At 39.2% G+C, this 72,089-nt stretch overlaps 1 protein-coding gene and 2 pseudogenes across 1 annotated transcript in view; 1 reads left to right on the plus strand and 2 right to left on the minus strand.

Annotated features, from left to right (window-relative positions):
• Positions 1-19,774: 19,774 nt before the first annotated feature.
• Positions 19,775-29,281, plus strand: LOC118998475 (growth/differentiation factor 3-like; annotated as a pseudogene).
• Positions 29,282-29,492: 211 nt separating this feature from the next.
• LOC118998464 (synaptophysin-like protein 1) lies at positions 29,493-29,825 on the minus strand (annotated as a pseudogene).
• Positions 29,826-64,637: 34,812 nt separating this feature from the next.
• TFAM (transcription factor A, mitochondrial) overlaps positions 64,638-72,089 on the minus strand; it is a 21,284-nt gene continuing 13,832 nt past the window's right edge. Inside the window, exons 6-7 of the mRNA XM_037062754.1 lie at positions 68,297-68,353; positions 64,638-67,816 (exon numbers count right to left, since the gene is read on the minus strand). Of these exons, the coding sequence (XP_036918649.1) occupies positions 67,673-67,816; positions 68,297-68,353 (201 nt within the window). The 3' untranslated portion in view covers positions 64,638-67,672. The remainder of the gene's footprint in view (positions 67,817-68,296; positions 68,354-72,089) is intronic.

Here is a 72,089-nt window from a genome sequence, read left to right on the forward strand (position 1 = left end):
ATAAATAATAAAAAATAAACTTATGGAAAAATATTAAAAAAACTCCTGGAAGAACTGGAAAGCAACTAAAAGCAGGCAGAAACTTTTTAGATGAAGGTAATGGAACTGGTGAGCTTTTCATTTAAAATGAATTTTTATTTGAGAGCAAGCATTAGTTGGCTGAAGCTCTAATAGAAATCGGTAATCTCAGTGGCTTGAAAAAAACAAAGGACAGAGTTTGCAGCCAATAGAGCAGCTGAAAAGTGAGGGAAGAAATCCAGGAAAGAAGAGACCCAGAGAATGAGAGTCCCAGATTCTGCCTGTAAGTTCTCCCTAAATCTCTGGCCGATCTCTGAACTGCGCATGCGTGCATGGAGTAGAGTCTGTGCATCCTGCTGAGCAAGGCTAACGAGGTCAAGCAGAGACTTCGCCTGCAAGGTAGACAGTTAGGAGTTTGAGGCCAGCAAAGTTAGTTGCCTACAAAATCAACATTCTCAGAGAAATATAACAGAATTCAGAGGGTGCAAAATATCATTTTACAGTGTTCGAAATACATTTTGAAATTATTAGACATAAAGAAATAGGATAATGTGATATACACTCAAGAGAAAAAGCAATCAGTGAAGACTAACTGGCCAGATGTTGAGATTAGCTAAGATTTTATTATAACTATCCTCAAGAACATAGAAGAAAACATGCTCATAATGAATGAAAAAAATAGAAAATCCTTCAGCATAGAAACAGTACCTATTTTTTAAAATGAAAATTATAGAATAAAAAAGAAAAGTATGAAGTTTAAAAATAAGAGATTTTCTCAGGAAGAGATGGAATGATAAACAAAACAGAATAAGCAGCAGACTTATGACTGTGTAAAAACTTGATACATAACTCATGCGACACTAAAGATCAGTGAGTAGAAAACAGACTGTTCAACAAAGTATATGGGCTAAATGGACATTCATACAGAAAAATTTTTTAAAGAATGAATTTCTCCCCCACACCATAGGTGAAATCATCTCTAGGTGTATTAAAGACTTAAATGTAAACAGCAAAACTTTAAGAATTTTAGAGAATGATACTGTAGAAAATTTTCATGACTTTTAGGCAAGTAAGAGACACTTAAGCAAGAAACAAAAAAGACTAAACATAAAATGATAAATTGAGAAATTTGAATATATTTGAAAATGTTAAACCTAGATAAAGTATATGTAGGGTACACTATGACTTATAAGAAAGAAGAAAATAAGAGTGTACATATAGTTATTATTGAAAAAATCAGAGGAAAGATAACCAGCAACAGATGAAGATTATCATCAATATGAGTGCAGTACTTGGGAGCTGAGTAAAGAGAGGAGAAATAGAGATGAGGGACTGAGTGTGTGTGTATATAGAGAGAGGTCTATAGGAGAAAAATCCAGCCATTGTGAATATAACAAGAACAGTTTGTGCGACATCGATGTACTCGGCAACCAAGGGGAGTGGACTGGGATGAATATACATGAACGATGATGACTTCACTGTCATCACTAGTCAGTGGGGGAGGCAGATGCCGTTGAGTGAGCATGTGCACTGTGTGGCCTCTCATTCAAAATGGATGAGCGAGTAGAGCAACGAATCTGCTTCGCATTTTGCTTTAAGCTTGAACATTCCTCCAGAGAAACTATTCAGGTGCGTCAGAAAGTCACAGCTCTGGGCAGCTGGGGACTGGCAGCTCCATCACAACCATGCACTGGCTCATGTATCATGTCTCATGCAGAGTTTCTTAGCAAAACATCAAATTGCCCAGGTGACTCAGCCCCGTTACAGCCCAGATGTGGCACCCTGCAACTCCTGCCTTTTCCCAGAACTAAAATCACCTTTGAAAGGGAAGAGATTTAAGCCCCGGCTGGTGTGGCTCAGTGCATTTTGTGCCGATCCGTGAACCAAAGGGCTGCCAGTTGGATTCCCAGTCAGGGCACATACCTGGATTGCCCACCAGGTCCCCAGTTGGGGGGGGGTAGGGTGTGAGAGGCAACCACACATTGATATTTCTCTCCCTCTCTTTCTCCCTCCTTTCTCCTCTTTCTAAAAATAAATAAATTAAATCTTTTTTAAAAAAGGGAAGAGATTTCAGACCATTGATGAGATTCAGGAAAATGCAACAGGGCAGTTGATGGTGAATAGGAGAATACGTGAGATCCCAAGGTGCCTACTTTGTATGGGACTAAGGCATCACTGTCCTATATATGTTTCTTGTATCTTGTATCTTCTTTAATAAATGCCTCTATTTTTTATAGCACATGGCTGGATACTTTCTGGATAGGCATTTTTAATAATGCATATTTATATATGCTCTTCTGTAAAATATGCAAGCACTATAAATATTTTAAAAGTTAAACTAAAATGAATTCTTAAAACCCAAACTCTCAAATTGAATAAAAACAAATGACCACCTGTAAATCAAATTGATAAAACACTTAACACAGAAAGAAAATAATTCAAGTAAATTTTGAACACAATTCTCTGACTGTTCATTATTAATATGAGATAATCTAAGGACAAAAAAATTGCAAGGGAATTTTGAACTCTATTTAGTAGATTTATTTTGAATGAGTGGTATGTTCTAAAACTGTTTTGTGCGCATTGTAGGGTAGAGCAAATGAGTACATTATTGTTTGGGGTGTTGTATTGGAAACAGGTTTTTCACTATAGGAGAAAGGAGATATAAAAATGAAGAGGACAAAGATAAAGAAATAACACTGTAGTATTGGATTTGAATTAGAAATATCTGTTAAGAACTGAAGCTATTTTAAGTGAAATTTCCCAGCACTTTCCTCTGAAAGGAGCCAGAAACAATGAGGCACCAGTGGCAACGAGCGCACCTAGCACCTGGATGTTGCATTTTCAATCTCATTTCCCCGTAGAACTGGGGACCACAACCCCTTGGAGAAATGGCTGACACCAAGTCCAGAACAAGGAATGTACAAAGTAAAACTGAAGTATCACATGGTGTCAGAAAATTAGTATGTGTATATGTTTGAGGACTAGTGAACTCACATTATTATCAGCCACAGAGGTATTTTCCAAATGAAAAAGTATTGGGAACACACTAAGAAGACAAAAGCAGAACTATGACAAGGGTGGGTGGCTCAGACCCCTAATCATTCATCTCCCATCCCCACTCAGTGGCAGCCCCTGACACCCACAGTTTGAGAACCACTGGTCTATTGAAGAAAGCCTGGATTTCAATCTCTGAGAACCTGCACCCGAGCCCAGATGTGACCAAACACTAGCCACAGTGTTAGGTAAATATTTATTCTCTCTAGGCCCTATTTACTTATGTGTAACGCAGGGATAAAGTTACCAATTTCCCTCTTTCACAGTTGTTGTGAGGATCAAAGAAGAGAAGGGTTGAAAAGGCTCTGAAAGGTTAAATAGAATGGTTCTATATGAGGTCAATTTATTATACCCCATGGGGCACTGAGACACATTCTTGTACACCATTTGGCAGCTGTCATTCTTAGCAATTGCCAAATGTCCCTGTAGCAGGAGGAGTTTTTAAATATGTAGGAGAAGATAAGGTATCTATCAGGAGAAGATAAGGTATCTGTCCAGCCTTCATTTCATCACAAATGTACAAGTCTTCTGACAGCCTTCTGACAGCACGAGGACAAAGATGACAGAATAGGATCCCAAGCATTCACTATCTACTAAAAGGAAATCAGCATCAATAAAATACAGACAATGCACACTAGTACAAGTACAATGCTGGGAACATATATGTTACATTTGCAACCAGAAGACAATGCAATTAGTGACTCCAGGACTCGGGGTACAGAGGATTGGTGGAGAACACCATATAGAAGCGAAGGTGTCAACGTAGTAAATCAGTTGACAAAATTTAATGAGTACTAACCTGGAGGTAAAGATGGCAGACTGAAACCAGGAACCACTTTCACTCACCAGGTTGACACTCCAGGAAAGTGGCAGCCTGAATCTGGCGAAAGGATGTACTTTGAATCACTAGGTGCTCATATCAGCAATTCAAGTTTGGTTTAAGCATTTAAAAAATAATCAATGGATGTAATTTGCCATATTAAGAAGTTAAAGAAGAAAAATCATATGATCATTTCAATAGATGGGGGAAATATTTACTTAAATTCAACATTCTTTTGTGATTAAAAATAAAAAACTTTGATCACATTCTTTTGCAATTAAACTAGAAATAGAAAGGATCTTCCTTATGAAAAAAATAAGTAAAAATAAAATGTTGGTCCTTGCCAGGTAGCTGAGTTGGTTAGAGCATCATCCTGATATGCCAAGGTTGCAGGTTTAATCTCCAGCCAGGGCACAATAAAATACAGATTATCACTCAGAACCATTAGAAATCAAGTCAAATGGAAGTCTCATAACTACAGAATTAAAGAAACCACATTCATCTAGACTGGTAGTAGAGGTGGTGACATGGAACTGGCTGGTCTCAGACCCATGTACGGTGGATAAAAATTCGGGAGGGATATTACAGGAGTGAGGACTCCCAACCACACACCAGGGTCCCCAGCCCAGGATTCCAGTGCCAGGAAGATAGTCCCCATAACTTCAGGCTGCAAAAACCAGCAGGGATTGAGTCAGTGGAAGAAACTTCTGGAGTTCCAGTGTCTAGTAAAGAACTCACACATTATTCAGAGTTACTCCCACTGAGCTCCAGCACTGGGGTAGCAGCTTGAAACACACCAGCGGCATACAGGGAGGAACTAAAGAGTCTGGCATCAAGACTGGAGCTGGAGGAAGCTTTCTCCCAGACAAAAAGGAAGGCCGAGGCCACTGTTCCTTTTCTGAGCCCTCCCCACACAGAACCACAGACTCTGAAGGTTGGTGCCATATCTGAGACTCCACCAACCTGGCTAACATTGTTTGTCCTGCCCTGGAAATCCCCTGGGGTTCAGTTCCACTTAACTTAAGGGTCTCAAACTTTTTCATATAAATGGCTAGTCTTGGATCATGCTTCACAACTTCCTAAATACTATGAAACAAGCAACAGCCAGCCTTTGTAAGGTCCCAGCGACCATACCTCTGGTTAGGTGGTCCCAGTCTGGGCACTAGCAGCAGCCAGCCTAGATTCACAGCTTGGCTTTGCTTGGGAATCTCCAAGCCCAGCACAAGTAGCAACCATCTCAGATTGCTTTATACTCAGGCAGGATGACCCCAGGGGGAGCACAGGTCGGGGCTGACCTTGGCCTGCACCACCAGGTAAAACCCAGAGCCTGTGCACCCAGTGGACAGATACAGAACAAATCAGCAGCACCACCGGCCCCTGCACAGAATATTCTCCACAGACACAGAGGTTGCTGGTCAGTGGATACAGCCAGTCCTTGCAGCTGACTGGTCTGGATAAAGCCCTCCCATTCATCTGCCAATAGCAACCAAGGCTCAATCACAAGAGGAGAGTATACTCAGTCCACACAAAGGGTGCACCTCGAGTATCCAATTGGGTGATAGGGGAGGTAGTACCACTGGGTCCTACAGGGCACCTATTATATCAGGCCATGCTACCAAGACAGGGAGGCATAGCAGCTCTACATGATACATAGAAACAAACACAAGAAGGCTGCCAAATGAGCAGACAAAGAAACATGGTCCCAATGAAAAAACAAATCAAAACTCCAGAAAAAGAGCTAAACAAAATGAAGATAAATAATCTATCATATGCAGAGTTCAAAACACTAGTTAGAAGGATATTCAAGGAACTTAGTGAGGACCTCGACAGCAGAAAAAAGATCCAGTGGGAAATGAAGGACACACTAATTGAAATAAAGAACAATTTCCAGGGAAACAACAATAGACTGGATGAAGCTGTGAAACAAATCAATGATTTGGAACACAAGGGAGCAAAAAACAACCCATCAGAACAACAAGAAGGAAAAGTAATCCAAAAAATTAAGGATAGTGCAAGTAGCCCCTGGACAACTTCAAGTGTTCTACATTCACATCATAGGGATGCCAGATTGAGAAGAAAAAGAGCAAGGAACTGAAAACTTATTTGAAAAAATAATGAAAGAAAACTTTCCTAGTTTGGTGAAGGAAGTAGACATGCAAGTCCAGGAAATACAGAGAGTCCCCAACAAGATGGATGCAAAGAGGCCCACCCCAAGACACACCATAATTAAAATGCCAAAGGTTACAGATAGAGAGAGAATGTTAAAGGCAGCAAGAGAAAAAAGTGAGTTCTTTACAGAGTAGTTCCTATAAAATTATCAGCTGATTTCTCAAAAGAAACTTTGCAGGCCAGAAGGGATAGAGAAAAAATATTCAAAGTCATGAAAAGCAGGGACCTACACCCAAGATTGCCCCGCCCAGCAAAGCTGTCATTTAAAATGGAAGAGCTTTCCAGACAAGAATAAAACTAAAGGAGTTCATCATCACCAAGCCATTATATAAGAAATGTTAGAGACTTATTTGAGAAAAAGAAGATGAAGCCTATGAACAATAAAATGGCAATAAATATATATCTTTCAACAATTGAATTGAATAATAAAACTAAGCAAACAAGAAGAACAGAGACAGAATCATGAATACAGAGAGGGTTTTGATGGTTGCCAGATGGGAGCGTGGTGTGGGGGAATGAGTGAAGAGGTGAGAATTAAGAAATATAAATAGGTAGTTACAGAATAGCCATGGGGATATAAAGTACATTGTAGGAAATGGAGTAGCCAAAGAACTTACACACATGACCCATAGTCATGAACAATGGTGTGTGGATTGCATGAGAAAGTGGGGGTGCTGGGTGGAGGGTGGCAGAGGGGGAAAATTGGTACAACTGTAATAGCATAATCAATAAAATATAATAAAAATTTACCACCTTCTAATACACTATATAATTTAATATTTCTTTTTTGTCCCTGTTGCCTAGAAGCTCCCTGAAGGCAGAGATTTGGTTAATTTTGTTAACGAATGCCTCCCCAGCTCCTGCCACCATTCTTGGAGCATAGTAGGCGTTCGCTGAATGTTTGTTGAATTAATAAGGAAGAAAAATTTTAAAGCACATTATGGATTTTAGAAAGTGACCTTTTTTTTTTACTTTGTCAGATGAACTAATTCCTTTTGTGAAACAAGATAAAAACTTCAAAGGAGATTTTACTTAAAGTCAAAAGGAAAAGAAACAATATTGATTAACAGAGAGGATATAAGCAAGGTAGTAATGGTTACATGTGTAAATAAAGGGTTTCTGATGTGACTGAGGCCTAAGACCAGGCATTCTCTTCAGCTTTATTTTCGCCATATTTGTAATACCCTGCCTAGAAGGAGGCCATTCTCACATTCTAAGTGACAAACCCATTCTGGGTTTTGCTCTCTCTCTTACAGTGAGGGGTTAGGTAGAAGTTGACAATAGAAGTTCTGGTTCCCCTAAGAGAACAACAAAACCTTCCACATCCTGGGAGTACTGTACAATTCCCAACAGATGGGGTTGTACCAATATCACACAGGAGATAAGGAGCAGACAGCTCCAGGTTTTGCCAACCCTGCATTTCTGGTCTGAAGGATGTTCAGTCCTAAACTTTTTTTTAAAGTTAAGCATATGCATACAATATTATCAAGCCATTTAATTCCTATGTATTTCCCCACTGGAAAAAGAAATATATGTCTATATAAAGACTTGCACATGAATATAGCAGCTTACTTTTAACAGCCAATTAATGGAAACAGCTCAAATGGCCACGGACAGGTGAATGTATAAACAAATTTTGGTATATCCATACAATGAGATACTGATCAGCAATAACAAGGAGCAAACTAGTGACATGACAACATGAATGAACCTTAAGTTACTTATGCTGAATGAAAGAGTATACACTGTATGCTTCCATTTATATCAAACTCTAAAAACAGGCAAACTAACCTGTAGAGATGGAAAGAAGATCAGTGGTTGGTTAGGGAGGAGGAAAATGGAGTGATTATAAAAGGTCATAAGGCTGGTCACAGACCCACTGCCGGGTGTCTGAGTACCAGCAAAATGATAAGAGCATAAAAGTGTGGAAGGGACCAGCAGCAGTGATGGGAGGAGACTTGTTGCAGACAAGTAAATCTGTTAAGGATAATGGGAAGCACTTTCCTAAAGGTTTAGGAGAAAAGGAGTAATATGTGGAAAGAGAGAAAAATAGAATGAATCTTGTGGTATTGAATTCAAATAGAGTTATCATTGTGAACTCAGAGTTTTTAACACATATATAAACTTATAGAGAAATATAGATGTAAATGTGTATTGTTATGTGGGAATATTATATATATTATATGCATATGAACAATCATATATGCATATAAATATATACATATATATATTCTCCAGCTATGTCCACTAAGAGAGTATGGAAACAGTGATATCTCAATGGCAATGAGCATACCTACTATCCAGATTTTGTTCTCTAAACAACTAAATAGAACTTTGGACTTAAATTTCTTGAAGCAATAGCTGCTTCCAGGATAGGATTAGGGAAAGTAAAAGATGATCCTAGAACATTCTTTTTCTTCTTGTGTCAGAAGTGAAGAAACTGCTCAAAGAGTAATAATAACATGTCAAAAGAGCAAATGACCATCTTAAAGAGGTACCACTGTTTAGGTACCATTGTTTAGGTCAAGTCTTAAACAATTTGAACATCACAGTGAATAACATTAAAGCACTATTACCTACTGAATAAAACTGGAAAACATGACTCAAAATTAATGTAAATTTTAAAATAAGTAAACTGAAAGTATCGTGGGATATTTAAGTGGAGTACTTTAATGTCATCAAGAAATTTCCCCACAAAAATATCTATCAGCCCTGGCTGGTGTGGCTCAATGGATTGAGTCTGTGAGCTAAAGGGTTGCTGATTCAATTTCCAGTAGGGGCACATGCCTGGGTTGCAGGCCAGGTCCCCAGTAGAGGGTGCTTAAAAGGCAACCACAAATTGAGGCTTCTCTCTCTCTTTCTCCCTCTGTTCCCCTCTTTAAAAATAAATAAATAAAAGCTCTCAGAAATGTATCAGTTATAAAGAAAGCTTTACCATTCTCTTGGCTCCTGGAAGCTTGCTGTGCCCGCTGTACTCTCTCCACGCCTCCTTGTATCCATGCCTTGCAAAATTGAGGAAATGAAGGACTTCCTGCTGACAGCTAGTGAAAGAATGACCAGTCTGTCAAGGTAAAAAAAATAAGGATAATGTAAACTTTAAAGTCTGATGAAGCAGATATCTCTATAACTTGGTCAATCACAGACAAAGGGAAGTTCAGAGAAACTAAAGCCAGTGGAGGAGGTGGATTTGAATGAATGAGACATACTGATACAAACTATATTAATATGTGTAAAATTTTTCTTTTAAATTAAAAAGGGGATGAGAGTACTGTATTTTGTTGAGTATAATGTACACTTTTTTGCCCAATTTTTTTGAGGAAAAATAAGAGTGCTCGTTATAGTTGGGTAGTACCTGTAATACCTTGTATCTGTTCCCATGTTTTGTAATTATTAGTTAACTAAAATTTCTTTTACCATAATATGCTAAAAAATAAATGCTAAAATTCTTCTGTAATACAAAAAACAGGTATCTAATATAAATAAATAGAAAATTGAATCAAAAATTAAGAGGAAAGATTTTTTTCTGAAAGTTTGCGCCAAAAATGTGAGTGTGCATTATACATGGCAAAATATAGTAAATGTGCAACTGAGAAACCTAGCTGACTTAACCACCTTAATCAAGTAATCAAAATGAACAACATCAAAAATGAAATAAACAAAAATTATGTACCACCTGTTAAAATGCAATACAAAGAACATAGCATCACTTTTATAGTTTTCCTGCCAAAGATGCTAAACTAAATCTCATTAATAGTAACATCAAACAAGCTCAACTTGAGAACATTCTACAAAATAACTGACATATAATCTATAAAATTGTCATAGTCATTGGGAGACAAGGAGAGATTGAGGAACTACTTAGAACTGAAGGAGACTAAAGTGACTGACTAGACAAATAAATGCAACATGTGATACTGAACTGAATCCATGAACTCTAAAAGACATTATTGGATAGAGAACCTGAAAGTTTCCATCAAAAACTACTGGAATTGATTTATAAATAAGTAAAGTAGCAGGATACAAAATAAATATCCTGAAATAGGTTGCATTTTTATACAGCAATAACAAAGTATCAAAAAGAGAAACTGTGAAAACCATCAGTTTACTTGCATCAAAAAAAAGAAAAAGAAAAAAACCTAAAAATAAATTTAACCAAAGTGGTAAAAGACCTGTTCTCAAAAAATAAGACACTGAAGAAAGAAATTGAAGAAGATACAAGTAAATGGAAGTATATACCATGCTCATGGATAGGAAGAATTAACATTATTAAAATGTCCATATTATCCAAAGCAAGCTATAGACTCAATGAAATTTCTATCAAAATACCAATGGTGTATTTCACAGAACTAGAACAAATCATCTAAAAATGTATATGAAACCACAAAAGATCCCAAACAGCCACAGCAATCTTGAGAAAGAACAAAGTTGAAGGAACAACACTACCTGATATCAAACTACAACTACAAGGCTATAAGTAGTCAAAACAGCACAGTACTGGCATAAAAGCAGATATGTATATCAGTGGAACAGAATATTGAGCCCAGAAATAAGCCCATACCTATAAGGTCAGTTAATACTTGACAAAGGCCCTGGCTGGTGTAGCTCAGTGGATTGAGCATGGGCCTGCGAACTAAGGGATTGGGGTTTGATTCCCAGTCAGGGCACATGCCTGGGTTGCAGGCCAGTTCCCAGCAGGTGACACATGAGAGGCAACAATACATTGGTCTTCCTCTCTCCTTCCCTTCCCCTGTAAAGATAAGTGAATAAAATCTTTAAAAAATATATTTGTCAGAGGAGGCAAAAGGACACAATGGAGTAAAGATATTCTATTCAATAAATGGTGTTAGGAAAATTGGAGAGAGACATGCAAAAAAATAAAGTTAGACCACCTTCTTACACCATATACAAGAATAAACTCAAAATGGATTAAAAACTTAAATGTTAGACTCTAAGCCATAAAAATCCTAGAAGAAAACACAGGCAGTAAAAATCTCAGACATTACTCTTGTAATAATTTTTCTGATATATCTCCTAGTACAAATGAAACAAATTTAAAAATAAACAAATGGGACTATATCAAACTAAGATTTTTTTCACAGCAAAGGAAATCATCAACAAAATGAAAAGACAACCCACTGAATGGGAAAACATATTGACAAATGATACATCTGATAAGGGGTTAATATCTAATTTTTTTTAAATGGACAAAGGACCTAAATAGACACTTCTCCAAAGAGGACATACAGATGGCCAATAGACATATGAAAAGGTGTTCAACATCAGTAATCATCAGAGAAATGCAACTTAAAAACCAAAATGATGTATCACCTCAAACCTGTCAGAATGACTATTATCGGTGAATCGAAAACCAAGTGTTGGAGAGATGTGGAGAAAAGGAAACCCTGGTGCACTGCTGGTTGGAATGCAGTTTGGTGCAGCCACTATGGAAAACAGTAAGGTAGGTCCTTAAAAAATTAAAAATGGAACTTCCTTTTGACCGAGCAATTTCACTTCTGGGCATGTAGCCAAAGAAACCCAAAATACTAATCTGAAAGAATACGTACACCCTATGTTCACTGCAGCATTACTTACAAAAGCCAAGATACGGAAGCAACCAAGTGCCCACCAATAGATGAGTGGATAAAAAAGCAGCAGTACACATATACAATGGAATATTACTTGGTCATTACCAAGTAATGAATGAATTCTTACCATTTGTGACAGCATGGATGGACCTAGGAGGTATTAGGTTAAGTGAAATAAGTCAGTCAGGGAAAGATAAATATCACATGATTTCATTTATATAAGGAATCTAAGGAACAATATAAACAAACAAATAAAACAGACTCATAGATACAGAAGACAAACTGATTGTTGTCAGAGGGAAAAGAAATTAGGGGACTGAGTGAAAAATGAAAAGGGATTGATAAGTACAGATTTGTAGTCACAAAACAGTCATGGGGGGATATAAAGCACAGTCTAGGAAATATAGGCAAAAATAGCGTAATAACTATGTATGGTGCTGGGTGGGTACAGAGAATATCAGAGGGAACACTTTTTAAAGTAGTGATTGTCTAATCACTATGTTGTACACCTGAAACTAATGCAAAATAATACTATAAAAATAAGACATTATTTGGACAATTTGAAAAACTTGAATCTGAGAATTAGATAATATACAATGCTAATTTCCTGCTTTTGGTGATGATATTGAGGTTATACAAGTGAATGTTTTTGTTTACAAGAAATACATACTAAAGAATTCCAGAGTCATGAGTCACCGTATTAGCATTTTACCCTTAGATCCTTCAGGAAAAGTTTTCAAATTTTCCATAAATTGGAGTTTATTACAAATTTTTTAATGAAAAAAGAAAGTCAGCCACAGCAAAGCATGTAGTGTTTGATTTATTTCATTTACACAAAGTTCAAAAGCAGACAAAAAATATATACTGTTTAAGGATGAGTAATTAGATGGCAAGTTTTACATAAAATCCAAGGAAATGGATGCATGAAAGTTAGGTTAGTGGTTACCAATGACGGCATATGTAAGGACTGTGACTGGGAAGGGAAACATGAGGGTTTTCTTGGGTGCGGGGGTTTGTTTGACCTGGGTCATAGCTCAAAAGATATTGATTTTACAACCACTTATTAAATCATACATCTGTTTTATACAGTTTCCTATAAATTTGTTGTATTTCACCACGTAAAACTTTTGAAAAGGAAATTAAAGAAACAAAAGAGAACGCTGTCACTTAAACCAATGAGGAGAGATGCATTTTAAATTTTAGATGCTTTTTTCAGATTTTAGAAATGTAATATGGTGCATGTACATATATTATTTTACTCCCTAAGTAAATTTGAAACTACTCCCTGGAACCAAACAAATCAAAATTTTCTGCAGCAAAGCATCTAAATAATTGCACCAAGTAGTATAAATAGAAACTACAAGTAGCCACAGATACATTCAGGTCATGTGAACCTGTCAAATAAGTTTGCCACCAATATAAAATTTTGTTTTATTTTGTTTTGGTTTTCAAAGCTTTCTGAAATTTGTAATTGCAGATAAGAAATTGTGAGTGTAACAACAACAAACAAAGCCCAGAGTGAGCAGGATAAAGGAAACAACTAATATCACAGCAGATTAAATTATATACACATGGAAAGAACAATTCAAAGGATCGATAAATCCAGGAGCTGGTTCTTTGAAAAGATAATCAAGATCAACAAATCTTTAACCAGACTCACCAAGAAAAAAAGAGAGAACCCAAATAAAATCAGAAATGAGAGTCAAAATTACGACTGATACCACAGAAATAAAAAGGATTGTAAGAAAGTACTATGAAAAACTATATGCCAAGAAATTTAAATACCTGGATGAAATGGGCAAATTTGTAGAAACATAGAATCTTCCAAAACTGAATCAAGAAGGAGCAGAAAGTCTGAACAGACCAATAACAGCTGGTGTAATTGAAACAGTAATCAAAAAACTCCCAGTACACAAAAGCTCTGGACCAGATGGTTTCACAGGGGAATTTTACAAAACATTTAAGGAGCAGCTAACCCCTATTCTTCTCAAACTATTTCAAAAAGTTCAAGAAGAGGGAAGACAGCCAAATTCTTTTTATGAGGCTAGCATCATCCTAATCCGAAAACCAGATAAAGATAAAACAAAGAAAGAAAACTATAGGCTAATATCACTGATGAACATAGACACTAAAATCCTCAACAAGATATTGGCAAACCAAATCAAGCAATGAATTAAAAAGATCATAGACCATGATCAAGTGGGATTCATCCCTGAGATGCAAGGATGGTACAATATTTGCAAACTAATAAACATAATACATCACATAAACAAAAGGAAAGACAAAAATTACATAATCATATCAATAGATGGTGAAAAAGCATTTGATAAAGTAGGGCACCCATTTTTGATAAAAAAAAACATTCAGGAAAGTGGGGGGAGAGGAGCATACCTCAGCATAATAAAGGCCACATATGAGAAACTTTCAACCAACATCACACTTAATAGGCAAAAACTAAAATCTTTCCCACTAATATCAGGAATAAGACAAGGTTATCGTCCACTTTTCACCACTTCTATTTAACATAGTGTTGGAAGTTCTAGTCACAGAAATGAGAGAAGAAAAAGAAATAAAAGGCATATGAACTGGAAAGGAGGAAGTAAAACTGCCATTGTTTGCAGATGACACTATAGCGTACACAGAAAACCCTACATCCCTGGCTGGTGTGACTCAGTGGATTAGACGCTGGACCATGAACTGAAAGATCACCGGTTTGATTCCAAGTCAGGGCACACACCTGCATTGTGGGCCAGGTCCCTGGTTGAGGGTGCACAAGAGGCAACCTATTGATAACTTATCTCTCACACTGATGTTTCTGTCTCTCTCTTTCTCCTTCACTTCCCCCCTCTCTAGAGATGAATAAATAAAATCGTAAAAAATAAAAGAAAACCTTATAGACTCCACCAAAAAACTACTCCATGTAACAAGTAAATATGCCAAAACAGTGGAATACAAAGTCACTATCAGGATCAAAGGTACTTTTGAACACTAACAATGAAGTGCCAGAAACAGAAATTAGGGGGAAAAACATTTACTATAGCAATAAAAAAAAAAAGTCCCTGGAATAAACCTCCTGAGGAGGTAAAAGACCTGTAATCAGGAAACTACACAACACTGAAGAAAGAAATTAAGGATGAAACAAATAAATGGAAGCACATAACATGTTCATGGATTGGAAGAATTAACATTATCCAAATGTCCATATGACCCAAAGCAATTTATTGATACAACTCAATCCCTGTTAAAATACCAATAACATATTTCACAGATATAAAACAAATATTTCAAAAATTTGTATAGAATCATAAATGACCCCAAATAGCTGCAGCAATTTTGAGAAAGAAGAACAAAGTAGGAAGGATCACAATACCTGATACCAAACTGTATTACAAGGCCATTGTAATCAAAATAATCTGGTACTGTTATAAGAACATCCACATAGATCAGTGGAACAGAAGAGAGAGCCCAGAAATAAACCCATGTCTCTACAGTCAATTAATCTTCAACAAAGGGGGCATAAAGTGGAGTAAAAATAGCCTTTTCAACAAATGGTATTAGGAGACCTGGACAGGTATGTTCAAAAAATGAAACTCGACAACCAACTTACACTATACACAAATATAAACTCAAGATGGTTATAAAACTTAAATAAAAGTTGTAACACCATAAAAGTCCTAGAAAAGAACATAGGCAGGAAAATTTCAAATATCCCACACAGCAATATCTTCACCAATAGGTCCCCTAGAGCAATGTATATAAAGGAAAGAATAAACCAATGAGAGTATCTCAAATTAAAAAGCTTCCGCATGGTAAAGAAAACATCATCACAATGAAAAGGGAACCAATTGTATGGGAAAATATGTTTTCCAATGACACCTTGGACAAGGGTTTGATCTCCTAAATATACACACAACACAACTCTACTCCAGGAAGACAAACAACACAATTAAAAAATGGAGAAAGGACCTGAACAGACACTTCTCCAAGGAGGACTTACAGAGGGCCCAGAGACATAAGAAAGGATACTCAACAATACTAGCAATCAGAGAGATGCAAATTAAAACCACAATGAGATATCAGCTCACACTAGTCAGAATGGGTATCATAACCAAATCAGCAAACAAGTGTTGGCAACACTGGGGAGAAAAGGGAACCCTAGTATACCACTGGTGGGAATGCAGACTGGTGCAGCCGCTGTGGAAAACAGTATGAAACTTCCTCAGAAAACTAAAAATGGAACTACCTTTTGACCTGGCAATTCCACTGCTGAGATTATACCCTGAGAATCCTGGAACAACAATTCAAAAGTACCTACGCACCCCAATGTTCATAGCAGCATTATTTACAATAGCCAAGTGCTGGAAACAACCTAAGTGACCATCGGTAACTGAGTGGATAAAAAACTGTGGTACATTTACACAATGGAATAGTGCACAGCAGAAAGAAAGGAGGAACTCCTACCCTTTGTGACAGCATGGATGGAACTACAGAGTATTATGCTAAATGAAATATAAGCCAGGCAGTGGAAGACAAATACCACATGATCTCAACTATAAGTGGAACTTAATCAACAAAACAAATAAATGAGGAAAATAGAACCAGAGACATAGACATAAAGAACAAACTGACAGTGACCAGAGGGGAAGAGGGAGGGTAATAGCAAGGGAAAGAAGGGGAAAGGTCAAGTCAAGGAACATGTATAAAGGACCCATGGGGGGAGTTTCGACAAAGATAGAGGTGTAGGTAGATACACTTTGCCTCCTCAGACAACCAAAAGAAGAACAATAACAGATTTAAAAACAAAAAATAATCAGAATTGCCGGAAAATCAAACTGTATGGAAGTCTGACAGCCAAGGAGTTAAAGAAGAAACATTCATCCAGATGGGTAGGAGGGACGGAGACATGCAGCTGGGGTGTAAAGGATGCACGGCAAGGCAGTGGCTGGAGGATCAGGGTGGGTGAGGCGGTGGCTGTCAAACAGACCAGGAGGCAGCTAGTGGAGTGGGTGGTCCCATATTTGCGTGCGAATAAACCGGGAGGAACAACTGGGGAGCAAGACAGACTGTGCAATCCAGGGTTCCAGTGTGGGGAAAATAAAGCCTCAAAATATCTGACTGAAAAAACCTGTGGGGTTGAGGGAGCAGGAGAAACTCCTACCCTCACAGGAGAGTTCTTTGGAGAGACCCACAGGCTCCTAGAATGTACACAAACCCACTCACCTGGGAATCAGCACCAGAAGGGCCCAATTTGCTTATAGGTAGCAGAGGAAGTGACTGAAAACTGGGCAAGAACTGAGCAAGTAGCCTTGTTCCTTCTTGGACCCCTCCCCCACACACAGCACCACAATGCACCAATGTAGGTTGCCCTGTGCTGGTGAATACCTAAGGCTCCACCCCTTACTACATAACAGGCATGCAGACACAAAAATATATGGTCCAAATGAAAGAACAGATCAAAGCTCCAGAAAAAATACAACTGAGTGTTAAAGAGATAGCCAGCCTATCAGATGCAGAATTCAAAACATAATGTAGGTTATGTAAAGTGAAACAAAGGAAAATGTACAGGGAACCAACAGTGAAGGGAAGGAAACCGAGACTCAAATCAACAGTTTGGAGCAGAAGGAATAAATAAACATTAAAGCAGAACAGAATAAAGAAACAACAATTCCAAAAAAAATGAGGAGAGGCTTAAGAACTTCCAGGACAGCTTTAACAATTCCAACATCCAAATCATAGGCATGGCAGGAGAGCAAGAAATGGAAAACATAATGAAGGAGAACTTCCACATCTGGTGAAGGAAATAGACTTCCAGAAAGTCCAGGAAGCTCAGAGAGTCCCAAAGAAGTTGAACCCAAGGAGGAACACACTGAGGCACATCATAATTACATTACCCAGATTAAAGATAAGGAGAGAATCTTAAAAGTAGCAAGAGAAAAGGAGAGAGTTACCTACAAAGGAGTTCTCATAAGACTATCAGCTGACTTGTCAAAAGAAACCTTGCAGGCAAGATGAGGCTGGAAAGATGTATCTGAAGTCTTGAAAGGCAAGGGCCTACATCCAAGATTGCTCTATCCAGCAAAGCTATCATTTAGAATAAAAAGGAAGATAGAGTGCTTGCCAGATAGGATCAAGTTAAAGGAGTTCATCATCACCAAGCCCTTATTATATGAAATGTTAAAGGGACTTATCTAAAAATGTGAACAGTAAAATGACAACAAACTCACAACTATCAAAAACTGAACATAAAAAATGAACTAAGCAAACAACTAGAACAGGAACAGATTCACAGAAATAGAGATCATATGGAGGGTTATTAGTGGGGAAGGGGTGAGAGAAGAATGGGAGAAAAGGTACAGGGAATAAAAAGCATAAATGGTACAAAATAGACATGGGGAGGTTAAGAATAGTATGGGAAATGGAGAAGGCAAATAATTTCTAGTATGACCCATGGACATGAACTAAGGTAGGGGAATGATGGTGGAAGTGGGGCTACAGGGCAGAGAGAAATAAAGGGGAGAGAAAAATGGAACAACTATAATAGCATAATCAACATAATATATTAAAAAATAAATAAAGGGCCCATGGACAAAGACAAAGAGGGGGCCAGGAGGACGATTGGAAATGGAAGGTAGGGGTGGGTTGGAGAGAGGAAAAAAAAACAGGGGGAAAAAGGGTACAACTGTAATTAAACAACAATAAAAATATTTAAATAAATTTTATTATTTCTTAAAAAAAGAAATTGTGAACATGTAATTAACTTCAAAAAATATGCCAAAAAGAAAAAGGAATCATCATATTTTATAATCATCATATTTAATTATTATAAATCATTAAATGATCAATTAAATGATCAATTAAATGATCGATTATAATGATCAATTAAATCATTATAATGATTATAATCATATTTAAAATGATTTTTAAATCATCATATTTTAGTTCAGTTGTGAAAATTATTTATATAGTAACAGTGATATAAATATTGAATATTATTTAACTTAAAACAATGGTATAACCATACTTGGAAGATTTTATAAGGAGTACAATGTAATAATTTTCATTTCCTGGAGTCTGGAACTTTGTATGTGTGTAAAGAGAGTTAAGTCCCTATCTTCCCTATATAAATATTGCCTAAAATTGAAAAATCAAGAGGTAGCAATACACGCACATTGTTTAGCAAAATGAAGGTAAATACCTAGGTTTTAGGGAACGGGGAGAGTGTTAGGAAAGAGGAATGGCTTGTAATTGTTCATAGAAAGAACTCAGGGATTTATTTGACTTTACATTGTGTAAAAGAAATAATATACATAATAAGACACAGAAACTATCTTCTTTTTTGAGCTTTTCTATTTTGAGTTTATTCTTCATCTATCTTTTGAAACACGACTGTAGTTAAATATTAAAACAAAAGCACTATCAAGAAAGTGAGCATATTATGATTCCAGCCCTTCACTCATTCACTACTGTATACAAAATGCCAGCAGTGATGTCATTCACTGACCCCATTAAGAGATGTAACACTGAACACCACTGCTAGGAGGATGTTCATCGTCCTCACATGTTTCTTCATTATAAATGCGCCATCTTCCTCGGCTTGGATCAAAGTCCACCAGCTCTCCCTGGTCCATTTCATCAGTCTCTTCTATTTCCTTTCAGCTAGGGTTTTTTTCCAGCAAGAGAGTTTATCAGTAGAGAGAAAGCCATTCTCAGGAAAGTTCACCTTAAATTCAATGATTAGGTGACCCTTTTCATATGGTCTGCAATAAACTGTCATGCCTTCACTTAACACTGTTGATTCTTATCAGGGTGGTACCTCAAGGCCAGCTTCCTATAAGCCTTTTCCAACTCTTCCTGGGTGGCATTGGGTTTGACCCCCAAAAGATAATAGTAAGTGGTTTCTTTCATCATTTTTGACAGCCAGGTGAGCAGTTGGAGGCAGGTGTGGAGGAGCCAGAAACAGCGTATTACTGCCCCCAGCTCTGAAAGCCACTGCTCCTCTGCTTCCCACAGAGTGTTCTGGAACGTTCCTTAGACACTATTTTCAAAGCTTATAACTTGGGCATTCTAGCTGGGTGTCGGCCATGTATCCATGAATAAAATGATGCATAATGCCAGATGTACGACAATGGTCCATGGAGATTTAGCCAAGAGGAGTTCAGAAGAGGAATACAGTGCCTCTAAAAGAGCAGGCACAAAAGTGTTCCTGGAGCGAGTGGGCTTGAGTTGAGCCTTAAAGATGGGTAAAGCAGTGTTTTGCTCATGCTACACCAAGCCCCTGCTTATAAAAGGCCCTCTGCTCTCATCTGGGATTTGGATATCTGAAATGAAGCTTTGGGTAAGTGCTGTTGTCAATGGGATTTTTTCTTGGCAAATGAATGCCATTAAATACCAGCCAATGGGAAGTCAAAGAACCACAGCAAGGGTATATCCTTCTAACTTAATAATGCCAGAAATAGGTCGTTTCCACTTCATTCTCCTGGAATAGTTGTTCTCAGCTGGGGGCTATTTTGCTGCCCAGGGTATATTTGGTGACACCTGAAGAGGTTTTTGACTAGAGAAGGGCTACTGGCATCAAATGGGCAGAGACCAAGTGCAGGACAACCCTGCACAACAGAGAAGTATCCCATGCCAAATGTCAGTAGTGCTGAGGTTGAGAAACCCTAAGCTAGATCATCCGATCCTGTTCCCTGTGCATGGTGACCAAATGGAAGAGGGGGAATTGGAAGCCACATACATTATATCCTGAAGGATTACAGGAACATCTCCCAAGTACACTCGTCTCCACAGGTGGGTTGCTGGTGTTCTAAAGTCTAATAGTCAAAGCATTCCTTGCAGTTAAAACATTGCATCTCCAGAAGTTCTCAACTAAAAGGAAGGGGTGGCCCATTAAAGCAGTGACATCAAATAAGTTTCATCTTGATGCCGAATCTGATCAGTTGGAAGTGGTTGCCAAGAATACTGTGTTAGAAAGGATTCTGGGGGCTCATCTGGGTAGAGAAGAAAGATGGTTGACTCATGGTGTATGAACAGATAGAGGAGGATAAGTAGGGACATGTACAACGTGTTTGCCTTTTTTAAAAACTGAGGTATAACTGACATATAACATTGTATTAATTTCAGGTGTACAACATAATGATTTGATATTCCTATATATTATGAATTGATCACCATAATAAGTCTAGTTAACATTTGTTGCCATACATAGTTACAAACATTTTTTTCTTGTGAGGAGGACTTTTAAGATCTACTCTCTTAGCAACTTTCAAATAAGCAATACGGTATTATGGACTATAGTCTATCAACTGTATTTGCCTTTCAGATCTGTTGGGTTCAATGATCAGGTTTACTTTTCAGCTTAGTAGGGAGTCACTTAAGAATATAATATGTTTCAATAGTAGGATCAAAGGTGTGTGTGGTGGACAGACAAATGGCCCCATGAACATGTCCATGTCCTGATCTCTAGGACCTGTCAGTATGTTATGGTACCCGGCAAGGGGGAGTCCAGGTTGCCAATCAGCTGACTGCAAAATAGAAAAATTACTCTGAATCATTCAGGCAGGCTCAAGGTAAGCACGGGGGTAATAATTGAAAGTAGAAGTAAGAAAGAGTCAGAGTAAAATGTGATGACAAAAGCAAAATCAGAGTTACACAATCTAAGACTCAAAGCACTATTGCTGGCTTAGAAAATGGAGAAGAGCCACAAGCCCTAAGGGAAGCCTCTAGACTGGTAGGTCTCCCCAGGGCCTCTAGAGAGCAGTAGGAAAGTGTGGAGTCGTAGAAGACAGGAGTAATAGATCCATAAAGGGAAAACAAAGGGGTCCTGAGAGAAGAGACCACGACAAACTTGACCTATTTCATTGCGTTCCTAAACACAAACCCTAGACTTGGGTCTCCAGAGAAAGATAGGACAGGGCAGGTTTTCCTTCTGGAATTTGGCAGCAACATAGGTAGAGACTTGCTGAGTAGCCCAAGGGAATCAGTCACTTCATTGTTCCCAGCAGGTAACCTCATTTTCCTACCATGAGCCTGGCCAGCATCTTACCTGAATTAACATGAGGGACAGCCTTCCTGACTAGAGCACGGGCTGCAAATCTGGGACATTTTTGAGGTTTGACTCCAAGCTCTTCCTGCAATACTTGAATAATCGCCATCCCCACTCAAACCAACTCGAGTTTGATTTGTATAAAAACTCTTAGCCAGAGTCCTTTATTACTCTCAGTTATATGATTGATTACCTCAAACTGTACTAGGAATAGGCTAAGGCATCAAAAACAGAAAAATCTGCTTACACAGCCTTTGGATCTGAAAACCAAATGGAAACATTAATATCTTAAAGCTGAAAGCAGTTACTGGATAAACTCTTAAGGAACCTTAAACAACCTATTGAACCAAAACAACATCCTGTCCCACAAACGCTTTCAATTCATGTTGTGAAATAAAACAGACATCATGTTTCTACCCTTTGGAACATAAAACATAGTATTGAGCTTCCAGTGCTATGAAATAGATATACAACTTCAGAAAATAAAATGAGTACGTCTCCTTCTGTTGAAAAATAATTATAGTTTCATGTTTATTTTTTTCAGGTTGAACCTATTACCAGATAATTATTTCAAAATGAATCTCTTTCCCAATCTGCTGGAAAAGAATGCTTGGTATGTTTTGACTGTTCAGTGTGCCATCATGCATTTTATGAGCTCTTTGCTTAATCTGATGTTAACGTATTCTTTTCAGGCAAAAGAAAAAGACCATGCCAAGTGACACCTGAGTTGTTCAACAAATCTTCGCTTGGTTTAATATGCCAAAGAAAGGAAGACCAGCCTGTAATCTTTTTTTTAAAAATCGCATTTTCCCATAAAGTCTTCCTTGACTGGCCAGCTTCAACAGCACCAGGCTGTTCTCCATCACAACCCTTAATGCACACATTCAGTGTCTGAATGACCAATAATCTATTCGCTGTCTGTTAGAGGGTAAGGACCACATTGTGTGTATTCTATGCCCCATTCCTAGTGCTTAATACTGTGCTTGGTACATAGTAAATTTATTTAAATATATTTTCAGTTAAGAAATGAATAAGCAAGAAACTGCTTCCTTCCCTAAGGACTGAGCAGTTTAATCCAAGACATCTAAGTGCTTTAAATAACTCTTCCTAGACAATACAAGTGACATAGAAATTTCCTAAATATACTATTTGTTAAGGAAACATTTCCTTATTTGTTCAAACACACTACAAAAACACTCTTACCTTGAAACTTCTACAGCATGTTTACATTTATTCAACATGTATGTAATATTTTATTTTTTTAACATCTGTCAAGCTTACATCTTATTGAATCATACTATTTATGTTTTTACCTTGTATGCTCTTAGCCTCCCTCTCTGCCTCTGGTATTGGATGCTGCAGATACAGCACCTTAGCTGTTCTAGCTTCAGGTTAGCATTTAAATGCTGGCATAAACCCATCTCAGCCCCTAGATTGATTTTAACACAGAATATGGAAATGGGCCTCTTGTGAAGAAATGCTCAGACATTAGATATGAGACAGCAAAGAAATGGTCAAGCTTGATTTGAAAGTATGTCTCAAAAAGTAAGTAAACTTCTAAGGAGATGATTTATTGGTTTACAACCCTGAGATCAAGAAACAGGGCTTCCAGGGAAAACTATCAGCATGTGTGACATGGTTAGAGGAGGGAACAAGGTAGGTTTAGGGAAGATTATGTATCTGTTCAAAGCTGCTGCTCATCTTGTATCACATTTCAAATCTTTCCCTCATCCCTTCCTCCAGTCTTCAGAAACGTGGATTTGGGTAACTCTGTTGGCCTTGCCTCTCATTGCAACAAACAAACAAACAAACAGAAACAACAAAAAAGTCTTGTCATTAGTTACTGGAAGACAGTCTGTTGTGTGGATTATATATATATATATATATTTTTTAATTACTGTCCAAGAGAGACTAAAAGCATTACTGTACAAGCATTCAGAGTTTGCCCCTCTGTGACTATGTGCTTGACTACAAGCCTTCAGTGAAGCTAACTGGGACCATGAGTAAAAGATCTGAAAATTGGAAGATAAGAGACAGGCTAAAGATATATGTTGTTTTTAATCTTAGAAAAAGAAAAAAACTTACCCTGTTCTGGGAGAACAAGGGTGCGTGCAGGGTTGAGGAAGAAGATTGGTGAGCTGCCAATCTTTGGAAAGAGCTTTAGAGTGTGTAGGGAATGAAACAAGAGATGTTGAAATAATTTTAAAGACTCCTGCTAGATATTCTTTTGACATTCTTCGAAAGCCCCTGGTAAATATTTGAATTACCTTGTGATGAGTTTCGGTTGTCAAACTTGTGTTTATTTGAATGTGAGGCATCGTACAGCCTGGACCTCACGGGGTCCCATGTTTAAATGGGCTTTCTCCCTTGCTCTCTTCCTTTAGCCCTACATGTAGGGAAACCAGTCTAGTAGAACTCACCTAATCGGAGTTGTCTTAGCTAATTTTCATGATCCCAGAGAACTCTTAGGAAAAACAAATAAATGAAAGAGAATTATTGCATACTAGAAATTCTATTAGAACTCACATACACATGACTGTTGCAGGATATGTACATCCCAACATTTAATAATGTCTACATCTACAACTCTAATCTATAAATATGAACACCCAGTTAAAGTTCAGAATGATACTTGGGGTGGGAACACACAATGCAAATTACAAATGATGTACACAGAATTGTGCACTTAAAACCTATATAATTTTATCAACTACTGTCACCCAATAAATTTAATTAAAAATTTTTTAATTAAAAAAATATCACCTCTTGTACATACTAAAGGGAAAAAATAACCAAAATAAATCCTTTCTAGCCCTGTCTAGGTGGCTCATTGGTTGGAGCATCATCCCATACACAAAAAGGGATAATGGGTTCTATTTCCGGTCTGGGCACCTATTAGGTTGTAGGTTCCAACCCTGGTCTGGGCATGTACAGGAGGCAACCAATGGATGTTTCTCTCTCACACTGATATATTTCTGTTTCTCTCTAACTTCTGGTCTCTCTAAAATCAATAAAAATATATTCTTGGGTGTGGGTTAAAATAAATAAAAAGTAAAAATAAAAGACATCCCTTTTAGCTCTGGGCATTGCGGGAAAGGGCAGTTTGGCCACCTTTAAGATATATAGCATGCAATTCAAAAAGGCATCAGTAATGAGTCACTTGTGGCCCCAGGTATATAAAAGGAAACCTCACCTTGCCATACCAATCATTTTTGCTGTTTTTTTTCCTTAATAGGCAGGATAATGAGCACCACCTGAAAGTCCATTGGCATCTCTCTATACACTGAGGAAGCTCTAAAGCACCAAAGAGCAAAGCAACTAGACCTTTCTCTCACTGAAAACTTTTTCCCCAAATGACCCATTTCTACCAGTTTTGTTTATACTTCCTAAACTAAGACAGGGAGCGGGCAGACTCTCATAGCCACATAGCATTTATAGGCAACTCTATGGGCAGGCTTTTTTTCCCCCTTATTTTTCTTCTTCTCCTTCTTCTTCTTTTTTTTTTTTTTTTGGCCTCTTTTCATTCCTTTTGAGAAGAGAGCCCTAAATTTCAACTTTTCTTGATGGTTTGCATCTCAGCCCACACAACTGGCAGAGCCCTGAGTCCCAAGACCTCCCAAAAACATAAAGATGCCTGGGAATCTGAAACAGGTACCACTGGTTATTTTAACAGTAGAAGCTTTCTGTTTTCATTTGCTACTGTTTCTTAAACAATTCTTTAGACACAGCCTTCAGGTCCTTCACTACATCTTTTTTCCCACTGGCATTCTTACCCTGATTCCCTCCTCCCCTTCTCAGGCTTTGGCTCCCACCATCTCTGCTAGAATTGATATCAACACCACGGTTGTGTTTATGTCTCTCCCCAGTGCCAGGCCCACTGATGTGGTGAGTGGGCTCTGGGAAGTGGAGCCAAGGAGGCTGAGTCATCAGTCATCATCTTCTGTCTCCCTGGGCCTGACCAAAATGACAGAGGCTCTTCTCACTAAAGTGTCCATCACTGGGAGACCACAGCAGAAAGGAGGTAGGAGACTTGTCCTCTTTGACTCTAATCACTTTAAGAAAGGACGCATTTTTGGCAGAGTGGTAGGGAGATGGTAATATAGAAATCGCAATGCAACTTCCATTTTCTTTTGTTCTTCAGGCCACAGCTTAAATGTAAACCTTTCAAAATGGAAAAACCACTTTGGAAAGCTACTCAGTGGAAAGCCACTAATGCTGAACATATACATATTCTGTGACCCAGCATTTCCACTTCTGAATATGTATGTATATGCATACATACATATATATAATGTGTTTATATTACATATTCATATTCTATACCATATATCTAACATATGCATAGAAATAGTATATAAATCTATTCATACATTCACCAAAATACAGGTACAGGAATGATCATAGTAACACTACTTATAATAGTTAAAAGCAGAAACTACCTAAGTATCTACAAGCAGAATGAGATCAATAAATTGCTGTATATTCACATGGTCAAATACCACACAGCAATGGTATTGAAAGAACTATAACTATCCATGACAATACTGCTGAATACCACAAACATAATACTGAGCAAAAAAAAAAAGCAGAGAAAAAGAGAAGTATATACTATGTGGTTTCATTTATATAAAGATAAAAAGTAGACTAAATTAATCTGTGCTGTTAGAAGTAGAGTAGAGATTACCACTGGGGTTACGACTGGAAGGGAGAATGAGGGAGGTCCCCTGTCGTACTGGTACTGTAGATTTCTGAACAGTACATTTTAAAATGGTTAAAATGATGACTTTTAATATACTTCACCACAATAAAAAAAGTCATCTTCTCATATATTTTCCTGATCACCTCACAGAAAGAACCACACTTTCAGTCATTCCTATCGTAAAGGCAGGTTTATTTCTACCACAGCACTTTCATTAGTTGCTACTTTCTCATTATTTAACTGTCCTCATTAACTTTATTGTTGATGTTCACTAGAATGTAAGCGCCATGAGGATAGGTATCCCATCTCTGTTATTCAACTCAATTCATTTACCAGCTCCTAGATACAAAACAAAATAAACGTTTGCTGGATCAGCAAATTTCCTGGGTGACCTGAAGCAACTTATGAAAAACTTCTGTAAATATTTTATTTTTTCATTCATTCTACAATATTGAGCATTTACATACATATTGTAGAGGATTCAAAAGTGAAACAAGGCAGCACGTTCTTATAGAAACAAAGCTAGCTCTTGCAAGCAGCAATGCATTCCCAGTCTTTAGCTCTTGGGTAGAGGCTAGATCAGAACAGCACACAGATTTAAATTCAATGTGACAGATCAGATTGTTTAATGTTATCCGCTTCCAGAACTTGTTGAAAGAGATTCTAAAGACTATTCTAGACTAGGCAGAAAAAAAAAGAAATGTCATTAAGAAATTAGTGATCTCTAATGATACTTTATAGAGAGAATCATTTAAAAAATCTAACAAAAACTACTAGAATTGATAAATGAGTTCAATAAAGTAGCAGGAAACAAAACAAATATTCAGAAATTGGTTAAATTTTTATGTACCAATAATAAATATCAGAAATGAAAACTAAGAAAACAATCCTATTTACAGTTACATCAAAAAATAAAAATAAGACACCTAGGAATAAATTTACCCAAGGTGGTAAAATTATAGGGCACTGAAAAAGATATAGATAAATGGAAGCATATACCATGTTCATGAATAGGAAGAATTAACGTAAATAAAATGTCCATATTATCCAAAGCAATCTATAGATTCAACATAATTCCCATCAAAATACCAATGGAATTTTTCATAGAACTACAACAAATAATCCAAAAATTATTGAAACCATAAAAGATCCCAAATAGCCACAGCAATCTAAAAAAGAACAAAATCAGAGGTACCATGCTACCTGATATCAAATTACACTGCAAGGCTATAGTACTTAAAGCAGTATGTACTGGAATAAAAAACAGACTTATAGATCAATGGAGCAGAACAAAGAACCCAGAAATAAACCCATGCCTTAATGGTCAATTAATGTATGACAAAGGAGGCAAGAATACACAATGGGGTAAAGATAGTTTATTTAATAAATGGTATTGGGAAAACTGGACAGGTATATCAAAAGATGAAACTAGACCACTTTCTTACACCATGTATAGGAAGAAACTCAAAATGTATTAAAGTCTGCCCTAGCTGGTGTAGCTCAGTGGATTAAGTACAGGCCTGTGAAGCAAAGGGTCGCCGGTTTGATTCCTAGTCAGGGCACATGCCTGGGTTGCAGGCCGGTTCCCAACAGAGGACACGTGAGAAGCAACCACACATTGATGTTTCTCTCCCACTCTTTCTCCTTCACTTCCCCTCTCTCTAAAAATAAATAAATAAAATATTTTTAAAAAAATGTATTAAAGTCTTAAGTAATACTCAATACTATATAAATTCTAAAAGAAAATATAGACAGTAAAATCTCTGACATTTCTATTAGCAATAGTTTTTCTGACATATCTTCTTAGGCAAGAAAAACAAAAGAAAAATAAACAAATAGGACACATCAAACTAAAAATTTTTTGCACAGCAAAGGAAACCATCAACAAAACAAAAAGAAAACCTACTGAATATGATAACATATTTGTCAATGATACATCCAATAAGAAATTAATATCCAAAATTTATAAAAAACTCACACAACTAAACATCAAAAAAAACCCAAATAGTCCAATTAAAAATGGACAGAAAACCTAAAGAGATACTTCTCCAAAGAGGACATACAAATGGCCAATAGACATATGAAAAAATGTTTAACATCACTAATTATCAGACAAATGCAAATTAAAACCACTATGAGATATTACTTCACACCTGTCAGAACGACTATCATCAACATATCAACAAAGTGTTGGTGAGGATGTGGAGAAAGGGAACGTTCTCACACTGTTGGTGGGAGTGCAGATTGTAGTAGTCACTATTTCCACAGTACCATGGCAGTCAGTACCATGACCTCAAGGAGTCTTTCACTTTGACTTGCTAGATGTGGCTAAGGATTGAAATAATAACCTGAGAAGAACTTAGGTTTGTTCCTACAGATACTGGCCAAAGGACACAGAGACTCTGGGGTAAATTTTCAGCTTGGAGACACCTGTGCCAGACTAAGATGCTGTCTCCATGCTTCCTGGCTGGTGACAACCCTCAACCCTGAGCAGTGCCATCATTCTTCCCAAAAAAGGAGAGAAGCTATCCTTGCCTCTAATGCTTCTTGCAAGAACAACTACCATTGTTACCAGCTATTCATCAACTTCCAGGACCTGGATTGGCACAACTGGATCATTGCCCCCAAGGGGTTCCTGGCAAATTACCGCCATGGAGGTTGTCCTTTCTCATTGACAATCTCCCTCAACAGCTCCAGTTATGCTTTCATGCAAGCACTGATACATGCTGTTGACCCAGCAATTCCTCGGGCTGTCTGTATTCCCACCAAGCTGTCCCCCATCTCCATTGCTTTATCAGGGCAATGATGACAATGTTGTGCTATGGCATTATGAAGTCATGGTGGTTGATAAATGTGGGATGGGTAGGCAGGCACTCAGAAATGGGAATTAAAGGAGTATTGTTAGGGTAAAGCTTTTCATTTTAAAAATGGCTTTTTTAATTTTTAATTTTTTAGATTAATTAAATGAAATAAATTAAAATGTTTAATTTAAAAAAATTTTTAAAAGCCACTACTTTTATTAGAAACAAATAATACTTCTCAAGATGTTAGCAACAGATCATAGTACAGATGTAAGTTTCATACATGCACTTCTCCTTTGAATTATATTCCAGTAGGAGGTGCAATACCGCCTTGGCTAAGTAAAGCAGAAATTTTTGATGGACTGTGTAAGTTGGTCTCCTTGTACACAAACCATGCATTTCCTCTCCAGAACATCATATTCAGAAAGCAGAAGATCACAGATACATGTAGAGATCCAATACTAGTCATAGGGCCAAAAGAACACATCATTCTTCGAAGATTACAGGGTGCATGTTCCCGGATAATATTGTCACAGATGGGTATTTTAATAAAGATCTGTAAGATCTTTAGCCTAGGTTGGAGTGCTTACCAGCCACAAAAAGTGGCAACAAGGATAACAACAGTGTCAGCCATGTAAGTTTTTGACTATCCCAATACAGGTTTGTGTAATGGACACAGAGCAGAAAAGCAGCAATGCAGTATAGGAAGAAAAGACTGCAAACATAAAATAGAATTGGGTAGATGAATTTCTGATATCCCTCTGGGATATCTCCAAACATACCAACACCCAAACCACAGGTGTGCCAGAAAGAGAAGAGGAAGAGTGAGAAATTGAAAATTTATTTGAAAACATAATGAAAGCAAACTTCCCTAATTTGGTGAAGGAAAGAGACATACAAGTCCAGGAAGCACAGAGAGTTTCAAACAAGTTGGACCCAAAGAAAACCACACAAAGACACATGATAACTAAAATGCCAAAGGTTAAAGATAAACAGAGAATCTTTTTTTAAAATTTTTATCTTTATTTTTTAAATTTAATTATTGTTCAAGTACAGTTTTCTGTCTTTATATTCCCTGCCTTTCCCACCCCCATCCCCAGTACTCCCCACCTCCCTCCCATTTCCACCCCTCAACCTAGTTATTGTCCATGTGTCCTTTATACTTGTTTCTGTGAATCCTTCCTCTTTTCCCCTGTGATTCTCTCCCCTCTCCCCTCTGGTCCCTGTCAGCCTGTTCCATATTTGAGTGTCTTTGGTCATATTTTGCTTGCTTGTTTGTTTTGTTATTTAGGTTCCTGTTAAAGGTGAGATCATATGGTATTTGTCTTTCACTGCCTGGCTTATTTCACTCAGCATGATGCTTTACAGTTCCATCCATGATTTTGCAAAGGGTAGGAGCTCCTTCTTTTTTTCTGCTGCATAGAATTCCATTGTGTAAATGTACCATAATTTTTTGATCCAGTAATTTACTGATGGGCATCTAGGTTGCTTCCAACTCTTGGCTATTGTAAATTGTGCTGCAATGAACATTGGTGTGCATAGATTCTTTTGGATTGATGTTTCAGGGTTCTTAGGATATACTCCTAACAATGAAATTGCTGGGTCAAAAGGCATGTTCATTTTTAGTTTTCTTAAAAAATTCCATACTGTTTTCCATAATGGTTGTACCTGTCTGCATCCCAACAACAGTGGACTAGAGTCCCCTTTTCCCCACAACCTCTCCAACATTTTTTTAATTTAATTCTTATTCAAGTACAGTTTTCTGTTTTATATATAAAGAGACAATCTTAAAAGCAGCAAGAGGAAAGCAGATAAGTACCTACAAAAGAGTTTCCATAAGACTGTCAGCTCTTCTCTCAAAAGAGACTCTGCAGGAAAGAAGGGACTGGCAAGAATTATTCAAAGTGATGAAAAGCAAGGACCTACAGTCTAGATTACTCTATCTAGCAAAGCTATCATTTAGAATTGAGGAGCAGATAAAGTGCTTCCCAGACAAGGTAAAACTAAAAAAGTTCATCATCACCAAGCCATTATTATATGGAGTGCTAAAAGGAACTATATAAGAAAATGAAGATCTAAATTATGAACATTAAAATGGCAACAAATTCACAGGTATCAACAAGTGAATCTTAAAAATGAACTTAGAAAACAAGCAAAACAGGAACAGAATCATAGATATGGAGATCATTTGGAGGATTATCAGCTGGGAGGAGGATGGTGGAGAATTGGGGAAAATGTGCGGGGATTAAGAAGTACAAATTGGTAGGTACAAAATAGACAGGGGAGGGGTGTTAAGAACAGTATAGGAAATGGAGTAGCCAAAGAATCATATCTATGACCCATGGACATGGACTAAGGAAGGGGATTGCTAGAGGGAATGAGGGTACCAGGCAGATAGGAGCAAAGAGGAAAAAATTGGGATAACCATAATAACATAATCAATAAAATATATTTTTTAAAAACTCTGCATGAGACATGATGCATGAGTGAATGCACTGTCATGATGTAGCTGCCAATTGGCAGTTGCTCATAGCTGTGGCCTTCTGAAACATCTGAATATTTTCCACATGAAGGAATGCGCACACTTAACACAAAATTTGATGCAGATTTGTTGCTCTACTCATGCAGTCATTTTGAATGTGATGGCCACACAATACGTGTGCTCACTCAATGCATCTACTACCCCCACTGACTAGTACAGTGAAGTCACCATTGTTCACACACGTGCCTTCCAGTCCAGTCTCCTTGGCTGCCAGGTTACATCGATGTTGTGCAAACTGTTCTTGCTATGTTAACAATGGCTGTACTTTTTCTGGACAGACTTTGTATATCCAATGTAATATTACTCAGCCATAAAAAAAGAATAAAAACTTACCTTTTAAGAAAGCATGGATGGTCCTAGAGAGCATTATGTTAAGTGATATAAGTTCAGTTAGAGAAAGACAAATAACACATTATTTCACTTATATATGGAATCTAAAGAACAAAATAAATGAGCAAACAAAATGGAAACAGACTCATAGATACTGAGAACAGACTGATGGTTGTTGGAGGGGGAGAGGGTTGGGGAACTGGGTGAAAAAAAGGTGAAAGGATCAAGAACTACAAATTAGTCACAGGGAATGTAAAGTACAGCATAGGAAATATAGTCAATAATATTGTGATAACTATGTACAGTGCCAGGTGGGTACTAGAAATATTGGGGGGAACCCTTAGTCACATATGGTTGTCTAATTACTAAACTACACCTGAAACTAATACAAAATAATAGTAAAGGTAAACCACTTGAAAAAAATTAGTGATGTCTACCATGATACCTTAAAAGGAGAACAATGGCATTGCCATATCATGGATTTTGTCATCCTTGGGCTTGTTCATTTCTTGTCAAGGGTGTTGTAGATATGAATCGGAGAGTAGACTGAACCTGAACAGATGACTTCTGAGTCCTTTCCAACCTTGAAATCTACGAGTCTAAAAACATGACTCAGATTGGGAGGGTATGGCTGGAAAGCACCAGATCTGTATTCCTGGAGTCCTATGGAATACAGCTCTAATCAGGTGACCTACTGAGGTACAGAAGAGATGTAGGTATGGGAGTGTCAAACCATAGTATCTACGGGTCATGTCACATACTACTGCATACAGATGATGCCAACCTGTTAGAATAATGAAATGACCTGCTGAAGTACTAACTCATATGTAATACTCTGCAAGGACAGGGTACCATCTTCTAGGATACGGTGCGCACATCAAATCAAAGACCTCTGTATGATGCTATAACCCCAATAAGAAGAGTTCATGGGTCCAAAAACCAAGGGGTGAAAGCAGGAGTGGCTTAATATCATTTCCACTTAATATCCACTTAATACCATTTCCAGTGACCCATTAGGGGACTTTGTGTTTCTGTCCCTACTCAAGGCTTTGCTGGAGTAGAAATCCCGGTTCCAAAAGGTCCTCTCAAAGGGGCGTTGCAAGACTTCCACTGATCTCTAAGACACAGCTGTCATTTGGGTACCTGGGACTCCTTATATTTAGGACCATTAGGCACAAACAGGAGTCACTGCATTAAAAGCAATGATTGACCTTAATCAGAAGGAGAGTTGTTACACAATTGGGACAGGGAGAAACGTGTAGAGCTCAGGTGACCCACCAGGGCACTTCTGGTTACTCCATTGTCTAGTGGTGACAGTGAATGGACAAGAGCAGCCATCCTGACCTTGGAAGAATATGGTTCCCAGGGCTTCAAACTCCTCAGGAATTAACGTTTGGGTCAAACCAATAAATAAGTGTCCGAGGCCAGAAAGGTGGCAGCCAAGAGAGAGAAGATTTTAGAATGGATGTCCCAGGGGTTGTGGGGGGCAGACAATGAGTACCAGTTGGAGCCCCTGACCCCCCCATGAGGAAGGGAGACTCATCAGAACCCTGGAGGCTCTGTTATCATTCATTCAGCACAAGGGATGGACCATGGCAGCCTTGGAGGTTTGCTGCTCCAAACTCCTTTCAAGAGAGAACTTGTTGGCAGTCTCAGCTATTAATACTTTCAGGGTCTGTCTTAACTTTCAAGCTAAAGCCACACTCTTCCAAAGCAACCCCAGCCAATGACAGCACAGCAGAAACAGGGGCCTGGCTATCCAAACTCCCTTCAAGAGAGAACTTGCTGGCAGTCTCAGCGATTAATAATGCTTTCAGGATCAGCCTTAACTTCCAAGCTAAAGCCACACTTCCAAAGCATCCCCCAGTGAACGACAGCACAGCAGAAACACAAGCCTATTTCTACCTGTTCCTCTATCGGGCAATCTTTGATCTGGAGCTCCGTGTTAGGTTGGCTGAAGTTTTCTCAGATCCAAATCGTGGTCTTTGGCTCTCCCCACCCACTCCTGCTTCCTCCTCCTCTTCCTTCAGAGATGTCAGAGCTACATCACAAATCCCACTTCTTTCCCCTGTCATCTTTTATAGATATTACTCCCTAATAAACTCCTTGTATTCCAAACCTTGTCAGATCTTAGGATCTGCTTACTTTAGGACCCAAACTGCACAAATGGTTTCAAATAGAAGCTCCAAGTTTAACGTCACAGGGGCCAACACTGCGAATTACACATGTTCACTTAGAAACAACTTATTTAGTATCGGGGATTTACTTATTCCGCGATCATAAACCCTTCAAGAAATGCTAGGAAATAAAATCACAGTTGAAATCTACTGAATAGGTACAACATGCCAAGCTCTTCACATGAAATTCCCTACTTATTCCTCAGAGTGCCTTATGAAACGTGTAAAAATTTTATTATCTCTTTTGCAGAGAGCAAATGGAGATTAGTTTGACTGTCCAATGACATAATTAGTAAGTTAGAGTCAGAATTTGTACCCAGGACAGCGTAACCTATCAATCACTATACCATTCAAATTATCCACAGTTGATTTGTGTCGTTTACAATGGAAGAATCCCAATACATACAAACCAAGGAGCAAGTTGTAGGGTATAGACCTACTCAAACAAATGTGGCCTGATCTGAAGGTGCCATCCATGCTTCCGAGCCAAGTAATCTCAATATCCACTCCTTAAAAAAATTCCTTACCTTATTTTTGCTGGTATAAATTAGCCCATCGCTACAATGTTTTCAGAAAATAAACTTTCAATGAAGTGCCCAGTGTTGCGTATGATCCCAGGAAAAATGGGATCTAGTCCTAGTCCCCAACCTGCTGAAAATAGATGTAGTGTGAAGGGAATCATTGGCCTGGAAGAGAGCTCTCGGGTTGTCAAAAAGAGCAGCTTCTTTTTGTGTGGTATCCTGGGAAGTCGCGCAACACACCCTTGGACTTCAAGTCCCCCAAGAGAAGCTGTTGAAAAGCATAGATGGGTAGAATGTATTTTGTTTAAAAGCCATCCTGTGAGGTCAGATGGGTTTAGATATTTCTCATGCTCTAGTGTGAATAGGGCCGGGGAACACAGCCCAGCTGCCCCCCATCCACAAAGAACATTTGTAGAGCAGCTGAGGAAGTCAGCAGGCATCCTTAGATCTGTATGTCCCCCAAGCCGCTGATTTCACAATCCATCAGCCAATTTGCATTTGTGGGACCTGGGAAGTTGCACTTATTGCCTTTCTAAGCCATCTCATGTCATCTGCTAGGTCAAGGATTATTGAATGAATTATAGCTGTGAGTGCACAGCCATTATATTAGTGGCAGCGGTGGGGTCACAGTGACTTACCTTAGGAGTGGGACAAGGCACACGGGAAGAAGGAACCCGTTACTGCAGAGGTTTCATGGTGGTATTGCATTTCAATCCACCTGGTGGCTACAAAGATCAGAGAGACAGGGATCACGGTGCTGTATTTAGGCTGCAGCTGTTCCTTACCTTCAGCCAGTGCATCATTCAGGGGTCAGTTAGAAAACAGAAACCACTTCAGCTATTTTAAGCGGGCAGGGATTTAAGAAACGCAGAGAATTGAGTGCATCTCAAACACTGGAAAGGCTAGAGAAGCACATATGAGGTGAGCCCTCCAGGGATGGCCCCCAGATGACAGAACTGGCCTGTTAGGGAACCAGCTCCTTTGCCATAGCCAAGAAGGTAGAGAATCAGGAAATGGCCCTGGAATTGTTAGCTCCAGAAACCCGCAGCATAAACAGCAACTGGAAACCACAATGCCCCAGGACTGGAGCTGTTGCCTTCAAGGTCACATTGCTCCTGCTAGACTGGCCTCAGCCAGAGCTGCACATCCAGCCTCTGATGGCTTGCCTCCTGTGGAGGTAGTGGCTGGACATTGTGATGCGACACCGCAAGCCCAACCCTTGCCCATTGCGCTGGCCTGTGGGGAAACAAGCAGCAATGGTGCTTCTCCATGCACACATTTGTCTTCCAAATGTCCCACAAGTGCATCTGATTCGTCAAACTTCAATCACATCTGGAACCTCACTATGAGGAAATTGGGAAATAGAGCTTTGGCTTTCCAGACTGCATGGTACAAGCGGGCCTCCTAAAAGAAGGGAGAAGAGACACCGAGCACATTGCACGATGAACCCCAGCCAACTCGCGGTGTTATGGAGGAAGAAGGAGACAGGGGAGCAAACACCCGTAGGTGCAGGCATTCCTGGCTTGAAAACAGAAGTGGAGCCGGCAAGAAAGAAGGAAAACTGCAGACGGCCCAGGGGAGCATTCAGAGATTTGAACTTTTGGAATCCTTATCAAATGCTGCCCTCTGATGTTTGTAGGCTAAACTGCTTCTGAGAAACGCTGAACCGACCTGGCGAGAGAGCGCATCGGAATGTAGTCTTGGGGGGTAAAGAGAAATGGGTGTCTGAACTTCGTGGAAACTGGAAAAAATCCCCTGAGTTGGACACCAGTGGCTATCAAGATCAAGTTTTACCGAGGCGTTATTGACCGGGACACCTAGATCTCGGTTATTTTTGCCTTCATAATCAGAGTGGGAGAGTGTTAAGCATTCCTGCTGGTTCACACAATAATTGGGATCAATTAAATTATGAATCAGCGACACAAATTATGGTTCAAAGTGAAGACTTCCAATAAAAAATTTAATTTATTGTCAGTATTGTTAGTTTGACCGTGCCTGGTTTGTAATCTATCATTACAAGATGCTTGGAACACGCCTTCCCCCGATATTGCACCCACAGAGGAGTGGTTCTCCCTTGTTTTCCTTCCAAAGCTGTTAAAGGTCCAGGGCCCAGGCTCAGAGGAAGTCAGTCAGTCATCGCCTTCTCTTCCCTCTTCTTTCCTCATGGCCATCTTGTGGTAAACCAGACTGTGGCTTGGGATCTTTGGATGAGTTAGAACAGGCCTCCTTCTTAGACAACTTTATATGAGTTTTCAATATTGGGTTTGGGGGGTGAAAAGCACATTTCTCGGTCAAGCATTACTCTGTTTTCCTTTGCTAAACCTCCTTGACTATATTCCTTTATTGGTTATTCTTTGTTGGGATTTAAATATTCAGTAATGTCTTTGTAAAGATTTTATTTATTTTTAGACAGAGAGGAAGGGGAAGGAGAAAGAAAGGGACAGAAACATCAATGTGTGGTTGCCTCTCACATGCCCCCTACTGGGGACTTGGCCCACAACCCAGACATGTGCCCTGACTGGGAATCGAACCAGCTATCCTTTGATTTGCAGGCCTGCACTCAATCTATTGAGCCACATCAGCCAGGGCTACACAGTCAATAATTTCTAGTAGCATCTCAATCTCACTCTGATTTCTAACCGGATCTATGCTAGAGAAACTAAGGGAAGTAATGAGAAAAAAACATCAAGGCTGGTATTGTAGCACTCTTCCTCCAAAACAACCTCTACCAAAGATCACCATCTCTGAGAGCCTCAAAATATTTGGGAACTCTTTGACAAACGAGATGAATCCATCCAAGTCTGAGGCTATAGCAGAAGTAAATATGACAAGTTGGGGATGCTCAGCAGGAACCACTTCTTACACTGCGTCGTACAGGTAAACCTTCACTTCCAAGTGCCAGAACTGTTCCCAGTCTTACTTCTCTGTTCGGTCCTCTGGCTTGAAGGGAAAGGCATTTGCAAACAAGTCATGGCAGAGATCAGAGTCCCCCCCTTGGCACAGCCTCGGGGACATGCCTCATGCTCTTCCCACTCCACTGTTTGTTTTCCCACTAGGGAAGAGATGGGCTCATTTTCAGGATGCAGGGATGAAAGGCGGCAGAAAACAACAAGCTTGAAGCTGTGTGGGGTCAGGACTGTGTGTAATCAGTCATTAGGGGGCCCTGGTCTGCTCATCTGCTTCAAAGCTTTGGAGTTGGCCTTAAGGGATGTTATCCTGCTGGGTTCACAGAAGAAATTCCCAGGGGCTAGAGGTGAGGTTGCCACAAAAGTGAGTTCACAGAGAGGGAAACACTTAGAAGAGAGTTTGCAGTGCTGTTGTTTTGATAATGACAACAATAATGAGTCAACAGCAAGAATCCTCCCAAGACTGTCAAATCCCCCATATTGAATGGCTTAGTCAGAGTACAGTAAAATAGTGTAGCTTTGAGAGCTAAATAAATGTGGGATAGAGAATCTGTTTTAATACTCACAAACAGGAGACAGATTACGTAAATTATGGTAATCCCTACAACAGAATAACATGCAGCCATTTAAAAATTCTGCAGTACAATACGATTTCACTCATCTGTGGAATCTGATGAACAAACTGAACTAACAAGCAAAACAGAGACAGTTTCATAGATAGAGAGCAGGCTGACAGCTGCTGAGCAGTCTTGGGTGGAAAGGTGGAAGAATTGAGCAAAAGAAAAAACTCATGAACATGGACAAAGTGCTGTGATTGCCAAGAGAAGGAGGGATGAGGGGAGGTGGGGAGGGTATAAAGGAGATAAATAGTGATGGACGGAGACTTGTCTTGGGGTGGTGAACACATAATACAGTGTACAGATGAGGTGTTGTGGAACTGTGCACCTGAAACCTGTATAATCTTGTTAACCAGTGTCACCCCAATAAACTCAATAAAAAGGAAAAATTATGGGGTACACACATATTGCTAGCAACTATAGTTGGTACTGCATCTGTGGAGGCCAACTTGGCACCACAGATCAAAATTATCAATGCCTATACCTCTAATCTGGCATTTCCACTTTAAGGAATTTATCTTGCAGCTATATTCACAGAGGTACAAATTAACATGCAAATACATGCACAACACTATTTATGGCAGCATTTTTTTTGTAACAGCAAATGTTTAGAAACCATCATTAGGAAACCTGTTTAAAAAGTTATGGTATACAGAGTTCTGGCCAAGATGGAGGTATGCATAGCAACCCTTTACTTCCTCGCACAATGAAACGGAGGATAACAACCAACCTAAAAACACTAAGCAGCCAGAAGTGCCAGAAATCAAACTGCATGGAACTCCAACAACCAAGGAATTAAAAAAACAGTCAACCAGATCAACCAGACTGGTAGGAGGGAGACAAGCAGCCAGGCAGGCAGAGAGAATCTGGGGCAAGACTGTGAACCTTGTAGGTGAGGCTGGCTGAAGCGGAAACTGAGACTTAGAGGTGGCTGTGGACTATGGCAGTGGGAAGGTTGTCACAGTGGGAGAAACTCCCAGTTTCAACAAGAGTTTGTTGGAAAGTGGGGCTACAGACGAGCAGGAGAGCTGCATTGTTCCCTCTCTGGCCCCTCCCCTCCAGACAGTGCCACAGCGCGGCAAGGAGGGTTGCCCAGCCCTGGTGAATACCTAAGGCCCGGCCTTAGAACTTATCAAGTGTGCTGAGACAAAGAAATGTGGTCCAAATGAAAGAACAGAGCAAAACTCCAGAAAAAGAGCTTAGTGACAAGGAGATGGCCAGCCTATCTGATGCAGAGTTGCCAACACTGGTAATCAGGATGCTCACAGAACTGATTGAACTAGGCTGCAAAATGAAAGAACAAATAAAGGATACCCAAAGTGAAATAAAGCAAAATATCAAGGGAACCAATAGTGACAGGAAGGAAACCAGGACTCAAATCAATGATTTGGAACAAAAGGAAGAAATAAACATCCAACTGGAACATAATGAAGAAACAAAAATTCAGAAAAATGAGGAGAGGTTTATGAACTTCTGGGACAACTATAAACATTCCAACATCTGAATTATAGGGGTGCCAGAAGGAGAAGAATGAGAGGAAGAGTTTGAAAACGTATTTGAACAAATAATGAAGGAAAACTTTTCCGTTCCCAATCTGGCAAAGGAAATAGACTTCCAGGAAGTCTAGGAAGCCCAGAGAGTTCCAAAGAAATTGGACCCAATGAGGAGCACATCAAGGCACATCATCATTAAGTTACTGAAGATTAAAGATAAAGAGAAAACCTTAAAAGCAGCAAGAGGAAAGGAGATAGTTACCTACAAAGGAGTTCCCATAAGATTGTCAGCTGATTTCTCAAAAGAAATCTTGCAGGCAAGAAGGGACTGGAAAGAAGCATTTGAAGTTAAGAAAGGCAAGGACCTGCATCCAAGATTACTCTATCCAGCAAGGCTATCATTTAGAATGGAAGGGCAGATAAAGTGCTTCCCAGATAAGGTCAAATTAAAGCAGTTCATCATTATCAAGCCCTTATTACATGAAATGTTAAAAGGGACTTATCTAAGAAACTGAAATTCAAAAACTATGAACAGTAAAATGACAACAAACTCATAAGTATCAACAATTAAACCTAAAAAAAAACCCCAACAATGAGAATAAATACTAAGCAAACAACTAGAACAAGAACAGAATCAGAGAAATGGATATCACATGGAGGGTTTTCAGTGGGGAAGAGGAGGGGAAGAAAGGTATAGAGAATAAGTAGCATAATTGGTAGGCATAAAATAGATGGGGAGAAGTTAAGAATGGTATGGGAAACAGAGAAGTCAAAGAATTTCGACATACAACCCATGGACATGAACTAAAGAGGAAATGATGGAGGGTTGGAGGCACAGGGTGGAGGGGGGAAAGGGGGAAAAATTGGAAAAACTGTAATAGCATAGTCAATAAAATACACTGAAAATAAATAAATAAATACAAAATACTCAAAATATCCAAATCAATAAAGTTATTGGAGTAATTTTAATAAAAAGTTATGGCATAGCCATACAGTGAAATAGAGTGCATCCTTAAAAGGGGGTCGTGGAGGTGGGGACTGGTTGGAAGAAGATGAAGGGCTTAGGCAAATAAAATATATGCCGGACCCGTGGACACAGACCCTGGTGTGGGGACTAACTATGGGAATGGGGGCAGGCTGCGGGCATGGGGGCAAAGGGGGGAAAGTCGGAACAACTGTAACAGTATGAACAATAAAATACCCAAAGGAAAAAAAAGAACAGCAGCAGCTCTCCCTTGATATATTGCTAAATGTTTGGCAATAATACCAAAAATGGGCTCCAGGAGGAGGGTTGAATATCCTGAGAGGTCAGATTGCTGTCAGAATATGGTACTTCCAGCCAAGATGGAGGCATAGGTGGAAACACTGTGCCTCCTCACACAACCAAGTTTAAAGACAACAACGTTTTAGTAACAAAAACGCAACCAAAACTGTACAGAAGTCCAACAATAACAATGAACCATTCAGCCAGACCGGTAAGAGGGGCGGAGTCAGCGGCTGGTGGAGCAGGGTCCCACAGAAAAAAGCAGCCAACTGACCCAGGTGGTGGTTGGCAGATCCCAGGTGTGGGGTGGCAATGGGCAGACCCAGTGGGGGCGCAAGGCGGCTGGCTGACCATGGTCACACATTCGCACACAGATAAACCAAGCCAAGGAGCAAGCCGTGAGATACATCGCTCAGCTAAGTCCCCAGCAACTAGAGTTAGAACCTGAAAGCACCAATTGGAAAGACTTTTGGGGTCGAGGTGCCGGGAGAAGCTCCCAGGCTCACAGAGAGTTTGTTGGAGAGACCCACAGGGTCCTGGAGGGTGCATAGGCCCACACACCCGGGAGCTAGCACCAGGGGGGCCTGGTTTGCTGGCAGAAAGCAGCAGAGGGAACCGAAATCCGAGAGAGAGCGGAACAAATGCCATTGCCCCTCTCTGACCCCACCCCCAAATAGAGGGTCACAACTCAGTGACTGGGTTGCCCCACTCTGGTGAACACCTAAGGCTCCACCCCTCATACATAACAGGTGCAAACAGACCAAAACATTATGGCTCAGGAAAAACAGCTCAAAATGCCAGAGCCAATACTTCTAAGTGACCAAGAGATAGCCAACCTATCAGATGCACAGTTCAAAACACTGGTAATCGGAATGCTCACAGAACTGGTTGATTTTAGTCACAAATTAGAGGAACATATGAAGGCTAAACTAGTTGAAATGAAGGGAAATGCACAGGGAACCAATAGTGATGGGAAGGAAACTGGGACTCAAATCAAGGGAGTTGACCAAAAGAAAGAAAAAATACAAAGAAAGAAGAATTCAAAAAAATGAGGAGAGGCTTAGGAACCTCCAGGACATCTTTAAACATTCCAACATCAGAATTATAGGAGTACCACAAGGGGAAGAGTAAGAGCAACAAGTAGAAAAGTTATTTGAACAAATACTAAAGGAGAACCTTCCTAATCTGGCAAAGGAAATAGACTCCCAGGAAATCCAGGAAGCTCAGAGAGTCCCCAAGAAGGAACACACCAAGGCACATCATAATTACATTAGCCAAGATTAAAATGAAGGAGAGAATCCTAGAAGCAGCAAGAGATATTGTATGGGATCATACAATATGTAGCCATTTCAAATTGGCTTCTTTCACTTAGAAATATGCATTTATGGTTCCTCATAAATGGATAGTCACCTACAAAGGAGTTCCCATCAGACTGTCAGAGGATTTCTCAAAAGAGACCTTACAGGCAAGAAGGGGCTGGAAAGAAGTATTCCAAGTCATGAAATCCAAAAACCTACATTCAAAATTGCTCTATCCAGCAAAGCTTTCATACAGAATGGAAGGGCAGATGAAGTGCTTCTCAGATAAGGTCAAATTCAAGGAGTTCATCACCACCAAGCCCTTATTATATGAAATGTTAAAGGGACTTACCTAAGAAAAAGAAGATAAAAAATATGAAAAGTGAAAGGACAACAAACTCACAGTTATTAACAACCACACCTCAAATGAAAGCAAACTAAGGGGACAGCTAGATCAGGAGTAGAACCATAGAAATGGAGATCACATGGAGGGGTACCAACAGGGGAGTGGGAGGAGGAGAAGGGGAGAGAAGGTACAGAGAATAAGTAGCATAGATGGTAGGTAGAAAATAGACAGGGGGAAGGGCAAGAATAGTATGAGAAATATAGAATCTAAAGAACTTATGACACATGGACATAAACTAAAGGGGAGTGGGGGAGTGGTGTGCAGGGTGGAGGGGAATGAAGGGGGGAATGGGACAAGTATAATGGCAGAATCAATGAAATATATTAAAAAGAAAAAATCAAGGTGCAGCTTTTAAAATAGACTTTATTTTGTAGAGTAGTTTCAGGTTCGCGTCCTCTACAATTTTGTAGAGAAAGAATGTACTGAGACTCCCCATATTCCCCACACCCTTACACATACAACGTTTCCCCCATTATCAGCATGTCCCACCAGAGTGGTGCATTTGTCACAACTGATGGACATGTAAGGACGCATCATTATCACCCAAAGTCCATAGTTTACGTTAGGGTTCACCCTTGGTGATTCATATTCTGTGGGTTTGGATGAATGTATAATGACATGTATCTGTGATTACATCTCATACCAAGTACTGTCAGTGCCCTAAACATGCTGTGTTTTCCACCTTTTTATCCCTTCCTCCTCCTTAACCCCTGGAAACCACTGATATTTTAACCGTGTCCATAGTTTCCCTTTTCCCAGAATGTCATCTAGTTGGGATCATACAATATGTAGCCATTTCAGATTGGCTTCTTTCACTTAGAAATATGCATTTATGGTTCCTCGTTGCTTGATAGTTAATTTCTTTTTAAAGCTGAAGAATAGTCCATTGTCTGGATGTCCTGCAATATATTTACCCACTCACCTATCAAGGACACCTTGGTTGCTTCCAGGCTCTGGTGATTTTAAATAGCTATGAATAAATATCTACATGCAGGTTTTTGTGTGGACATGTGTTTTCAACTCCTTTGAGCAAATACCAAAAGGCACGATTTCTGGATTGTATAGTAAGATTCGTTTTGAAAAAAACCTGCCCAACTATCTTCCAAAGTGGCTGTACGACTTTGCATTCCCACTGCAATTCACGAGAGTCCCTGCTGGGAACATCCTCGCCATCATTTGGTGTTATTAGTTTTCTGGATTTGGGCCATTCTAATTGGCATGTAGTGGCATCTCATTTTATCTTGCTTTTCCCTGATGACATATGATAAGGAGCATCTTTTTATATGTTTATTTGCCATCTGTATACCTTCTTTGATGAAGTGTTTGTTAAAATCTTTGTCCCATCTGGTATTTTTGTTTTAAACAAGCACAAAAGGTGATTCTGTTACAGCAGATCCTTGGCACAGTCTTTGAGAAACAATGTGACAGCAACCACGGAACAAGTGGGTGGTCTGAACTAAAACGCCCTCTCACCGAGCTGAAGCCAGATCCAGGATCTATGAGAGGAAAATACAGCCACACCATTTGGCCTCAAGCTCAGACTGAAAAGAGCCTTAAAATTTGGGTACCTTTCACTGGCCAATTCGTTCCTGGGAGTAAGCCCCTCCACAAATATTCATAACTTGGTCCTTTTGAGCTTAAGGCTACCTATATCATTTTCTAATAATTATAATGGAACTGCAACATAAGCAACTGCTCATCACCCGGAATTATTCTCAGATGGAAAGCTGGATTTATATGCATAAAACAACTGGTTGCCCAGTTTATGGCTTAGGGGTGTTTTATCTGCTTCTTTAGATATGGTAACACTTTTCTTCTCAGGGAACATGAGGTAGATGAGATAGATATTCCCTTAAATCATCATTGATACAATTCTATGTATTATAATACTGTATCTCATGTGTGCAATACATGAGTATTGTAACTCGTTTTGTCAATTATCGTTATTTGTTTTTTTAATTTGTTTTCTTATAGTCAATTGCATCATTAGTTGTGTTTTGACATTTACTTCTTTTTGTTAATTTTAGATGTGATTCAGGTAAACTAGAAGTGCAAATACACTTGTATGCATTTTTCCTATACTAATACTTAACATTCTTTTCATCAGCTCTATGATACTTTTCAAATCTATTAATATTCCATTTTATTTGCAGCTTAAAGAGCTTAAATTAAAAATTTCCTAAATGTATATTTTACTCAGGAAAGTGCAATGTAAGGTTTGTTACATCCTAGACTGGTGAGAACTTAGGCACTACATTTTTACAAAATTTTGTGCTATTTTATGACACGTGTTTTCTGGTATGTAGTGTAGTATGGTACTGTTCTAAATACTTGTAAATACAATTGATTTAATCTCCAAATAAGACTATAAATAGGTTGTTATTCTCACTATGCCATGCTGACTCTCAATATTGTTGTCAAAGTTAGACTTTTGACCCTAATTGAAATCCATCTTTTTTAAAATTTATTTGTCTTGAATTGAAATCTCCCTAAACTACCTATATCCAAGAGAAAGAGATCTCAAATCTGAATGCCCTGTGGCCTCCTTAGTACTGTTAGACGGGTGCTCCCTACATGTCATACTGCTCCAGGTCAGACCCTGCAAGTGCACAGACCAGTGATTTTCCACCTTTTCCATCTCATGGCACACATAAACAAATTGCTAAAATTCTGCAGCAACCAAAAAATGTATTTTTTGCCAATCTGACAAAAAATAGTTATAATTTTGATACATTTACATTGGATGACTCTTGTTGTGTTGGCTGCTGTCATTTTTTTTTATTCGACCTCCTAAAGGAAAAGAGATTAGTGCCCCTGACTGACCAGGTATTGCATGTTCTAAAAATTCTTCTAGCACACCAGTTGAAAATTGCTGCCATAGAGTTTTCATATCTCCTGCTGGAACTGGGGTCCTTGCTTGCATCCTGACCTTCTCAACTTGTGGCCAAACCTTTGCCCTAGAAAACCCCTCTTGGATGCTTACCTAACCTAGCCTCTGCATGGCCTCCTGAGGATTACTGTTGCTTCTCCTTGTCTCCGAGATTTGCCTGTTGTCTGCATTCCTTGTGAATATTGTGCATTTCACCTGTACGCCACCCTTTAATTGGCCCATTGGGTTGGACCCCCTCGAGATGTTGTCTACTTGATTTATTCTAGAGTTCGGTCTCCTGTTTATTTATTTATTTATTTACTCATTCATTTATTTATATGTATTTATCTCAAATCATCTTTTATTTTTTATTACATTTCATTGATTATGCTATTACAGTTGTCCCAATTTCCCCACTCCCCCCGCCCCGACCCCACTGCTCCCTCAGGCAATTCCCACACCATTGCTCATGCCCATAGGTCATGCATATAAAGTTCTTTGGCTACTCCATTTCCTATACTGTACTTTCCAACCCTGTGGCTATTCTGTGACTACCTGTTTGTATTTCTTAATCCCCTCACCTCTTCGCCCATTCCCCCACACCCCTTCACAACTGGCAAACATCAAAATGCTCTCCATATCCATGACTCTGTCTCTGTTCTTGTTTGCTTAGTTTTATTATTAGATTCAATTGTTGATAGATATGTATTTATTGCCATTTTATTATTCATGGGTTTCATCTTCTTTTTCCTAAATAAGTTCCTTTCACACTTTATATAACAATGGTTTGGTGATGATGAACTTCTTTAGTTTTATTCTTGTCTGGGAAGCTCTTTATCTGCCCTTTAATTCTAAATGATAGCTTGCTGGGTAGAGCAACCTTGGGTGTAGGTCCCTGCTTTTCATAACTTTAAATTTTCTTGCTGATCCCTTCTAGCCTGCAAGGCTTCTTTAGAGAAATCAGATGACAGTCTTATGGAAACTTCCCTGTAGGTAATGAAGTTCTTTTCTCTTGCTACTTTTAAGATTCTCTCTTTATCTTTAACCTTTGGCATTTTAATTATGAAGAGTCTTGGACTGGGCCTCTGCCAATCCAAGACTCATCATAATTTCAGACTCTCTGTGCTTCTTGGACTTGCATGTCTATTTTCTTCACCAAATTAGGGAATTTTTCTTTCATCATTTTTTCAAATAGATTTCCAACTTCTTGCTCTTTCGCTTCTCCTTCTGGCATACCTGTTTTGTGAATGTTGGACCTCCTGAATTTGTCCCAGGAGCTGCTTACAATATCATAATTTTTTCAGATTCTTTTTTGTTGTTGTCCTGATTGGTTGTTTTTGCTTCCTTATGTTCCAAATCATTTATTTGATTCATGGCTTTATCCACTCTACTCTTGTTTCCCTGTAAATTGTTCTTTAACTAGTGTATCCTTCATTTCCAAAAGGATCTTTTTTATGCTGTTGTGGTTTTCACTAACTTCCTCAAGCATCCTTCTAACCAGGGTTTTGAACTCTGAATCTGATAGATTGTTAATTTCCATTTTGTTTAGCTATTTTTCTGGAGTTTTGATCTATTCCTTCATTTGGGCCATGTTTCTTTGCTTATTTTGGCAGCCTCCCTGTGTTTGTTTCTATGTAGTAGGTAGAACTTCTCTGACTCCCCATGTTAGTAGCATGGCCTAATGTAGTAGCTGTCTTGTGGAGTCCAGTGGCACAGCCGCCCTTATCACGCAAACTGGTTGTTCAAGATGTGTCCTTCACCTTGGCTGAGCATAACCTTGCAGTTGAGACTTTGTTGCTGTTGGCAGATGAATCGGAGGGATTTACCCAGGCCAGTCAGCTGTAAGGACTGGCAGTGTCCACTGACGACCAACTTCCACTCTCCATGGAGGATCAGCTGTGCAGGGTCAGGGTGGTGGTGCTGCAACTTGGTCTGTAGTCGTCCACTGGGTGTGCGGGCTCTGGGGTTTTCTGGGTGGTGCGGGCCAAGGTCAGCCCCTACTGTGCTCTGTCTGGGGCCTCCCTACATGAGCTTTAAAGCAACCTGAGGTGGCTGCTACTTGTGCTGGGCTGGGAGGTTCCCAGGCGAAGCCAAGCTGTGAATCTAAGCTGGTTGTTGCTAGTGCCGGCCATGGGGCCATTTATCAAGAAATATGAGAGCTGTGGGCTCACTGAGGCCTGCTTTTGCTTGTTTGAGAGGGTTTAAGAGGTTATGAAGCATGAGCCAATACCAGTTGTTCGTATGGAAAAGTCACTATTAAAAGCTCAGGTGGGCTCTGTGTGGGACAGAGTCTCAGGGGATACCCATGATGGGGCAAAGAGTTTTAGCTGGGTTAATGAATTCTCAGATATAGCACCCGCCTGCCAGCTCTGTGGCTCTGTGGTGGGAGGGCTCAGAAAGGGGACAATGACCTCTGCCCACCTTTTGTCTGGGAGAAAGCTGCCCTCCCAGCTCTTGCCTTCAGACCAAACACTTCAGTTCCTCCCCGTAAGCCATCAGTGCCTTTCAAGCTGCTACCCTGGTGCTGGAGCTCAGGGGGAATTGGTTCTGAGTAAGTCTGTGTGTAGGTTCTTTAAGAGGAACTGCTTGAGACTCCAGACGTTTCTTCCACCAACTCAATCCCTGCTGGGTTTTGCACCCATAAGTTAATGGGGACTGATCTTCCTGTCACTAGAACCTTGGGCCGAGGGCTCTGGTGTGGGGCTGGGACTACTCACTCCCAAGATAATCCTCCCCAATTTTTTCCACCACATGTGGGTATGGGATCAGTCAGTTCTGCATCTCTGCCCCTCCTACCAGTCCAGATGGATGTGGTTTAATTCCATAGTTGTCAGCCTTCCACTCAACTCAGTTTCTGACAGTTCTGAATAATGGTTCTTCTATAGGCTAGTCATAATTTTAACGTGATTGTTCAAGAAGGCAAGCTGTGTTTACCTCTGCTGCCATCTTGACCAGAAGTCCCAATGGCCCCTTTAAATACTGACAATAACTATAAAACTGGGCCAGTTTCTCCTGACCCAGTTTTGACTTTCTACCTTCATTTCTCAGGTATGGTTGCCTAGCATAAGCAGTACAGCAGTCTGCCTATGCTCTGATGCTTTTCCTCTAATTTGGAAATGATAGAGGCTCCGAGAAACAGTGTTCCAGTGATGCGACTGAAAGCATAAAGCTCTCATGTTACACAAAGAGGTGAAATGTAACAGAAGCCACATGCCCGGGTGTCCAACCTGCAACCCACAGGCCGCATGCAGCCCAGAGTGGCTGTGAAGGTAGCCCAGCACAAAATTGCAAGTTTTCTTAAAACATTATGAGATTTCTTTGTGACTACATGTCGCAATGTGTTTAATGTGTAGCCCCTAAACAACTCTTCCTCTTCCAGTGTGGCCCAGAGATGCCGAAAGGTTGACACCCCGGCCGCACAGGAAGGTTGGCATCCTTTCCCCCACTCCTTCTGCCTCAGAGTTGTCTCCTACTCTGCTTTACATCTGCTCTTCTCTCTCAGTTTTTGTGAAAAAACATCTGTCCAGATTCTGTAGAATCCCCCCCACACACACACACATAATGGTACTGTACTTCAAACTGGGCAACTCAACATGGTTATACTACCCATCCTAACCCTATTTTCCCCCCAATGTATGTTTTCTCCTAATGTGGGTATTCTTTTGTAAGGAAGAAGAGTGCTAACTTTATAGAATCCCGCCTCATATTTAAGACTCTGCATATTTTAGACTGTCACCAGAGTTAGTTCTGCAAATGGCTCTTGAATTCCATAGTATTTATAACTTGTTGTAAAAACATTGAATCAACCTCTTTGAACTNCCCTTTAAATACTGACAATAACTATAAAACTGGGCCAGTTTCTCCTGACCCAGTTCTGACTTTCTACCTCCATTTCTCAGGTATGGTTGCCTAGCATAAGCAGTACAGCAGTCTGCCTATGCTCTGATGCTTTTCCTCTAATTTGGAAATGATAGAGGCTCCGAGAAACAGTGTTCCAGTGATGTGACTGAAAGCATAAAGCTCTCATGTTACACAAAGAGGTGAAATGTAACAGAAGCCACATGCCCGGGTGTCCAACCTGCAACCCACAGGCCGCATGCAGCCCAGAGTGGCTGTGAAGGTAGCCCAGCACAAAATTGCAAGTTTTCTTAAAACATTATGAGATTTCTTTGTGACTACATGTCGCAATGTGTTTAATGTGTAGCCCCTAAACAACTCTTCCTCTTCCAGTGTGGCCCAGAGATGCCGAAAGGTTGACACCCCGGCCGCACAGGAAGGTTGGCATCCTTTCCCCCACTCCTTCTGCCTCAGAGCTGTCTCCTACTCTGCTTTACATCTGCTCTTCTCTTTCAGTTTTTGTGAAAAAACATCTGTCCAGATTCTGTAGAATCCCCCCCCCCCACACACACACACATAATGGTACTGTACTTCAAACTGGGCAACTCAACATGGTTATACTACCCATCCTAACCCTATTTTCCCTCCAATGTATGTTTTCTCCTAATGTGGGTATTCTTTTGTAAGGAAGAAGAGTGCTAACTTTATAGAATCCCGCCTCATATTTAAGACTGCATATTTTAGACTGTCACCAGAGTTAGTTCTGCAAATGGCTCTTGAATTCCGTAGTATTTATAACTTGTCGTAAAAACACTGAATCAACCTCTTTGAACTGGAAATTTTTTATTTTTGTTTTGTTTCAGATGGGTAACCTTAGAGAAATCCTTAGAAATGTTTAATGTGTTTAATGGGGAATCTTATAGACACAAATATATATAACTTTAAAAATCTTCAGTATTGAGTCTACTTTCACTCATTCCTTTATTCAGCCTTTACTGAGTGCTAAGTATATGCCAGACACAATTCTAGGTACACTAGAGCGTAAAACAAAGCAGACCTGATGGAGTTTACATCCTAATGGCAACAAATACTGGACATAGTAAGTTAGTTATAGAGTAAACACAAGGTGTTAAGGTCTTCAGAATGAAGAAAAGGAAGAGTGAGGTAGAAGAGATGGGAATATGAGGATGGACACACAGGACGCCACTTAAAAGGGTGTTCTCGGAGGGCTGCATTGAAAAGATGACATTTTGGAAAAGACCAAAGGAAGGAAAAGAGAAAAGTATGAACAAGGAGTGGGCATGTGGCCACGTGGGTGGGAAGCAGGCAAACGAGTTGAGTTAGGGGTAGATTCAGAAATGAGGTTACACGGGGGTTTGGAGGTGAATCTCCATCAGCCCCATTAACTTTGGTCCAAAATGGAAAAGCAAACTTTCACTATTTGGAGGAGGGATTTATTCTCCTTCATGTTTCCAATAAAAATTTACTTCTGTATATTTATAAAAACTTAGAATATATTTCATTGACTTTATTGATATAGAGGGTAGGACAAAGTAGGTTTGCAGCTGTGAGTAGGCAAAACAGAATTTGTTTTGGTATTACTATTAATTATCGCATTATTTTTCATAGGAACTGAAAACCTATTTTGCCCTGCCCTGTATATAATTTAAATGGCAACTCAATGTGTTTTGACAAGTGATCCAACCTGGTAAACTCACCACCTCACTGAGGTTCTCCTCAGAGCTTTCCCACAACCCTCTGCTGTCTGTCCCTCCCTCCACTGCCAGCCCCACTCAACTGCCGGTCTGCTTCTTGTCAGTATAGGTTGGTTTGCGCTTTCCAGGGTTTTTACGTAAATGGAATCATATAGTATGTACTCTTCTACGTCTGGCTTCTTTCACTCAAGAGTTGCTTTTCAAATCCATCCATGCTAATGTATTTATATTTCATTCTTTTTTTATTGCTGCACATTCCATTGTATAAATATACCATATTTAGTTTATTCTTCTACCTATCAATGAAAATTTCAATTTCGTTCCTTCAAAATTGTAACACATTAATGTTGCTTTTAATAATTGCATTCTAATAGTTATTACAATGATCCCACAATCTAAAAGTTTTAAATATCTAAAGCCTCATGGCCACAGGAAAAGTTTAACCCAAATTTCTATACATACATTTGCTGCATAGAATTATGATAGAGTAATAAATAAAAGGCATTTAAGCATAAAACATCACATACTGGTAGGATAAAGCTTTAGGGAGGAAGTGACATGGAAAGGAATGATGAGAAATATCCCAGTGCTAAGCTGTGAATACCACGTGGGCTGTGGTATTCACAACCCATTACTTACATTTAAAGTGTGGTGTGACTCTATCTTCTTAAGTCAGTGTTTACAATAGTCTAAGAATTTAATGCTCCACAACTCTTTGAAATTAAATTTTTACATATCACTTTTAAAATATAAATGTGAAAATTAAAAAATAAAGGTAGAAACGCTGGAGCACCCCTCCTCTCAGGTCCCACTCCTAGAGCCTGCTTTCTCATTGTTCAGGGTCAGGGACAGGGTGGTTTTAAAAGTCCCCCAGACAATTCGAATGTGCAGCCGAAGCTCAGAACGGCTGCTTTGAAAACAGTCGTCTCTCTCAGCAGAATGACACCCGACCAGGAGTAGAAGAAAATGAAAGCCATGTTCTTTACCATTTGCCTGGGAGTGTTAGTTATCTAGCAAATAACTGTTTGCAAGTTTTATACAAATATCACCAGTCCTTATAGAACTTAAGCACAAAGACTATTAACTGATAACCATGACTGATAACTATGATGCCTGCCAATGATGAAATGCTATTATTTGCCAGGCACTGTGACATTTGTTGTAAGTAAACGGAATTATCTCTGCTGTAGATTGTTCCAGGCCTGGAAAACTGAACCAGAGAGAGGTATGGTAACAAAGACAGGCCTTAGAAGGGTGTAGTTATACATTCACTGGTCATTGAACCTGGGCTTGTTACCTATTGGCCTCTCTTCACAACGGTATTTCTTTTTGCTTACTGTCCAGAATTTCAAGTCTGCAATGTAATTTTGTTTTCTATTCCCAGATTTCTCTTCTGTTCTTTTTTTGTGCCTTAGCTATCTTTTCCTCTCACTCTTGTCACTTGCTCTGACTTACAGTACAGTAAAAGATTTGACTAGGATTTGGGCTCAAGGTCAAATTACACAATTCATCACCATATGACCTGGTAAAATTATGTAAAATGTGGGTCATTGTGTAGTTGCCCTGTGTAGTGGTCCGACTGCTACTTCCAGAAGGAAATGTTCACATCCCAATCCCTGGGGCCTGTGAATATTACCTTTTTAAAAAAAGATCTGGTTAAGTTACAGACCTTATCCTGGATTATCTGAGCGAAGCCTAAATACAATCACATGAGAGAGATGGGGGTGGTCTGGAGACACACACACAGGAGAGAGGGTGATGAGAAGACAGAGCTGAAGGAGATACAGCCACCACATGCCAAGGAATGCTGACAGCCAACGAGCTGGAAGGAGCAAAGAGCAGATTCTTCCTACAGCCTTTGGAAGGTCTGTGGCAACTCTGAACCCTTCAAACTTCCGACTTCTGGCCACCAGTCCTGTTAGAGAGTAAAGGTCTCTGTTTAAAGTCCCCCAGTTGGCAGTTGATTGCAGCAACCACGTGAAACGAATACACTCTGGTTACCTCTCAAGGCAACGAATAAGCTAAGGAATGTCCAAGTGCTTTGTAAACAGAGGTGCTATACAGATACGAGCTCTCATTACTGGTCTCTGTCTGCAAGGACCGCTAAGGCCATGCCAACAGCCATCATCACGAATCGGTCTTCATGGGACAGATGTCAGGGGAGTTCCTGGGGCTCCTTCTCCAGCATTCCCATCTTGCTGCCCAAAGAAATTTGGAAATAATGTCTTACATTTTTCTGTCTTATTGAGTCCTGTGGATTCAACTTCATAAGCATCTCTTGAATTAACCTAATTCTACCCCGAACATAAGAATGTGTTGTGTCCTCGGCCTTTCTACAATACAACTGCAGAATATTAGCTGCATAGTGGCTACTTCACTGTTAGGTTAACCCACAATCATGCTCCAAAATTATGTAGATAACAAATTCATATCTCTGCCAAATGCAAGATAATGAAAAGATGCCACTTATGACATAGAATAATAGAAATTAATCTCAGAAAGCATCAATTTTACTACAGAGTCAATGAAATCCCTGTCAAAATCCCAGCTGGCTTCTTTGCAGAAATTGACAAGCCAATCCTAAAATTTATGGGGAGACACGAGTGATCCAGAATAGCCAAAACAACCTGGGGAAAAAAGCGGGACTACGTTGGAGAACTCACACTGCCAGGCACAAAACTCCCTGCACAAAGCGACAGTCATGAAGACAATGTGGCACTGCCATAATGACAGACGTGTAGATCTAACAGAACTAAGACTCAAAAATAAGCCTATACATCTACTGATGACTGGGGTTGTTACAGGAGCATCAAGACAAGTCAATGGAAAAAGAACGGTCTTCTCACGAATGGTGCTGAGCCAACACACATCTGCCTGAGGAGGGAAGGAAGCTGTGCCCCCACATTACACCACAGTTAAAAAGTAACTCAAAGTGGAGTACAAAACACTTAGAAGAAAACATAGGGAATACTTCTTCATGAACTTGGATTTGGCAACTGTTTCTTAGGTATGACACCCAAAACATAACCAATACAAAATAAATAAACATCAAAATTAAAACTTTTGTGCTGCAAAATGACATCATCAATGAACTGAAAAAGACAACTCCCAGAATGGGAGAAAGTATTTGCAATTTATGTGCCTTAGAAGGGACTTATATATAGACTATAGAAAGGACTCTGGGAATTCTATTATAAAAAGATAAATAACTGAATTTTAGACATGACTGGGGTAGCTCAGTGGGTTGGGCATCACCCTAAAAAACAAGGGATCACTGGGACTTCCTCCAAGATGGAGGCGTAGGTGGAAACACTGGGCCTTCTCCCACAACCGAGTTTGAATACAACAAAAGTTTAATAAACAAAGACATAGCCAAAGAACAGAAAATTGAACTATATGGAAGTCCGACAACAACAAACCAGAAGTCTGACAATAACGAACTGTCAACCGGACCAGTAAGAGGGGTAGAGCCAGCAGCAGAGCAGGGATGGGCAGGAAAGATCCCCCAACCCCAGGCGCCCAGGCAGCCAGGGTAGCATCGGGCAGACCCCGTGAGGGCGCAGGGCGGCGGGCTGACCGGGTCACAAATTCACGCACAGTGGGATGGACCTCGCGGGGCCCCTGCAGCGGCAGCGGCAGTGGGAGGCAGCAAAGGGGACCCGCCATTGCTCCTCTCTGACCCCGCCCCCAATGTACAGTGCCACAACCCAGCAACTGAGTTGCCCTGCCCTGGTGAACACCTAGGGCTCTGCTCCTCATACGTAACAGGCAGGAACAGTCCAAAATATGGCTCAAGAAGAACTCAAAGCCCCAGAACCAATAACTCTAAGCAAAAAATAAATAGTGAACCTATCAGATGCACAGTTCAAAACACTGGTAATCAGGATGCTCACAGAACTGGTTGATTATAGTCACAAATTAGAGGAACATATGAAGGCTAAACTAATTGAAATGAAGGGAAATGCACAGGAAACCAATAGTGATGGAAAGGAAACTGAGACTCAAATCAATGGAGTGGACCAGAAGGAAGAACGAAACATCCATCCGAAAAGAATAAAGAAACAAGAATTCAAAAAAATGAGGAGAGGCTTAGGAACCTCTAGGACATCTTTAAACATTCCAACATCCAGATTATAGGGGTACCAGAAGGGGAAAAGAAACAGCCTCAAGTGGAAAACTTATTTGAACAAATAATAAAGGAGAACTTCCCCACTCTGGCAAAGGAAATAGACTTCCAGGAAATCCAGGAAGCTCAGAGAGTCCCAAAGGAGTTGGACCCAAGAAGGAACACACCAAGGCACATCATAATTACATTAGCCAAGACTAAAATGAAGGAGAGAATTCTACAAGCAGCAAGAGNCTCATGAAAAAGGACCTACATCCAAGATCGCTCTATCCAGCGAAGCTTTCATTTAGAATGGAAGGGCAGATAAAGTGCTTCTCAGATAAGGTCAAGTTCAAGGAGTTCATCATCACCAAGCCCTTATTATATGAAATGTTAAAAGGGCTTATCTAAGAAAAAGAAGATAAAAAACATGAACAGTGAAAGGACAACAAACTCACAGTTATTAACAACCACACCTAAAACAAAAGCAAACCAAGAGGACAGCTAGATCAGGAGCAGAACCATAGAAATGAAGAACACATGGAGGGTTAGCAACAGGAAAGTGGGGGAAGAGGTGAGGGGAGAAGATACAGAAACTAAGTAGCATAGTCGGTAGGTAGAAAATAGATAGGGGGGAGGACAAGAATAGTAGGGGAAATATAGAAGCTAAAGAACTTGAGACACGTGGTCATAAACTAAAGGGGGAAATGGTGGGGGAGGGGGTGTGCAGGCTGGAAGGGAATGAAGGGGGGGGAAAGAAGAACTGTAATGGTATAATCAATAAAATATATCTAAAAAAATAACAAGGGGTCACTGGTTTGATTCCCGGTCAGGGCACAGGCCTGGGTTGCAGGCCAGGTCCCTGGTTGGGGATGTGCCAGAGGCAACTGATGAATGTTTCTCTTATACATGGATGTTTCTCTTGCTCTCTTTCTCCCTCACTTCTCCTCTCTCGAAAATAAATAAATAACATCTTTTAAAAAATGGCAAAAGATATGAACAGTCATTCCTCTGAAGATAAACAAATGGCCAACAAGTACAAGAAAAATGCTCAATATCCTTAGTCATTATGTAAATGCAAGTCAAAATCACACTGAGGTAGTACTTCACACCCACCAGGATGGCTATGATTTTAAAAGACCTACAATAATAAATGTTACAGAGAATGGATCGGTCCTTGCCAGAGGTGGGGGTGAGGGGTGAGAAAAGTGGGGCAAGATGCGGGAACAGGTACAAACTTCCAGTTATAAAATAAATAAGTCCTGGGGATGGAATGGACAGCATGGTAACTACAGTTAATAATATTATATTGTATATTTAAAAGGTGCCAATAGAGTAGATCATAAAAGTTCTCATTGTAAGAAAAACAAAAATTACCAAGAAATTATGTGTAATGATGTTCACTAGACTTACTGTGGTGGTTACTTTGTAATAAATATAAATATCAAATCATTGTTATGTACCTGAACCTAATATATTATATGTCAATTACATCTCAATTTTTTTAAAAAAGAAAAATGTTGGACATGAAGAAATGAGGACATCCATACATTGCTGGTGGAAATGTAAAATCATGCAACCACTTAGGAAAGCAATCTGGTATTTTCTGAAGGGATTAAAGATCATTCCCATATGACCCAGCATTCCCTAGGGATTATTCATTTATATGTCTAGCACAGACGAATACAGAGAGACAGAGAGTAGGTCAGTGATTGTGGTTGTCTGGGTTGGGGACAGGGTGTGTAAAATGACTGCTCATGGGTATGGGTTCCTTTTAAAATGAGGAAAACATCCTAAAATTAGATTGTGGGTATGGCTGCATAACTCTGTGAATACGCTAAAAAATTTTAATTGTATGTTTTATAGTATGTAAATTCTATCACAATAAAACAAAAATGCAACTAAAAACTAAAAAAAAAAATTAAACTTTAAACTGCATTTACTTCAAATATAAATTCCTCCAAAGCCACTGTTACATCTCAGATCTACCTTCCTTGCAGCCCCTGCCACTAGCAATGTCCTGTAGTCTCCAACCACATCCTTCCTGTCTGCTCCCTAAATGCACCATTTTCCTGCCATCATTTTTAAAGGAATCAGTCACAGGAGTACATGGAAATTTGTGAATATCATAGCTGGGGTAAAATCAAAGAGAAATATACTCATGGGGTAACAGAAGATAAAATTGTAGATCTCTTCTAAGTATAAAATGTTTAAAATGAGTTTTGAGTGACAGATGCAAAGCACCCTTATCTGGAAATTTTGTGATTTTATTTTGATTCTTGGCTTCTTGGAATTTTGCCCTCCAGATTTCAAAATGACAGGGTCAGTGAGAGTTTGGGCTCTGGAATCGGAGTGTCTACATTCAAACAGCAGCTCTGCCGGTTGGAAGTTAGTGAGGACACGGTAATTCAGTTTTCTCATCTGCAAAAACGGAAACGATAGCACCTACTTCTTCAGGTCGCAGTGAGAACTAAATTAGAACTAAATTAAATACAATAATTCATGTAAATTGCTTACAGCACCTGTAACACAGTAAGCACTCAATAATTAACTAAAACGAAATACCGTACAACATAATGGTTTGAAGTAAAAGCAAGTGGGGTCTGAATCCTGGCCAACCTCATAAGAGCTCTGGGACGATGAAGTCTTGTTTATGGTGTTTTTTTTAAATTTCCTCAAAATATCTATAAACATTTTACTTTTTCACTTAAAATTATTTAAATATAAATACAGAAATGAAGCCCTGGCTGGTGTAGCTCAGTGGATTGAGCGTGGGCCTGCAAACTTAGGGATCCCGGTTCGATTCCCAGTCAGGGCACATGCCTGGGTTGCAGGGGATGTGCCCCTGCACATGCCAGTTCCCAGCAGGCGACACATGAGAGACAACCATACATTGATATTTCTCTCCCTCTCTCCTTCCCTTCCCCTCTAAAGGTAAATGAATAAAATCTTAAAAAAAAAAAAGAGGACTTCCACCAATGGAGGTGTAGGTGGAAACACTGCACCTTCTCCCACAACCAAGTTTGAATACAACAAAGGTTTGGCGAACAAAGACGAAGCGAAAGAACAGAAAATTGAACTATACGGAAGTCCAACAACAACGAACCTTTCAACTGGAACCTGTAAGAGGGGCGGAGCCAGCAGCGGAGCAGGGTCGGGCAGGAAGGATCCCCGACCGCAGGCACCCAGGCAGCTCTGCGTTGGGCTGACCCAGTGGGGGCTCAGGGCGGTGGGCTGGTTGCAGTCACACATCTGCGCACAGATAAAGCGGCAAAGGAGTGAGCAGTGAGACAGATGGCAAGGGCCCCAGCAGGCGAACCCAGCAGTGGGCTGACCGCGGTTGCACATTTGTGCGCAGTGGGACAGGCTGCGAGGCCCGCAGTGGCAGCGGGAGGCAGCAGAGGGGGCCCGCCATTGTTTTCTTTTGGCCCCGCCCCCGCATACAGCGTCACAACCGAGCAACTGAGTGGCCCAGCCCTGGTGAACACCTAAGACTCTGCTCCTCATACATAACAGGCAGGAACAGTCCAAAATATGGCTCAAGAAGAACTCAAAGCTCCAGAACCGATAACTCTAAGCGACCAGGATTTAGCGAACCTCTCAGATGCACAATTCAAGACACTGGTGATCAGGATGCTCACAGAACTGGTTGATTTTGGTCACAAATTAGAAAAACATATGAAGACTAAACTAATTGAAATGAAAGGAAATGCACAGGAAACCAATAGTGATGGAAAGGAAACTGGGATTCAAATCAATGGAGTGGACCAGAAGAATGAAACATCCAACCAGAAAAGAATGAAGAAACAAGAATTCAAAAAAAAAAAAATGCGGAGAGGCTTAGGAACCTCCAGGACATCTTTAAAAGTTCCAACATCCAAATTATAGGGGTACCAGAAGGGGAAAAGAAACAGCCATGAGTGGAAAACTTATTTGAATAAATAATAAAGGAGAACTTCCCCAGTCTGGCAAAGGAAATAGACTTCCAGGAAATCCAGGAAGCTCAGAGAGTCCCAAAGGAGTTGGACCAAAGAAGGAATACACCAAGGCACATCATAATTACATTAGCCAAGACTAAAATGAAGGAGAGAATTCTACACGCAGCAAGAGATAAGGGGACAGTCACCTACAAAGGAGTTCCCATCAGACTGTCAGCTAATTTCTCAAAAGAGACCTTACAGGCAAGAAGGAGCTAGAAGGAAGTATTCTAAGTCATGAAATCCAAAGACCTATATCCAAGACTGCTCTATCCAGCAAAGCTTTCATTTAGAATGGAAGGGCAGATAAAGTGCTTCCAGATAAGATCAAATTCAAGGAGTTCATCATCACCAAGCCCTTATTATATGAAATGTTAAAAGGGCTTATTTAAGAAAAAGAAGATAAAAAATATGAACAGTCAAAGGACAGCAAACTCACAGTTACTAACAACCACACCTAAAACAAAAGCAAACCAAGAGGACAGCTAGATCAGGAGCAGAACCATAGAAATGAAGAACACATGGAGGGTTAGCAACAGGGGAGTGGGAGGAGGAGAAGGGGGGAGAAGATACAGAAAATAAGTAGCATAGACAGTAGGTAAAAAATAGATAGGGGGGAAGACAAGAATAGAAGGGAAAATATAGAATCTAAAAAAATTGAGACACGTGGTCATAAACTAAAGGGGGGAATGGTGGGGGAGGGGTGTGCAGGGTGGAGGGGAATGAAGGGGAGGACTAGAACAACTGTAATGGTATAATCAATAAAACATATTTTAAAAAAAGGAAAAAAAAGAAATGAAAACACAGTCAGAAGGGTAGCAGAAGAAAAGTGAATCTCGCTTCCTGTCCTCCCATCCCTGTTTCCACCTTCAGGCTGGCCATTCCACTTTGTAGGCTTCAGTATGATGAGTGCATCTATAGCCCTAATTAATATGATTGTACCTGTACAATTTTTTTATGTATAAGCAATGTCTCCATGACAGATATAAATTGTAACCACTTACAGTAACACTATTCCTTCCAATTTCTCTTAGTTTCAGTTCTTCTGTTGCTATATAACTTTAAGTGACATTTGATTTTTTTTCGACCTAATTAGAAAACACCTCTACTTCCTCCCAAATTTTCAGCTATATGGTTTATATACCTCAGTAGTTTGTCTTTCCAGGAATTTGTCCATTTAATTTGTTGTCATAAAATTGCTCAGACTATTTCTTTATAATTTCTGTACAATCTGTAGTAAAGTAACCTCTTTCATTTCAGGTTCTAATAATTTAAATCTTTTTCCCTAGATCAATCTAGCTAAAAGTTTGTTGATTTTATTGATCAGTTCAAACAACCAACTTCTGGTTTCATTGACTTTTCTCTATTATCTATTCATTTCTGCTCTAAGTTTTATTGCATTCCATAGGCTTGTTTTGGGCTTACTTTGCTATTTTTTTTCCAGTCTCAAAGTCAAAGGTCAGGTTGTTGATTTGTGATCTTCCCTAATGCAGCCGGTAGCAGCTACACATTCCTTGGCTACACACACTCCTCTTCCCACTGTGTTAGCTGTATCCCACCATGCTTTGGAGCATTGTCTTCATTTGCATTCATCTCAAAGTGTTTTCTGTTCTCCTTGTGATTTATTCTTTGGCACATTGTTGTTTATAAATGGGATGTTTATATTCCACGTATTTGTGAACTTCCCTAATTTCCTCTTTTTTTCACTATGATTATTTTATCTTAATCTTTTTCGACGTGAGGCTGTTTTATGACCTAACACATGGCCTATCCTGAAGAATGTCCCATGTGCTCTTAAAAAGCAAGCATGTCTGGCCACACATGAATTAAAAACAGTCCTCAGGCAGCTTGATTCCATGCTTCAAGCACCATTAAGGTTTAAACTCTCCAGGGTTCAAATCGGGGATTCAACACCAGGGAAGGTGACAACTCTTTCAGAGGAAACTCGCATCTTACTGCATGTGCTCAAAGTAGCCTGGGGTTAGTTAGAAACAATACTTAGCAATCTTACTCACACGATGGCTTCCCGAAAGTGCTAATATGCACACGGCATACTGAAGGAAACAGGAGAGGGACCTTATGGAACTTGGGCTCTTCCCAGCAATTGTCTAACTACACAAAGAGGTAAGAGGAATAAATAAGCACACTCGTAACTAGAGAGACCATATGTCCCAGGTTGCATGCTGTCCCATGAATATAAAATAATTCCCACTTGTTAAAAAAACTTCCAACTTGGATAATGGATTGCAGTTACTCTGTCTACCAGGGTGGGAAGTTCTGAGCAACACCAAGTGGTTCCTCAATTCCACCAACCTCTTTCACAAAAACTCCAATGCCCAGCTCTAACCTCCAGATTTTGGCCTAGGCAATTCCATGTTAAAAAGGTCTAGTTGATTCTATTGAGCAAGGGCTGAGAATCACCATGTCTAGTCTGAACAAAGAACCCATTATGCAATAGCTTATCTAAGTCTACTTTCCTCAATTTAAGCAAAATAATTAGGGAGAAACAAACTCTTCAGTCAGTTCATTCACTTACTCCTCTCTTCCCCTACCCAACCCATATTTCTCTCCAATCACCTGAGGAGTTAACCTTTGACTAGTCCCCACGGCGCAAACTGGTGAGATGTTCACGTTTTTACTTCACTCACTTTACATGGCTTGTTCAGTTGGCACCAAGGGGAGCCTGTTGATCCTTACCTATCTTCCAGAAATAGCTAGAAATCGCTGCTCTACGGATGGCACTGTTGTTTTCTAATCTTGCTATACCTACCTGTAGAAGGCCCTTCCTAATGTGTTGTTTTTCATTTTAGTCATTTCACTGAAATTTTGGAAGAGAAAAAGGAAAAAGGAGAGGGCTTACTCTCACCATGTTTAAACTTTTTTTCATCACTTGCTCTTTACAGAGAGTAATGGCTGATTCTAATTACTTAGTTCATGTACATTTTCTTATTCTCCCTACTCAGCAACCTGAGTCAACATAAATAAGAACACTCCCCTTCTGAATCCAAGACACCACTTCACTAATAGTAGTGGCTGAGGGCTGCAGAACGTCTCACCATCCACTAAGTCATCCAGGCCCTAATTATTGTACAAATGACAAGTAGGAGCCCTACAAAATTAAAAACTGGGGGTTAGGGCATAGCTCTGGGCAAATATCCCGAGTTGTTGAAGTCTAATTAATACTTCATGCTCAGCTTACATAAATTCAGATGTTATTCAAAATTAATGCAAAATTTCTATATTTCTAACACTACTATCCTCACCTAAGTAGTCTTATAGCCAAGATATAAATTTCAGCTTGGAAAAGCTATTGGCATCTCTTAACTACCTGCCAGTAAAATTTCTGTTCGCCTCAGTTACACAAGTATTGAGGATATATTCTGACTGGTGGTCAAAGGAAAAAAAAAAAAACCAAATTGAGCAGAATGGTCATTATGATTCAACAATTCCTGAATAATTAATTGTAAAAATTGGAAATACTTCTCATCTCGCAATCCTACTCATGATTTAGTACACAGACTTCTAGCTAGTAAATATACAATGTAAAAGATGGGTATAACCAAACCAAGTTTTTTCAAGTGAAGGCCAGTAGTTGGCAGCCTATTTAAAGTCAGCCAAGACTATGTACTCCCTTCCTTCTTCCCCTATCACATACACGACTAGTGGGAAAGGAGGAATGAAAACGGATGAATTTTAAAGACAAAAAATTCAAGTACTTCCTTGCACACTACACATGTGTATCAGAAACCATTATATAACGGCAATTAGACAATGGGTGATTCTTAAATGTTTAGCTTATTTAAAATTCTTATTTAAGGCTCACTGCACTTAGCTCCTTTTGACAGTAAAATACATATAAATATGTAATTTTTTTCAATGTAATCAGTCCTGTTATCTGTGGGTTCTGCATCCATGGGATAACTGCATTAAAAATATTTGAAGTGTTGCTGATGTGTACTATACAGTCAGGCCTAGATGGTTGTCTATACTGAATATGTATTTTTTTGTCATTATTCCCTAAATACAGTATTAATAACTATTCAATTCAGTGTAACTACTTTATATAAGGGACTTGTGGGTGGTGGGGGGGGGGGGGNATACATTGATGTTTCTCTCCCTCTCTCCTTCCCTTCTAAAAATAAATAAATAAATAAATAAAATCTTTAAAAAAAAAAAAAAAAAAAAATATTTGAAAAGTGTTGCTGATGTGTACTATACAGTCAGGCCTAGATGGTTGTCTACACTGAATATATATATTTTTGTCATTATTCCCTAAATACAGTATTAATAACTATTCAATTCAGTATAACTACTTTATATAAGGGACTTGTGGGTGGCGGGGGCGGGGGGCAGTATCCTGGAACCAATGCCCTAGGCACAGAGGGTCATCTGCACTTGAAAACAGTTTGTGCTTCGCATATTTTCCTTTACACGTGTGTAAATGATTGGCAGAAGAAATTTATTTGTGAACAATGTGAGAAGCTGATACTCACTTTGTATAGTTTTATGACACTTGGTTTGAAAAGTTTTACCAATTCAAAGTAATTATAAATATGCTCACTTTCTTAGTTTTTCCTTTCCAAAGCTTCAATTTTAAAAAGAGCACCACTGCTTTAAAATTTCAACACAGTCTGTGCTAAATACATTTTCAAATTTTCTATAAGAGACAAATGGGGGAGGAGGAAGGGTGGCTGTGAGAGAGAGAATATTCTTAGCGTTAATATTGATAAAAATTAAGGAAAACAATGGATACTATTGCTTAACAATATAAAATCTTACTGGTGGTGATTGATTAATTTTAGGTACAGAAAATGTCAGGAAAGAATCAATAAAATTTGCTAGTTACTTTAAATCAACTTATTTTAATTCAGAAATTTAAATACACACACATTCACAGGATCTATAAAAATATACAACTTGTTTTTAAAAAACCGCATCTTCAAGAAAGGAGTTAGCCAAAAGCAATAGCAAAATTACATGATTACAGCAGGCTGAATCTTCACACAGTATCCTTTATTTTTTTAAGGATTTTATTCATTTTATTTTTAGAGGGAGGGGAATGGAAGAAGCAAGAGAGGGCAAGAAACATCAATGCATGGGTGCCTCTTGCACTCCCCCTACTGGGGACCTGACCCACAAACCAGGCATGTGCCCTGATGGGGAATTGAACCTGTGACCCTTTGCTTCGCAGGCCCGCACTTAATCCATGAGCTATACCAGGCAGGGCCAATATCCTTTAAACATCAGTAAGTAGAATTATCACACAACCCTCTCCAGTCATCTAATTATTTCAAACCTAACACAGGTACTCCAGTGAACAAAAATACAGAATCTCCTGACTCTGAACACATGCTCAGAACAGCATAAAAGCACAGTTTTGCTTCATTCCTTCAACATCTTTCCACCTAGCACTGTTCTTTAGCTACTACAGCTAAATTAATTATTTACTAGTAATTGATCAGTAACAAATTACTAATTTGTCCTAAAAAATTACTTCATTAGGTCAACTTAGTCTAAAAAAAAGGCTTTGTATGAGTCGCTACTGGTTATTGACATAAGCTCTTATTCTTTACAACAGTGTTTAGCCTTGGTCAGGTAACTCAGTTATATCATCTTCCAGACACGCCAAGGTTGCAGATTTGACCCCTTCAGAACACAGGTAAGAATCAACCAATGAATGCATACAGGAGTGGAACAAGTCCATTTCCTTCTGCTTCTCCCCCTTTCTCTCAAAACAATAAATAAAAATAAAAGTAAAGAAAATGTGCGTATTGCTAAACTGGAAGGTATTTGCTACATGGCATACCAATCTTCAACATGTACTGAAGTTTATTAAGGCGTGGAATCAGATTATCATACTGAAAGCATTAACAATGACATTCATTTAGGAGAAAAAGGAACCAAACAAAAATTGGTATTATCATAAAACGGTTCTTCTTTAGCTCTTTTCACTGTTTCACTTTTGAGAGTTGGAGAGGAAGAGAGGGAAACACTGATACGCTGTCACAGGTGCCCCGCCCAGGAATCGACGCAGTGACCTTTTACTTTGGGGGACGCTGTCCAACTGAACCATACCAATCGAGGCACAATTTCATACTTTTTTCTCCTATATATGAGAACTTACTAGACATTGAACACCCTAATATAATTGGAAAAATATGATTTGAATGTATTCTGTATGAAATAGTTTATGTAGTTGAATGCTAAGAGCTCAGAAGAAGGTAATTTTAAATGTTTTATTCATCTGTCTTTTGAGATGTTTACAAAACTCATTTCTCAACCTCACCTATCCTATATTACACATACTGACTCCTATGTGCTTCCTGGGCTCACCTGATACACAGAACACCATAAATGACTTGAATGATTTTCTCCATTCTCCTAAGTACGGTACACAATCAGTACCATTCTAAATGCCACACAGAATTAGAGCTTAATCTCTCCCAGAAACCCAGTTGAGGAAGACTGTGATAGACACCAGCACACCTCTTCTCCCCCAACCCCTCTCTTCATGGGATCTATCTAACAGCAGACTTTGTCCCATATTCATAACCACAAGAGGAAATTATTTGAAAACACCCAACTTCAAGTTTAAGCTTCCTATTAAGTTTGTTTCTTGTTAGTCCATAGTCCATACCTTTGTCAACTTCAGTATAGCACAAGACATGGCCTTTTACTTATTCTCTATCCACAAACAATAAAAATCTTCAAAATTTTTTCCTGGAGATTGAGAATTGAGAATTTCCTAAATAGTCTGTGCAACATAAGGTACATATAAATTTTGAGTTGCCCTATTACTATGAACTGATGATGAAAGATGAATTATTTTGATCAAAAAGGTAGTGTGTATTCTGAAAACTTTTGCTTAACTCTCTTAAGATAAGCAAATGCTAAAAGATGGTAAGGTTTTTGTTGTATGTGCTAACTGGAAAACTCTTCAGGTTCATTTTACCAAGGCACAGCAAATTATTTAAGAGATTCTCATTCCACACCAGATGGACCTCTTTTATTATGACAAAACATAATTTGAAAACTAGATCACTTTTCTTGCTAACACCGTGGGACAACAGTTTAGTTTTTGTGATTTGACCTCTTTCCTTTTAATGACAGTGCTGACAAATTCTAAAATAAGAACCTCCGAGTTGGTCAGAACACCTAGTCCATCACATCAGTGGACTGGAACGCTTACCACACCACACTCTGCTGCAGGCCCTGGGTTGGCAAACTGTTGCTATAAAGGGTCGGATAGTAAATATTTTAGGTCTTAAAGACTCCACAGTCTCTGAAGCAACTATTCAACTCTGTCATTGGTGCACAAAAGCAGCCATAAATGAAAAATAAATGAATGAGTATGGCTGTATTCTAATAGGACTTTATTTATAAACCTTAACTTTCATATTAATTTTTGTGTCTTAAAATATGCTTTTTTTTAACCATTTAAAATCGTAAACAAAATTCTGAGCTCACAGGCCATGAAAAGCAAGCAGTGGGCAGAATTGGGCCCATGGGCCGGAGCTGGCTATCCTTAGATATCTTTTATGTCATATAAAATGTTTTAAAAAGATAGGTTCCAAGTCCAGAGACTTCGGAGACTTCTGTTTTGGGATCTCTCATTTTAAAACTTACCAGACAAGTTCTCTACTTTCTGGATAAATACACTCACATGAGAGAAAAAGTAAGACATATCCCTACTTAAAAAGAAAAAAAAAAAAAAGGTAAAACAAATGTTTCACCTTTAACCTGTAATTAGGAAACAAAAATTTAGTTCTATGCAATATAAAACAATGTGCATAGATTTAGTACATAATGCCTTAGTTTTTACTTTAGGAAAAAAAGACAATGAGGAAAAGGTTTACAAATCTGTCCATCTCTTGTACAAAAAGTTGCAACTGAAACCAGCAAGCCCTTGCCTGTACAACCATTAGTCCTGAATGTAAATTATGTCTACGAATTGGAATTTACCTAAATGAGTTCTGGGGGCTCTTTTAAAAAATGCACTATTACTCATAGAACACGATGGCTCTACAATTTGGGACACTCCTGAATAGGAAACCTTGCCTCCATAATATAAGGAAACAAGAATGTCCCTCCCAATAGCCATCAAGTATTATAAAAAACCTTCACAGTCTGAGTCACCTTTATCAAAGGTAAAATGGTTACTGATACATTTCATGGATTATTTTGATCCTCTACAGTTTCTAAACACAAAATAAACTTCACACGAACTTTTGTTATGTCTGAGTTTTTCAAAGTAAGATACCAATACAAAATGTATTGGACTGGCAGAAGTCCATGGCATAAAGAAAAGGAATTAAGTATAAAATGTTTACTAACTTTATTCTTCTAATTTTCTAAGAATTTCAGACATTGAGACCTAATTGGTTTCTTGTGTCTATCCATTGTGATCATAATTCAATCTTCCATTTAACACTCCTCAGTGCTTTTTGCTGGGGGCCTCACTTTGCGACGAAGAAGATCATCACGTCCAACTTCAACCATTTGTGCTTCCCAAGATTTGATTTCATTAAAATAACGAACTTTATCATCTTCAGCAAGTTGAATATATACCTGAGAAAAAGTGTAATTGTTAAAGTAATTTTAGAAGAATCTTTGCCATTAATTTCTGGAATGCTTCCAATACATACTATAAAAATTACCTTACTCTTCTACATGTATGAAGGGGGACCGAGGAAGAATGTTTTGTGAGATAAAAATTAGATGAGAAAAAGGTAAGAGACAAAAATTTTGTATTGAGTTATTACAACTTCAGGGCTGGGGAGCGTGGGAAAGGAACGGAGGCACAGTGCGACTGGCATTGGATACACTGCACTAAACTGGTGTGACATGGCTTTAAATACCAATTTAACTTGCAGTTAAAAACTTCCAAAAGAAAAAAGCCTTACTGATTCTAAGAATAGAAAATTACTTAAAAATACTCTCACTGTGTTATTAGTAGAGTAAGGTTGTTTTCGCCTGAATCAAGCCTCGCCCTAACACATCCTCTCACAGATACTCTAACTAGAAACTTGAGATGAAAACGATACTTACTTGCTTTTGAGAACTAGTAAGATTTTTCCAGCTTTCATTTACAGTCTTCAGCTTTAACTGCAAAACAACACATGTTTACATACCAGATACATGAACTTTAGTGATTAAAGAAAAATTTCTTTATTAATCATTTCAATAAAAACTCGGATATTAAGAATCACAGATAAAGCCTCATCAATTCTTAACATCTTTCTAAATTAAACTATTAAACTGCTAAAATACATAAAATGACTGGAATAAAGCTATTTATCTTTTATTGAGCTATAATTAACATATAACATACCAGTTTCAGGTGTACAACGTGACTCAATATTATGTATATACTGTGAAATGATCATCGCAATAAGTCTAGTTAATAGTTAACATCTGTCAACATAACTTTTTAAGAACTTTTAAGATGTTCTCTCAGAGCAACTTTCAAATATGCAATATAGTATTAACTCTAGTCACTATGTTGTACATTACACGATACCAAGACTTATTTTGTAACTGGAAGTCTGTACCTTTGGACCACCTTCACCCATTTTGTCTACCCCCCCATCCCTGGCAACCACCAATATGTTTTTTTTTAAATCTATGAGCTTAGGCATTTCTTTTTCTAGATTCCACATATAAGTGAGATGATTCGGTATGTCTTTCTCTGGTCTGACTTACTTCACTTAGCATAATACCTTCAAGATCCAACCATGTTGCCGCAATGATAAGTTTTCTTTCTTTTTATGGTTGAATAATAGTCACATTCACATGATCAGTTTCTTTATCCCTTCATCCACTAGACGCTTAAGCTGCTTCCACATCTGGGCTGTTGTAAATAATACTGCAATGAACGTGAGGGTGTGGGCACTCAGTTATCTTTCCAAATTAATGTTTTCTTTTTTCTTTGGATGTTACCCAGAGGTAAAATTGTTGGATGAATATATGATCGTTCTAATTTAAAAATTTTCAGGAACCTTCACACTGTTTTCCATAGTGGCTTCAGCAATTTACATTCCCACGAACTATGTATAAGGATTTCCTTTTCTTCACATCCACACCAACACTGGTTATTTCTTGTCATTGACAACAGTTGTGACAACAGGTGTGAGGTGAACTGAAGTTTTCATTTGCATTTCCCCAATAATTAGTGATGTTGAGCACCTTTTAGCAATCTTTAGTCTTCTTTGGAAAAATGTCTATTCAGATCCTCTGCCCATTGTTTAGTCAGAATTTTTTTCTGCTATTGAGTTGTTCGAGCTCTTTATATATTTTGGATATTAACTCCTTATCAGATATATAGCATGCAAATATTTACTCCCATTCAGTAGGCTGCCCTTTTATTTTGTTGATGAGGTTTTACTGTGCACATATTTGTCTTTTTTGGCTCAGAAATACTGATATTCAAGTATATTCTGTTATAGTTTAACTTTAAAGACTAAGTGTTTTTCTTTTCTTCCCTATAAGGTTTTACTCAGGAATGTGTGCCCAAGTGTTTAGGTACAGTCATAGGAACAACACCAGCCTCTATTCTACTTAGTTGAACTTAATTATGGGACTTGGAAAAAGTTTTATTACCCCCCTTAGGTTTGGTTCTTCATCTATAAAATTAAAGGGATACGGGGATTCCAAAGCTGGAAGAGAGGCAGAGAGAACAGTCAGCACGCCTCACGCTGCTTATGCTGCTGCTCCCAGAGAGCAGAGAATACAGGGAAAAACTGGCAGGTGGAAACGTGAGGGAAGAACATGGTCTGAAAAGTATCTGTTTAAAGCTAAGAAGATCTGTGATTTTAAGAAGTAAAGAGAGAGTAACTTTATTGTTCTCAGCAGAACTTTGACTGAATTTTATCTTCCTATCAACAAAAACAGATACCAAGAAAGATATCAGGTAGCCCTGGCTGGTGTAGCTCAGTAGATTGAGCACGGGCCTGCGAACCACAAGATCATGGTTTGATTCCCAGTTAGGGCACATGCCTGGGTTGCAGGCCAGTTCCCAGTAGGGGACTCACGAGAGGCAACCATACATTGATGTTTCTCTCCTTCTCTCCTTCCCTTCCCCTCTATAGATAAATAAATAAAATCTTTAAAAAAAAAAGGAAAGAAAGATATCAGGTAGTACCTGAAACTACATAAATACTATGTTTTGGATATTTTAAGCTTTAGTGAGTAAATAACTCCTCTAACTCTTGGCTTTGAAAGGAGTTACTTTAATGTTTTCAATTCTTCCCTAACTCATCTTTTTCTTATCCATGAACTTTAACCCATAAAGTTTCATATTCAGTGAGTTAAAAAACAATTTATAAAGTTGCATGCATAAGTAATCTGATCTTTCACCTAAATAAAATAATTCATTCAAAAAAATGAAAGAGATGGAAAGACGGTTTGTTCACCCCTGAGCGGTGAACAAACCCATTAAGCGGATCCTTCTACCACGTGAGGACAGTGAGAAGGTGCCGGCTAACGAACAGGAAGAAGGCCCTCACCAGCAGGCAGCCACAAGGGCACCTTGTTCGTGGACAGCCCAGGCTCCAACACTGAGCAATAAATCCCTGTTCTTCATTTTTAAATTTAAACAAAAAACATTAAATGAATAAACAAAAAAGTTTAAGGCATGGACCCATACGAACAAAGATAACAGGAGAGAGCACTTCCAATGCCAAACTGTGGGAGCTGAAACACACACACAGCCACGGTTCCTCGCTCCCTTAACCCATGAGAGCTACTCCCCCGCTGGCACTAGGGGAAGCCGTAAGGAAAGGGGTGTTCTACAATGGAGAGTTCCGAAGTTGCTCAACAATTGGCAGCACCAGTTAAGTAAAAAACTGAGGTAAGATCAGGACTGATTGAAAGTGTTTTAAAAAACAGGTTAAATCCTGACCATGGGCATATTCTAGGATATGGCCTCTCAAAACAGCAAAATATGAATTGCTCAGTGGATACCAGGTATAGTAGGGGGCAATAATACCATGCTGGAAACAGGGTGAATAAGTGAAAATATGTACTTGTTACCCCAGAAAGAAAAGCAAAGAGGCTAAAAGAAAGCAATACAGAAAAGAAAATTAGCATATCAACTCAAAAATTGCATAAAGAATAAAAATTCTAGAGTTAGAACAAAGAAAAAGAGAAAAACCAAAATATTGATAGGAGACTTAAGAGTTGAAAAATTTTAGTTTAAGTTAAATAGTTGTAACTAGCAAGTAATGTGCATGTTGAAGCTTTTGTTTCAGAGACTACAGATAAGGCCCATCCTGGCTCCTGAGAAACCGGCCGACCTCCTGGGGCACTGCTAAAAATCCCAAATGGAGGCATTCAGGCCATTGTGTTTTGGGGAGGAGCAAACAACCACCTACACCAGGGAAAAGCTAACCTAACTGCCCAAGACAGGAATGTTGCTTCTACCTGACCCTCCCTGAATGTCAAAACCCCTCACAGCAACTTGTGTATTCCCTGCTATAAAAAACCTTGGCCTAGAAAGAAAAGACAAGGTGGTCTGTTAGGGGTATGAACCTGCCATCTTCTCAGATCTCTGGCCATCTGAATAAAGTACCCATAAAGATTCAATCCCTGTCTCTTCTTATTGGGTTTGGTAGTGACAGGCAGCACAAAAGCCAGTGTCTTTTCCAGTTTCAATATCACATTCAAAATACCAGTAATCAAAATGGCTCTACACTTCTCAAGAGCAATACAAGGAAGTTACAAAATAAAGGAGTATTATTCTTTAAATTTTCAAAGAACACGAAATATTTCTATCCAGTGAAACTATCAAACATAAAAAGAGAGACATTTTCAGACATGTGAAAACTCAAAAAGCTAATCTACC

The sequence above is a fragment of the Sturnira hondurensis genome, unplaced genomic scaffold (assembly GCF_014824575.4).
Source record: "Sturnira hondurensis isolate 20B ecotype Veracruz unplaced genomic scaffold, ASM1482457v3 Scaffold0014302, whole genome shotgun sequence".
In the NCBI taxonomy this organism is placed as follows: Eukaryota; Metazoa; Chordata; class Mammalia; order Chiroptera; family Phyllostomidae; genus Sturnira; species Sturnira hondurensis.